The sequence below is a fragment of the Anomaloglossus baeobatrachus genome, chromosome 3 (genome assembly GCF_048569485.1).
Source record: "Anomaloglossus baeobatrachus isolate aAnoBae1 chromosome 3, aAnoBae1.hap1, whole genome shotgun sequence".
Classification (NCBI taxonomy): Eukaryota; Metazoa; Chordata; class Amphibia; order Anura; family Aromobatidae; genus Anomaloglossus; species Anomaloglossus baeobatrachus.
The window spans coordinates 666,727,887-666,799,767 of record NC_134355.1 but is presented as its reverse complement, the minus strand read 5'-3'; the positions used below and the strand labels follow the sequence as shown (position 1 = coordinate 666,799,767).

The 71,881-nt window shown below is 44.6% G+C and overlaps 10 non-coding genes across 10 annotated transcripts; all 10 read right to left on the bottom strand.

Annotated features, from left to right (window-relative positions):
* Nucleotides 1–42,042: 42,042 nt before the first annotated feature.
* TRNAR-UCU (transfer RNA arginine (anticodon UCU)) lies at nucleotides 42,043–42,128 on the bottom strand. Its single transcript is given in 2 exon segments — nucleotides 42,043–42,078; nucleotides 42,092–42,128. It is a non-coding gene; the product is annotated as a tRNA-Arg (tRNA).
* Nucleotides 42,129–44,672: 2,544 nt separating this feature from the next.
* TRNAR-UCU (transfer RNA arginine (anticodon UCU)) lies at nucleotides 44,673–44,758 on the bottom strand. The gene is given in 2 exon segments: nucleotides 44,673–44,708; nucleotides 44,722–44,758. It is a non-coding gene; the product is annotated as a tRNA-Arg (tRNA).
* Nucleotides 44,759–45,550: 792 nt separating this feature from the next.
* On the bottom strand, nucleotides 45,551–45,636 carry TRNAR-UCU (transfer RNA arginine (anticodon UCU)). Its single transcript is given in 2 exon segments — nucleotides 45,551–45,586; nucleotides 45,600–45,636. It is a non-coding gene; the product is annotated as a tRNA-Arg (tRNA).
* Nucleotides 45,637–47,300: 1,664 nt separating this feature from the next.
* TRNAR-UCU (transfer RNA arginine (anticodon UCU)) lies at nucleotides 47,301–47,386 on the bottom strand. Its single transcript is given in 2 exon segments — nucleotides 47,301–47,336; nucleotides 47,350–47,386. It is a non-coding gene; the product is annotated as a tRNA-Arg (tRNA).
* A 791-nt stretch (nucleotides 47,387–48,177) lies between these two features.
* On the bottom strand, nucleotides 48,178–48,263 carry TRNAR-UCU (transfer RNA arginine (anticodon UCU)). Its single transcript is given in 2 exon segments — nucleotides 48,178–48,213; nucleotides 48,227–48,263. It is a non-coding gene; the product is annotated as a tRNA-Arg (tRNA).
* Nucleotides 48,264–51,676: 3,413 nt separating this feature from the next.
* TRNAR-UCU (transfer RNA arginine (anticodon UCU)) lies at nucleotides 51,677–51,762 on the bottom strand. The gene is given in 2 exon segments: nucleotides 51,677–51,712; nucleotides 51,726–51,762. It is a non-coding gene; the product is annotated as a tRNA-Arg (tRNA).
* Nucleotides 51,763–52,553: 791 nt separating this feature from the next.
* On the bottom strand, nucleotides 52,554–52,639 carry TRNAR-UCU (transfer RNA arginine (anticodon UCU)). Its single transcript is given in 2 exon segments — nucleotides 52,554–52,589; nucleotides 52,603–52,639. It is a non-coding gene; the product is annotated as a tRNA-Arg (tRNA).
* Nucleotides 52,640–53,430: 791 nt separating this feature from the next.
* On the bottom strand, nucleotides 53,431–53,516 carry TRNAR-UCU (transfer RNA arginine (anticodon UCU)). Its single transcript is given in 2 exon segments — nucleotides 53,431–53,466; nucleotides 53,480–53,516. It is a non-coding gene; the product is annotated as a tRNA-Arg (tRNA).
* A 7,580-nt stretch (nucleotides 53,517–61,096) lies between these two features.
* On the bottom strand, nucleotides 61,097–61,182 carry TRNAR-UCU (transfer RNA arginine (anticodon UCU)). The gene is given in 2 exon segments: nucleotides 61,097–61,132; nucleotides 61,146–61,182. It is a non-coding gene; the product is annotated as a tRNA-Arg (tRNA).
* Nucleotides 61,183–61,974: 792 nt separating this feature from the next.
* Nucleotides 61,975–62,060, bottom strand: TRNAR-UCU (transfer RNA arginine (anticodon UCU)). The gene is given in 2 exon segments: nucleotides 61,975–62,009; nucleotides 62,024–62,060. It is a non-coding gene; the product is annotated as a tRNA-Arg (tRNA).
* Nucleotides 62,061–71,881: the final 9,821 nt, after the last annotated feature.

Genomic DNA, 71,881 nt, shown 5'->3' with positions numbered 1-71,881 from the left:
GGTAAATGCTTGATCAGTAGTACCATCTTTGAGAGCAGAGTGTGGCATGCCAGTAAATATTGCATACCCTTCATTGTTTACTAGGCACAGCACCATGCATATCTTTATGACTGTCCTTGATTCTGCAGTTCAGTATTAAACCCCTGTCAAATTTAACAACTTTCCAGCAATCCTGAAAACAATATGACCTGATAAGGATCGCTGGTAGGTTGCTACGTGTTCGCTGGTGAGATGTGAAACAGATCTTCCCAATGACGCAGCAACGATACAGCGACCGTAGCGACCTGTATAACGATCTCAGTGGTCGTTGGGACCTGAATGTGGCTGTACGTGTCTGAGCTCTGAGTCATCAACGAGGTGGTTGGTAAGGCGTCAAACACACCGATGCATCCTGCCCAGCAGGACCTCGATGATCAAAAAATGGTCCAGGCCATTCAGACACGACCAGCGATCTCACAGCAGGGGCCTGGTTGCAGCTATGTGTCAAACGTAGCGAGATCGCTGGCGAGGTTGTTGTTGCGTCACAGAATCTGTGACTCAGCAGCGATCCCGCTAACGATATCGCTATGTGTGAAGGTACCTTTACTCTAAATGGGATTGTTTATCTGATCATTGAGGATGTAATCATGAGAGGTTCTCTTTTAGGAAGACTGTGAACACAATGAATCCTATTTATAAACTTAAACTCATATCTTAATTAGATAGCATCGGTTAGTAGGATGAAGTTCGGAGCTTAAAGTTGTAAAAAATATAAATATTTGGAGCCAAAACTTCTCATCTCACAAATATATACAGTACAAACTATATCTCCCATCAATATAAAGGCGAATGTATATACTGCATATTAGACGTCATGGTAAAGCTTCAGGACAGTGTTGTGAAACAAGAGGACAACCGGGGCTTGTGTCCCAGATGATGGTTTCTTAAGGGTAAGCGCTGGCAAGCCACATTGCTTTAACCAATGAATTGCCCCAGAGTACAAATAGTATGATCAGCAAGACAAAACAATTACTGATTTTGGGGAGACCAGCTCGAGAAAACACTGCCGGCAGCCAGCAAAGGCGCTCAACACAGTGAAATCATAGGTGCATTGCCCCCTGGGAAGTATGGAAATCAAAAAAGGTCCATGGAGCCTTCTGTTAGGAGTCTCGACATGGAAAATAGCCATATATTTTCCTTGTCGAGACTCCTAACAGAGGCTCTACGGACCTTGTTTGGTTTGCACACTTCCCAGGGGGCAATGCACCTAGGATTTCACTGTGTTGAGCGCCTTTGCTGGCTGCCGGCAGTGTGTTCTTGGGCTGGTCTCCCCGAGATCAGTGATTGTTTTGTCTTGCTGGTCTACTAGGCATTGCTCCCACCTAGCCAGAATCCTACTCCACACTGATGTGGGGCAATACCCCAAAACAGCTGTCTGCGGATGGATACCTGGCCTTGGTATTTTCATTGTCATATCTTTAAATTTGTCAAGAGTTGGATATTGACTAAAAGGGCCACTTAATATGGTGGTTATGGTGGTCTCCTAAAAAAAGCCTCTCCTTGGCTAGGTCCATGGCGAAACTCCTAATAGATGCTCCACGGACTTTTTTTGACTTGCAAATAGTATGATGGCAGAGCATTGATGCATGGGGCAGGGCCTGGCTCAGTATTTCTAGCTTAGCATTAATCAGTAAAAAGTGGATGAGTGACAGGTGTAGACCTGGTGTTCTGAGACCCCTGCCACTACAGACAACACATAACTTGGAGAACCAACTTGGAGTCTACACATTTCCAAAAATTAGGGGCAGACACCAGTAAAAGTATCATCACTTGCCACAGAGTTCAAATAGTAGAATAGCGCACCATGGATGCATGGGACAGGTGAAAGAACAAGGTCTCCCCAAGCTTTTCTAGTTTAAATATTGATCAGTAACAGGTGGATGAGTGACAGGTATAGACCTGGTTCTCTGAGACTCTTGCCATTATAGACAACACAAAACTTGGAGGCTCAAGTAGGAGTCTCCATATTTCAAAAAATTAGTGGCAGTCAGCAGGAAAAGTGGCATCATGGGGCAACTCACACTTGCAGAATGGGCACAGATGAACAACCTCTGTTCCCTTCTGCACAATTTTAAAATGGCTACTAAGATAGTTAACACTGATGATAACTAGAGATGAGCGAACCGGTCCCGGTTCGGCTTGAGGTCGGTTCGCCGAACGGAGGTCCCGTTCGAGTGCGGTTCGTCGAACGTTCGACGAACCGAACTCGAGCCAATAGGAAACAATGGCAGGCAATCACAAACACAGAAAAACACCTAGAAAACACCCTCAAAGGTGTCCAAAAGGTGACAAACAACTCACAACACAACACAAACACATGGGAAAGTGACAAGGACATATACTCATGCGAAAACAAAACAGCTGGACAAGGAAAAAGAGGAGGACACACAGATATATGAGTATATGCAAGGAAACATCGATTCCATTATTGTGCAACTTGAGCCCTGCTCATTTTAGGCTTCCAATCTGGATAAATTGCCTGAGCTCGCCACGTACGCCTTGGGGATCTTGTCATGTCCTGCAGCCAGCGTTCTCTCGGAACCTGTCTTCAGTGCTGCTGGTGGTCTGCTGGCAGATAAGCACACGCGTCTGTCCACTGACAATGTGGACATGACTCTCAGAGGACTTTTCTTCCTCTGGGTCAGCCAGGGGACGGAAAAGGCACGCGTATTTTTGAGAGTGCTTCATGCAAAGCATCTTTTTCTTTTTCAAAAGGGGGGGTCAACCGATGCCAGTCAAGTGGGGTGTGTGTGGCCCAGTTAGTGGCAACGAGGGAGACTGTGGTTGGAGTCCCCTCGCTGTGTTTCTAAAAGAACCAAGATGAACAAGTCATGGCTCTCAGAGGACTTTTCTTCCCCTGGGTCAGCCAGGGGACGGGAAAGGCACGCGTATTTTTGAGAGTGCTTCATGTAAAGCATCTTTTTCTTTTTCAAAAGGGGGGGTCAACCGATGCCAGTCAAGTGGGGTGTGTGTGGCCCAGTTAGTGGCAACGAGGGAGACTGTGGTTGGAGTCCCCTCGCTGTGTTTCTAAAAGAACCAAGATGAACAAGTCATGGCTCTCAGAGGACTTTTCTTCCCCTGGGTCAGCCAGGGGACGGGAAAGGCACGCGTATTTTTGAGAGTGCTTCATGCAAAGCATCTTTTTCATCTTGAAAATTGGGTCAACTGATGCCAGTCAAGTGGGGTGTGTGTGGCCCAGTTAGTGGCAACGAGGGAGACTGTGGTTGGAGTCCCCTCGCTGTGTTTCTAAAAGAACCAAGATGAACAAGTCATGGCTCTCAGAGGACTTTTCTTCTCCTGGGTCAGCCAGGGGACGGGAAAGGCACGCGTATTTTTGAGAGTGCTTCATGCAAAGCATCTTTTTCATCTTGAAAATTGGGTCAACTGATGCCAGTCAAGTGGGGTGTGTGTGGCCCAGTTAGTGGCAATGAGGGAGACTGTGGTTGGAGTCCCCTCGCTGTGTTTCTAAAAGAACCAAGATGAACAAGTCATGGCTCTCAGAGGACTTTTCTTCCCCTGGGTCAGCCAGGGGACGGGAAAGGCACGCGTATTTTTGAGAGTGCTTCATGCAAAGCATCTTTTTCTTTTTCAAAAGGGGGGTCAACCGATGCCAATCAAGTGGGGTGTGTGTGGCCCAGTTAGTGGAAACGAGGGAGACTGTGGTTGGAGTCCCCTCGCTGTGTTTTACATGCTTTTAGAAGGGCATGACATGGCTTGGAGGTTGACTTTCAGCATCTGCAAACTGTTGGCTACCAAAATGCTGCCTTTCCAACACCTGTGGTTATAGACAATGAGGAACATACTGATGAAGATGAGACGCAGATACCCGATTGGGATGACAACTTAAATATTCGGTCAGGGCAAGAAGAGGCTCGGTCTGAGGGGGAGGGGAGTGCAAACACAACAATTGATGATGAAGTTCTAGATCCCACCTACTGTCAACCCACAGTCAGACACTCGAGGAGGTCAACAGAGGCGGTGGAGGAGGATGCAACCGACGACGAAGTTACCTTGCGCCTTCCTGGACAGAGTCGGAGCACTGGTAGCACGTCTACAACTGCATCCTCAGCCACCATTCTGCCTCTGAGCATTATTCGGGGTGGATCAACAGGTCGCATGGCCTCTAAGCCTTGCCTAGCCTGGTCCTTTTTTGACATAGAAAAAGATCGCCCAAATTATGTGATCTGTAAAATTTGTCATGGTTCTCTTAGTAGAGGTCAAAACCTCAGCAGTTTGACAACTTCTTCCATGAATCGTCACATGAATAAATATCATATGGCCCGGTGGGAAGCTCACCGTGCTACAATGCGGCCTAGCGGAGTGAACCATCCACCGCCTGCCCCTTCCAGTGCATCCGCGCGCTTGTCATCTTCTAGGACTGTGGGGACAGCTGTCACACCTGTTTTTCCACCCACAACTTCCACCACTGTAACCGCAACAGGCAGTTTGCTTGGTAGGTCGTCAGTTGGTTTGGAAGGGGAAACAAGTGAGTGTGTACAGCTCTCTCAGACATCGATAGCACCAACGTTGGATGAAGGCAGCATCATGTCTCCGCCTGCACTTTCCTCACAAACCTGCATTTTTCCAGGGACACCCTACTCAACACCGTCTACACACAGCAGCCAGATCTCTGTCCCTCAGATGTGGTCAAATAAAAGGCCACTTCCTGCGACCCATGACAAAGCTAAGAGGTTGACTCTATCCCTCTGTAAGCTGTTGGCTACCGAAATGCTGCCTTTCCGCCTAGTGGACACACAGGATTTTAGAGACCTTATGTCTGTCGCTGTGATCCAGTACAAGATGCCCAATCACCACTGCTTCTCCAAGAAAAGCATGCCCGCGCTACACCAGCATGTCGCACACAACATCACCGCTTCCTTGAGAAACTCTGTGTGCGACAGGGTGCATTTCAACACAGATACTTGGACCAGTAAGCATAGACAGGGTCATTACATGTCACTGACTGGGCACTGGCAAACTATGGTGAGAGATGGAGAAGGGTCTGCTGTCCAAGTCTTGCCGTCCCCACGAGTTGTTTCAATCCTTCTTCTGTATGTATAAGTTAATACACTGCTTCTGCCTCTTCAACCTCGTGTGGGTCCTCCACCTTGGCGCAAACCCTGTGTGGTCAGGCCACCCTTCCTTGTAACTGCGCACAAGGACTACCACACACCCCCTTACTATGCTGGCAGCAGAGCTCAATGCCATCAGGCGGTCAAAGTTTTACTTTGAAATGTATGGGAAATGTGAGTCACACCGCTGAGAAGTTGTGGACGGTTAGCTCTGGATACCGAGTTTCATCAATGGTTGTCTCCACTCAACCAGCAGCCAGGGAAGGCCGGGTGCGACAATGATGCAAACATGGGTGCGGCCCTTCGCTGTGACAATGTGACACACATGGCTTGTGTGGTTCACGTGTTGAACCTGGTTGTCCAGCAATTTTTAAAGCACTATCCTGGCCCACATGGCCTTCTGCAGAGAGCACGGTGTAACGCCTTCCTTGATCCACACACTCAGATGGGCTGTTAATGATAGGCTAGAGGGAAGCCACTCACCAAGCAGGACCCCTAGAACCCTGAAACCCTTTAACCCCTATACAGGGATTAGGAATTGCACAGGGCCCAAGGTGATTAATACCTGTGGAAGGCTGCAGTTCCAGAGAATAGTAGTCAGGCAGGGTCAAAACATTAATTGAGGAACAGGAGCAGAATGGGATGGCCAGGACTTAATCAGAAAACAAGCAGAGGTGAAATGCGGATCGGCCAACAAGGTACATAAACAGCAAGCAGGAAAAGTAGTCAGGTAACAAGCACACAAAATCATAAAACTGAACTGGGGGTAAAAGTAACCAGAGGTCATAGCTATGTCTGGCAGTGGTCTGCAGACAGGATGGGCATAAAAAAGGGTGTGCTGTCTTCCCATTGGTTGTAGCTGAATGATGGTATTTCATCTGTGAGATACCCACCAGCTACATTCAGCCAGAGATTCTGCATCTGTCAAGGTAATGCAGCCCAGTGGGTGAGCATAACCTGCGTCCACCTGCGCCGCTGGCATCGACTCCTCTCCCATCATCAGCACTATTCATGAAAGGAACACGTTGTCACCTGGCGACCGGAGTACAAATTGACGGAGCGGACTCCGTTGGTGACTTAACAGCCGTGTGCGGCAATGATGCAAACCTGGCTGCGGGCCATCGTCAGGGCAATGTGACACACGTGCCTTGTATGGCTCACGTGTTGAACCTAATTCTCCAGCAATTTTTAAAACACCATCACGGCCTACATGGCCTTGTGCAGCGGGCACGCTCGCTATGTGCTCACTTCCATCGTGCGCACACAGCAGCTCAACAACTTTCGTCGCTACAGAAGTCTTTAGGTCTGGCAGTTAAACGCCTGAAATGCGATGTGCCCACACGCAGGAATTTGAATCTGCACATGTTGCAGCGTTTGTGGCAGCACCGCCGAACCCTGCTGCAATACGTTATGACATATAGCCTGGGATAACTTGATCCAGAGGTGGTGCAGATCACGCTGCTGGAGTGGTGTCAGATCAAGGACCTATGCACCCTGCTACACAGTTTACAAATGTCGACGAAGATGTTTAGCACTGGAAATGTCATTCTCAGCATGACAATTCTGGTCATCTACATGATGGAGCGCACTGTAATTATTATTCGGAGTCAGGTGTTGGGACAAGAGGAAGGGGAGGAAGTACAGGAGGAGTCATATGCGGAAGGGATAACAAGATCTACGAGGTCCAGATGGTCAGCGGCACCTATGCGGCAGTCATGGTGAGGGAGAGGGATTAACAAGGGCGCATAGTATCAGAAAAAAGTGTTGAGGAAGGTGCAGGAGCCCATGAAGAAATGGAGGACGAACTGGCGATGGGCATGGAAGACTCAACAGATGAGTGAGAGCTTGCTCACATTTCGGTTGTGCGAGGTTGTGGGGAGAGGGCAGAGGAAGGAGGCATGATTCTCACCTCTCTGCCACCAACACACCAAGGACTTGGTCCTCCTGGATGCACAAGACACATGAGCGGCTTCTTGCTGCACTACCTACGACATGACCCTCGGATTGTACGAATTCAAAGTAATCCAGAATACTGGGTTGCCACACTGTTACATCCCCGGTACAAGACAAAATTTGGCAAAATAATTCCTGCCATAGAAATGGACGCACGTATACAGGAGTATCTGCAGAATGTGGTACGCAATCTTAGATCTACTTTTCCACTAAACACCAGTGCTGCACAGAGTGAATCTCAACGCTTTGTCATGGATAGGAGGAAATGGTCTTTTACTTGTCCACATCGGAGGGACCGAGGGCTGGCTGCTGTGCTGAGATAGCATTGAGTACGGTGTCCCTGCAGAGTTGCACTTTTGGTCATATACCAAAATGAGTTGAAAAAGGACAGATGCTGGTGGAAAGGGGAACAGGTGTGTTGGAAAGGGGAAAAAAGTTTTGGTCCGTGGATTTGGTGGTTAAGCAACAGTAACATTTGCTGAAGAAACACCATCTGTTACAGTGGGACTGGCAGATTTGGATAAAGTGGTATATACTATGTTACCGCTATATAATGAAAATTAATAAGAAAAGAAAGAGAAAGGTATATATCCCCATCAGCAGTCAGTGTCCACCGTGCTCCCAGTTGGAAAAGGAGAGGTTGGCAACTGGAAGGTTTGGTGGAGGATACAGAGCTGTGTGGCTATGAAACTAATAGTAGCCTGAACCGAGTTAGACGCCATTCGGATCTGGAGACTGTGAGCCCTGTTAGCGTCACAGGGTCCACATGCCCACCCAGCCCAGGAACTCCCTGTTAACAACACAGGGGCCATTGAGTACGCTGACCATGTGCGTAGGGGCACACCTGTGGAAAGCAGGCGCATCAGCAGCAGCAGGCCTGTTAATGCCACTGGGCTGCACAAGCAGGACTGGTAGGACAGGAGCTGGTCTTAACCGTTCTGCATTACCAACTGTGGTGGTGGCCTGCATCGACACCCTATCCCTGCCTACCTCTGGCCTAAAGCCGCAATGGGTTCAACACATGGAGGTGTGCTCTTTCGTAGCATAATAGAAGACTGCGCACCTCCTTGTTGGCTCCAGCCCCTTTTATAACCTGGGTCCGCCCCAAACCAGGGTGAACCACAATGCACCTCCTGGAGATAAAAGTAAAGTGACACGTCATGAGTGGCATAAGTAGCGTCCTATTTGGAACCGCAACTTCAATGATGACCTCATGGCTGCCATGATCCAAACACCTCACCAGTCCTCGTCTGACCATCAATAATGCGGTGAAAAGTCATAGGGGTGGGCCTCTGCAAGCCATTTGGGAGGACACCTGATGCCCTGTGGTCTATATGTGCCCCCCCACATCAGGGGTAGGGCCAAAGAGTTCATTACCGGACCTAGTCTCTGATGCAGTAAGTGCCTGAGCATGCTCAGTAGCATGAAATACAGTCTCTGAAAAAAGACTATCAGCTTTAGCATGGTGTCTAGGCACAAAACAGGACTTAGACCCGGCACGGAATGCAAGCACCTGTGCAAAGAGGCTTTTCACACTTAGTGTGGGAGCATGCGCTGTATCCCGAAATGAAGACTTAGCGTCAGGAATAACACAGTCAGGCTGAGCATACTCACTAGGCGAAACACTGTAATTAGGCTGCAGCTGGGGTAAATCGGCACACGCATGCGCACTAGCTGCCTCTCCACACTTAGACGTGGAGGGGAAATTGCTCTTGGAGATGCTGTCTATGAACAGAAGGAAAAGCTAAAGGAAGCCTGACTTTCTATCCCTCCGAATTATCAAATGCAGCAATGAATTCCATGAGTTTGCTATAACATTAGCGTAGCAAAATGTGCATGAGGGTGTCATGTAGAGGTGCTATAAATAGCTTGTCACCAGTGGGGCACTAATGGAATACAACAGCCAGTTCTATGATGCCACTAAATGGCAGTATTTTTTGCTATCATTATAGCTTATTAAAAACAGAGCAGGAGGGTGTCATGCAGAGGTGCTAGAAATAGCTTGGCACCAGTGGGGCACTAATGGAATACAACAGCCAGTTCTATGATGCCACTAAATGGCAGTATTTTTTGCTATCATTATAGCTTATTAAAAACAGAGCAGGAGGGTGTCATGCAGAGGTGCTAGAAATAGCTTGGCACCAGTGGGGCACTAATTGAATACAACAGCCAGTTCTATGATGCCACTAAATGGCAGTATTTTTTGCTATCATTATAGCTTATTAAAAACAGAGCAGGAGGGTGTCATGCAGAGGTGCTAGAAATAGCTTGGCACCAGTGGGGCACTAATGGAATACAACAGCCAGTTCTATGATGCCACTAAATGGCAGTATTTTTTGCTATCATTATAGCTTATTAAAAACAGAGCAGGAGGGTGTCATGCAGAGGTGCTAGAAATAGCTTGGCACCAGTGGGGCACTAATGGAATACAACAGCCAGTTCTATGATGCCACTAAATGGCAGTATTTTTTGCTATCATTATAGCTTATTAAAAACAGAGCAGGAGGGTGTCATGCAGAGGTGCTAGAAATAGCTTGGCACCAGTGGGGCACTAATTGAATACAACAGCCAGTTCTATGATGCCACTAAATGGCAGTATTTTTTGCTATCATTATAGCTTATTAAAAACAGAGCAGGAGGGTGTCATGCAGAGGTGCTGCACATAGATTTGCACTAGTGTGACTAGACAAAAGTCCAATAGCCACGTTTAGGATGCCACTAGGTACACTGACTGTTTGCTAGCATAATGGCTTAGTTAAAAAGAGTTTGTGTGTGCAATGCAGGCAGACGTGCTGCAAATATCTTTACAATAGTGTGAATAGACAAAAGTCCAATAGCCACGTTTAGGATGCCACTAGGTACACTGACTGTTTGCTAGTATAATGGCTGAGTTAAAAAAAGGTGGAGTGTGCAATGCAGGCAGACGTGCTGCAAATATCTTTACAATAGTGTGAATAGACAAAAGTACAATAGCCACGTTTATAATGCCACTAGGTACACTGACTGTTTGCTAGTATAATGGCTGAGTTAAAAAAAGGTGGAGTGTGCAATGCAGGCAGACGTGCTGCAAATATCTTTACAATAGTGTGAATAGACAAAAGTCCAATAGCCACGTTTAGGATGCCACTAGGTACACTGACTGTTTGCTAGTATAATGGCTGAGTTAAAAAGAGTTTGAGTGTGCAATGCAGGCAGACGTGCTGCAAATATCTTTACAATAGTGTGAAGAGACAAAAGTACAATAGCCACTTCTTGTATGCCACTAGGTACACTGACTGTTTGCTAGTATAATGGCTTAGTTAAAAAGAGTTTGAGTGTGCAATGCAGGCAGACGTGCTGCAAATATCTTTACAATAGTGTGAATAGACAAAAGTCCAATAGCCACGTTTAGGATGCCACTAGGTACACTGACTGTTTGCTAGTATAATGGCTGAGTTAAAAAAAGGTGGAGTGTGCAATGCAGGCAGACGTGCTGCAAATATCTTTACAATAGTGTGAATAGACAAAAGTCCAATAGCCACGTTTAGGATGCCACTAGGTACACTGACTGTTTGCTAGTATAATGGCTTAGTTAAAAAGAGTTTGAGTGTGCAATGCAGGCAGACGTGCTGCAAATATCTTTACAATAGTGTGAATAGAGAAAAGTCCAATAGCCACGTTTAGGATGCCACTAGGTACACTGACTGTTTGCTAGCATAATGGCGTAGTTAAAAAGAGTTTGAGTGTGCAATGCAGGCAGACGTGCTGCAAATATCTTTACAATAGTGTGAATAGACAAAAGTCCAATAGCCACGTTTAGGATGCCACTAGGTACACTGACTGTTTGCTAGTATAATGGCTGAGTTAAAAAAAGGTGGAGTGTGCAATGCAGGCAGATGTGCTGCAAATATCTTTACAATAGTGTGAATAGACAAAAGTCCAATAGCCACGTTTAGGATGCCACTAGGTACACTGACTGTTTGCTAGTATAATGGCTGAGTTAAAAAAAGGTGGAGTGTGCAATGCAGGCAGACGTGCTGCAAATATCTTTACAATAGTGTAAATAGACAGAAGTACAATAGCCACGTTTAGGATGCCACTAGGTACACTGACTGTTTGCTAGTATAATGGCTGAGTTAAAAAAGGTGGAGTGTGCAATGCAGGCAGACGTGCTCTGCAAATGTCTTTACAATAGTGTGAATAGACAAAAGTCCAATAGCCACGTTTAGGATTCCACTAGGTACACTGACTGTTTGCTAGTATAATGGCTGAGTTAAAAAGAGTTTGAGTGTGCAATGCAGGCAGACGTGCTGCAAATATCTTTACAATAGTGTGAATAGACAAAATTACAATAGCCACTTCTTGTATGCCACTAGGTACACTGACTGTTTGCTAGTATAATGGCTGAGTTAAAAAAAGGTGGAGTGTGCAATGCAGGCAGACATGCTGCAAATATCTTTACAATAGTGTGAATAGACAAAAGTCCAATAGCCACGTTTAGGATGCCACTAGGTACACTGAGTGTTTGCTAGTATAATGGCTTAGTTATAATGAGTTGGAGTGTGCAATGCAGGCAGACGCGCTCTGCAAATGTCTTTGCACTAGTGTGACTATAGCAAAGTCCAATAGCCACGTATAGGATGCCACTAGGTACACTGAGTGTTTGCTAGTATAATGGCTTAGTTATAATGAGTTGGAGTGTGCAATGCAGGCAGACGCGCTCTGCAAATGTCTTTGCACTAGTGTGACTATAGCAAAGTCCAATAGCCACGTATAGGATGCCACTAGGTACACTGAGTGTTTGCTAGTATAATGGCTTAGTTATAATGAGTTGGAGTGTGCAATGCAGGCAGACGTGCTCTGCAAATGTCTTTGCACTAGTGGGACTATAGCAAAGTCCAATAGCCACGTTTAGGATGCCACTAGGTACACTGAGTGTTTGCTAGTATAATGGCTTAGTTATAATGAGTTGGAGTGTGCAATGCAGGCAGACGCGCTCTGCAAATGTCTTTGCACTAGTGGGACTATAGCAAAGTCCAATAGCCACGTTTAGGATGCCACTAGGTACACTGAGTGTTTTCTAGTATAATGGCTTAGTTATAATGAGTTGGAGTGTGCAGAGGACAGGAGGGTACAGTGCCAGGATTTTGGGGTTCTGGGCAGAGGAATGGAAGCCTGCCTTTCTATTCCTCCTAATAGGGAAATGCAGGGAGGAAATCCCTGACCTTGGCTACACAGACGCTGGCGCTGTTTAACTCTTACCCTGCCGGTTTGAGCCCTTAAAAGGACTGCTAGAAAGTGCTATCCCTATGTTGTCCAGCGCTGTGTATGGAGCGCATACAGCTGTATCGGCGATAGGACTCAGGAGGACGGAGCTGTGACAGTGATGTCTGACACCAAGGACGCAGAAGAGATAATGGCGTCCTGGAGGAAAATGTCCGGTTTTATAATGCAGGGACATGTGACATGGACATCCTATCACACATGCCGTTGCTTCTCTGGCTAAAAGTCCACTTAGCTGTGGGTGTGTCTGGGATTGGCTGACATGCTGGCCCGCCCCACTACACGCGCGCGCTTAGGGAAGGAAGACAAGAAAAAAAAAAAAAAATGGCGATCGCCATTATAGAAACAGCAGTGATCTGAAGGCGCTGTTCACGCACACTAGACACTGAAATGTCATAATAGTGTGATTCACAGAGTGACTTACACTATTACAGCAGAAACCAAGCTAGGATTTAGCTGGTTTTTTGCTGCTAGAACCGTTCTCGAACGTTTCTAGAACTATCGAGCTTTTGCAAAAAAGCTCGAGTTCTAGTTCGATCTAGAACATGCCCCAAAATCACTCGAGCCTAGAACTGGAGAACCAAGAACCACGAACCGCGCTCAACTCTAATGATAACATCATTATCATCTCTATTTCGGTCATCTACATTCTGAAGCACACTTTCAATAGTCTGTTGGAGGGGCTGGTGGTCCTAGAATAAGGGGAGGAAGCAGAGGAGGATGTGGAAGGGATAACAATATCTCTAAAGTCCGGACTGTCGTCGCACAGGCAGGTGGCATGGGAGGGTCAAGTACAGTGATCGAGGAGGGCTCATGGTACCAGACAAACTATTGCTGAAGGTGTACGAGCTGAGGAACAAATGGAAGAGGACAAGAAAGAAGAGGTGATGAGTGCATTACAGTAAAGAGATGAGGAAGATATTGAACCTCTCTCTATTTTCTGGGTTTGGTGGGAGTTAATGGAGGAAGCAAGTTTGAGTGATACCCTGCCATCAACCCACCATGGACCTCATGAAAGCGCCCTAAACATCTGCACAATCTGCAACATGATGCTCATTTTGTTATCATTAGAAATAGTGTACTGCTGACAACTGATTTGTCACTCTGTTAAAGCCATGGTACAAGAGTACATTTTTCCAGTTACTTCACCCCTGGAAAAGGATGCACAAATGCTTGATTATTGAAACAAGTTTGTACACTATATTAATAGTGGTTTTCCCCAAAGCAGCAATGAGTTACACAGTGTGAATTGCAGTTGTAGACTTTCCTTCCGGGAATGTCGAGTCACCAATAGAGTTGAGTGAACCTATCAAGGTTCGATTTGGTTTGTGTTTGCCGAATTCATCTGTGTTCTCCAAATGGTTCATAGTTTCATAAATAATATATAGTTACATAGTTTAAAAAAAGACCTGGGTCCATCTAGTTCAACATTCCTTCACCAATTATATATTTTGTCATTAAATCGTTGATAACCCACAATATTGTGTGCACTGAGGAAATCCTCCAGCCCTTTTTTAAAAGTTGTTATAATATCTGCCATTACTACCTCTTATGGTAGGGTAGCCCACAATCTGACTACTCTAACTGTAAAGAATCCTTTCCTATTTTAGCTGCTGGAATCGCCTTCTTCCACTCGCAGTGAGTGCCCCCTGGTCCTTAGTATTGTCTTTGGAAGGAATAAGTCATGCGTCAGTCCTTTATATTGACCACACATGTATTTATACATATAAATGAGATCTCCTCTGATCCAACTCCAAATCCAACTTTTTCAACCTGTTATCATATGGGAGGCCTTCCATTCCTTTTAATAATCTATTTGCCCACATTTCAACTGACTCTATCTTCTGAATATCCTTGTTAAAACGTGGAGCCCAAAACTGGATCCCATATTCCAGATGTGGCCTTACAAGTGATTTATAGAGGGGTAACAATACGTTGGAATCATGGGGATCTAATCTCTCTTTTCATACACCCTAATATCTTGTTTGCCTTTGCAGCTGCTGCCTGAAATTGAGTGCTGCTGCTCAGATAACTTGTAACCGGAATCGCCAAGCCTTTCTCCTGTTCTGTAGTCCCAAGTGTACTTCCATTTAATGTATACGCAGCTTTAGGATTACTCCATCCTTGGTGCATTAATTTACATTTATCAATAAAATCTCATTTGCCAAGTGTCTGCCCATTCCGACCCAGATCATTTTGTAATATTGTATTATCAAGGTCCATTTGAAATATCCTAGATAGTTTGGTGTCATCAGCAAAGACTGACACTTATCAATCCCAATCCACAAGGTCTTTAATAAAGAGATTAACCCCTTCACGACCGCGGGCAGTAAAACTACGTCCTATTTTAGCGTGACTTAACAACCAGGGACGTAATTTTACTGCCTAAACTTCATTTGATTGCCGTGGCCATAGCAACGGCTTTCAAATGATGTCCCCTGCTGTTTCTTACAGCAGGGGAACTTTGCTTGACCCCAGGGGGGGTGGCATCGCCACCCCCCATGGGCGATCGATGTGATTGGCTGTTCAAATCTGAACCGCCAACCACATCGTTCGCACTAATTTCGGCAAAAATAATGCCCGAATTAGTGCAATACTGTGATATCCTGCTATGATCTATTGTAGCAGCTACAGCAGATCATAGATGGATCTCAAACATGTCGCCCCTAGCCCCTGCAGCACTGATTGGAGCGATTGTGCTATGACGCGCAATCGCTCCAATCAGTGTGCAGTGGGGCGGTGTGATCTGCAGGTGGCCGCCCTCCCCAGGCCTGTGCTGATCTGGGGACCCTCCCCCAACATGTCTGCAGTGTGCACTGGCTGGTACTTTTGGTACCACGCCACCTCTGCTGCTGCCGCCGCCTCTGATGTCACCGCTCCTGCTCCAATGGTAAGTATTCCGCTCCCTGCGCGCTCCCGTGAAGGCCCCTGCGCGCTCCCGTGAAGGCCCGTGCCCCCCCCGATCTGCCCCCCTACGCCCCGATCTGCCCCCGGCATCCCTATCTGCTCCCCACGCGATCTGCCTGCCTCCTCTGTCATCTCTATTCTGCTTCCAAAGTTCCTTCCTTCTGCCTTTGCTTCTCCGCCCCCTCTGCTCTCCCTCTCTGCCCCCTCCTCCCCATCCCCTTCTTCCCCCCCCTCCGCATCCCCCCTGACGTCCTCTTACCTGCCTTCACGGGTCGTCCGAGGTCTTCACTGGCCCGATCACATCTGCCTCCATCGCTGGGTCCTTCTGCTGATCTGTCCAACGTCCTGCCTGCTGCTCGTGTAAAGCTGTCCATCTCACTGCCTTCTTGTTCCTCTGCAGTTCCTCTGGTTAGTGATCCTCTTGGTACTGTAAGGCTGCTTTCACACCTCCGATTTCTGCAATGCGGCACAATCCGGCACTTTGCAGGAAAATCGCAACCGGTTTTTTTTGCTGCCGGTTGCGTTTTTTCTGCATAGACTTTAATTAGTGCCGCATTGTGCCGCAAGGCCTTGCGTTCCATCCGGTTTTTGCCGCATGCGGCAGATTTAGCCGATGCGGCGGCCGGATGGAATGTTGCCTGGCACGTTTTTTCGTGCGGCAAAAAATTCCGCATCGCGCCGCATTCGGCCGATGCGGCGCATTTTTCAATGCATGCCTATGGCGGCCGGATGCGGTGCGATGCGGCAATAACCGCATCCGGCAGCCGCATGCGGTTTTTGCCACTGCGCATGCTCAGTAGCATGCTGCAAGCGGTAAAAACCGGACTGGCCGCAAAGGAAAACCTTATGCAAAGGATGCGGTGTGTTCACCGCATCCGTTGCATAGCTTGCACAGCCGGATTGAGCCGCAGAGCTCAAGCCGGATGTGTGAAAGCAGCCTAAGTATAACTTTTTTTTTTTTTTTTCTTGTATCCTGTCCATTTTTACACCTCATCCGTCCGTGCATCCCGCCAAGCGCTGATCAGGGATGCAGATAACGGATTTGCATCCGTGGTCAGTTTTCAGCAGGACTTTTTTTTCCCATATCCCCGACGCTTCTTGTATCTCATCTGTCCGTGCGTCCCGCCGAGCGCTGAACAGGGATGCACATAACGGATCGGCATCCCAGCTCAATTTTTGATGTGACTTTTTTCCGTATTCGCGATGCTTTTTGTATTGCATCCGTCCGTGCGTCCCGCCAAGCGCTGATCACAAAAATTTTCTGGTTAAAAAAAAAATAATAATTTTCACAGTTCAACGTTATCAACTTCTGTGGAGCCCCTGGGGGTACAAGGGGCTCACCAAATATCTATATAAATTCCTTGAGGGGGTCTAGTTCCAAAATGGGGTAATTTGTGGGGGAGCTCCACTGTTTAGGCACCATAGGGGGTCTCCAAACGTGACATGGCGTCCGCTAATGATTCCAACCAATTTTGCTGTCAAATGGCAATCCTTCTCTTCTGAGCCCCGCCATGCGCCCAAACAATTACTTTCCACCACATATGAGGTATCTGCGTACTCAGGAGAAATTGCACAATACGTTTTATGGTGCATTTTTTGATGATACCCTTGTGGAAAAAAAAGCTACCTGGTTCAAGTGACAGTTTTGTGGTAAAAAAAAAAAAATCTTTTCACGGCTCAACGTTATAAACTTCTGTGAAGCCCCCAGGTGTTCAAAGTGCTCACCAAACATCTAAAAAAATTATTTGAGGGCTCTAGTTTCCAAAATGGGGTAACATGTGGGGGAGCTCCATTGTTTAGGCACCTCAGGGGGTCTTCAAACCCGACATGGCGTCCGCTAATGAGTGCAGCTAATTTTGCACTCAAAAATTCAAATGCGCTCCTTGCCTTCCGAGCCGTGCCGTGTGTCCAAACATTTGATTTCCACCACATATGAGGTATCTGCGTACTCAGAAGAAAATGCACAATACATTTTATGGTGCATTTTTTCCTGTTACCCTTGTGAAAAAAAAGCTACCTAGTTGAAGCAACAGTTTTGTGGTAAAAAAAAAAAAAATTTCTTTTCACAGCTCAACGTTATAGACCTCTGTGAAGCCCCCAGGTGTTCAAAGTGCTCACCAAACATCTAGAAAAATTATTTAAGGGCTCTAGTTTCCAAAATGGGGTCACTTGTGGGGGAGCTCTATTGTTTAGGCACCTCAGAGGGCCTTTAAACTCAACATGGCGTCCGCTAATGAGTGCAGCTAATTTTGCACTCAAAAATTCAAATGGCGCGCCTTCCTTTCTGAGCTCCGCTGTGCACCCAAACAATTGATTTTTACCACATATGAGGTATCGGCGTACTCAGGAGAAAATGCACAATAAATTGTAGTGTGTACTTTCTCTTTTCTCCCTTGTGAAAATGAAAATTTTATGGCTAAAGTAACATTTTTGTGTTAAAAAGTAAAATTTTCATTTTTTTCCTTCCACATTGCTTTGGTTCCTGTGAAGCACCTAAAGGGTTAATAAACTTCTTGGATGTGGTTTTGAACAGAGTGAGGGGTGCAGTTTTTAGAATGGGGTCACTTTTTGGTATTTTCTGTCACCTAGGTCTCTCAAAGTCACTTCAAATGTAATGTGGTCCCTAAAAAAATTATTTTCTAAATTTTGTTGGAAAAATGAGAAATTGCTGATGACCTTTGACCCCTTCTAACTTCCTAACGAAAGAAAAAAATTGTTTTGAAAATTGCACTGATGTAAAGTTGACAAGTGGGAAATGTTATTTAGTAACTATTATGTGTGACATATCTCTCAGATTTATGGGCATAAATTTTCAAAGTTTGAAAATTGCAAAATTTTCAAAATTTTCGCTAAATTTCCTAAATTTTCACAAATAAACGCAAAAATTATCGGTTTAAATTTACCACTGTCATGAAGTACAATATGTCACGAAAAAACAATCTCAGAATCGCCAGGATCCGTTGAAGCGTTCCAGAGTTATAACTTGTCAAAGTGACACTGGTCAGAATTGCAAAAAATGGCCCGTTTATTAGGGTGTTTTAGTGGCTGGGGGTGAAGGGGTTAAAAATAATCGGTCCAAGCACAGGTACCTGTGGAACCCCACTGCTTACTATAGCCAAATTGAAGAAAATACTATTTATGATGACTCTTTTTGTACTATCTTTAAGCCAAGTCCTTACCCATCTGCTTATAGCTTCCCATAGTCATTGCTTCTGGAGCTTCATTACAGGATTGTTATGTGGTACAGTATCAAATGCCTTTGCCAAGTTCAAATAAATCACATCAGCTGCATTACCAATATCCAGATTTGCACTTACCTCCTCATAGAAGCCCAACATGTTGGTGAGACACAACTTATATTTCAGGAAGCGATGCTGGTTATCAGTTATTATACTATGTTCTCTACTATATTGTTCCATGTCATCTCTTAAAAATTCCCACAAAAACCTAACACACCACTGAGGTACTGGTATCAGACTTACATTTTACAGTGGAGCCACACTATTGTGAAACAGCCATTAGCTTCCTAGACTATTAACATAAGAAATATAGAAGTGGATGAGTGACAGGTATAGGCCTGATGGGCTGGGAGCCCTCATACCTTATACAATAGCTTAAACTGATTTTTGGCTCTTGCAGAATAGTAATAGGGGAGGAGTCTCATAGACACCTCCCATTCCTAATCCAGGACTTAGTGGCAGCTGTGGGCTGAAATTAACCTCTTATTACCCCAATTGCCACTGCACTAGGGAAATTGGAAGAGCTGGGAAAAGCACCTGGACTGTCAAATCTAATGAATGCGGCCATTCCGGACTGATACTTTTAGGCTGGGGGCTCCCAATAAGCACAGGTCTCTCCACCCTGAGAATACCAGCCCCCAGCTGTTGAACTTTATGTTTGCTGGGTATCAAAATTTGGGGGAACCACACGCTAGTTTTACATTATTTATTCATTTAAATAATTTAGAAAAAGCAGCTTGCAGTTCCTCTTGTTTTGCTACACAGCCAAGATAAGCACACGGCTGGAGCTGCAGCGTGTATCTGTAGGCTTTATGTGTGCTGGTATCAATTGGGGGTGACCCATCAAGCGTGTAGCTGTAGGCTTTATGTGTGCTGGTATCAATAGAGGGGTGACCCATCAACAATTGTTTTATTTATTTATTTTTTTATTTATTTATTTATCACCAGTCTAAAGACACAGACAGAGTGTGTGATTCCAATCAATCACAGACGCTGTCTCAGAGGGTGGGGGCGTGGGTCAACAGTAGCCAATCAGAGATGATGGTGAAAGGGGAAAGCAGTGAATATTGTGAGACTGTGACCGGGGTTATCTATGACGGCCGGTATGTCTCGCCCCGGTTGTGCTCACTCCATGATAGAAAGTAACTCCACTCCAGGGTTAATCCTGTTTCCCTACTACAGGCTGAAGGAAGGGTTAAAAGGAAACAGGAACAAGGGCGGGTGTGCCGGGTGTGAGGGAGGGGACACAACTCCCTGAGTTCTCTGCCGGAGAGGCACATGTGTATTGTTGTGGACTTTTGTTTGGACATTAAACCGTGTGCTGTGACCCTTGGTGCCTGGATCCCGTGTCTTCTGCTGCGCAGCCGACCACGCTACCTCACATATGGTGGAGAATGCGGGCATGCCTGCCCAGTGAGGTGTAGCTTCCATTTCTGGTGACCCGGTAGCACATGTCCTGGATTCAAGCGGCTATACTACAGCCCAAACCCGGCGACGCCATGGAGGAAATACTAAAGCAGCAGCAACAGATCAATGCACACCTGCTCCGGTCGTTGGATCATCAGCAGCAATCTTTGAAATTGCAGGAACAAAGGCACCAAGAACAGATGGTTCTCCTGGCCAAGTCGATCCGTGCCGGACCGGCAGCAACAACCCCGGGACCGGGTGACGACGGCAGCGTCTGGAAAGCGGTGAGACAAGCGTTGCAAAAGATGACCCCGGGGGATGATGTGGAAGCGTTCCTGGCGGTGTTTGAGCGGGTGGCCGAGCGGGAAAAGCTGCCGACCCCCCAGTGGGCTGAGGTATTGTCGCCCTATCTGACGGGGGAACCCCAAAAAGCGTACCTGGACCTCTGTACCGAGGACGCCATAGAATATGCGACTTTGAAAGCTGAAATACTGGCTCGGTTGGGGGTGAATACCTATGTACGGGCTCAGCGGGTAAATCAGTGGTTCTATGAGGAAGCCAAACCCGTACGCTCCCAGGCCTATGACTTGTTGCATCTTGTAAAAAAGTGGTTGCAGCCTGACACTCTGAGCCCGGCGCAAATGGTGGAAAGGGTAGTAGTTGATCGTTTTGTGCGCACTTTACCCGTCACCATTCAACGGTGGGTAGGACAGGGCGACCCGAGTACACTGGACCAATTAGTGTCCCTGGTAGAGCGGCATGTGGCTACGCAGGACTTGATATGGGACACTGAGACTTTGCGTACCGCCCGTCGGTCCGGCCCCTCCAAGCCTAGGGCCAAGGACCCACCGCTGACACCGGTGCAGGAGTCCGCTACCGTCCCGTCTGAGGCCGTGCCCTCCGTCCCTGAGGTCCGGAAGGTTCTGTACCCTAAACGACAACTCGTCAAGGGGGTTTCCTTCCCTATTAGATGTTGGCGGTGCCAGCGGGTGGGACATATGGAAGCCCAGTGTCCACTCACCACGGAGCCCATGGATTGTGGGGTTACCCGGCGGGGTTCAATGTATGCTCAGGTGGTGTGTACCGCTGACCTGGTCTCCCCAGAGACTGAGCCCCACTTGTGCATAATACAGGTGAATGGATGTCCGGTTACAGGATTGTTGGATTCCGGAAGCTTAGTGACCCTTGTGCGATCAACCTTGAGGGCTAAAGTAAAGGCCACAGGACGTACCGTGGGGGTGGTTTGCATACATGGGGACCGCCGCGACTATCCCACGGGGATTGTCACCATCACAGCACCTTGCGGTCAGGTGCAACATGAGGTGGGACTTATTAACACTCTTCGCTATGACATGATCCTAGGAAGGGATCTGCCCTATTTTTGGACTTTATGGAAGGGACCTCCTAAGTCCCCGCAGATATTGGTCAGTCCGGGACCTGAGGCCTACAATCCCGAATCCGGGACGCCTGCCGTAGGGGTCCCCATGATATGGACAGAATGTGAACCCGATAGGTCGCCCCTAGAGGTATTGGCAGGAGAGGCTGAGACGGTCGAGCCCATCCCGGAGTTGGAGGCGTACCCAGATACGTTTGGGACAGCCCAACTCCAGGACCCTACATTAATACATGCCCAGAGTCGGGTGACAGTAGTTGACGGGGTGTCACAGCTGCCCGGTGCCCAGGTAAGGTACCCCCATTTCGCTCTTAAGCAGGATTTACTCTACCGGGTAGATGAAATACGGGGCATGGGGGTAGAGCAGTTGGTGGTGCCCCAGCCGTATCGCCGGCGGGTCCTCGACTTGGCTCATAAACACCTGATGAGTGGCCACCTAGTGGTCAAGAAAACGCAGGAGCGAATATTGCAAAGGTTCTATTGGCCCGGGGTCTTTGGGGAGGTAAAACGGTTCTGCAAAACCTGCCCGGAGTGTCAGCTTACCGCACCCCTGACCCACTTTCGCAGTCCGTTGGTACCGTTACCCATTATAGAAGTCCCTTTTGAACGGATAGGGATGGATCTGGTGGGGCCCCTCGTAAAGTCTGCTCGAGGGCGCCAACACATCCTAGTGATCGTTGACTATGCCACCCGGTATCCAGAGGCGATACCTCTCAGACATACTGCGGCGAAGCTTATAGCTCAGGAGTTGTTTGCTGTGTTCTGCCGGGTGGGGTTGCCCAAGGAGATCCTTACAGATCAGGGGACCCCATTAATGTCTAAAGTGACCAAAGAGCTATGCCGGCTACTCCAGATCAAGCAGTTGCGCACGTCTGTGTATCATCCTCAGACGGATGGGTTAGTAGAACGATTCAATAAAACCCTGAAAACCATGCTCAAAAGGGTGATCTCCAAAGACGGGAAAGACTGGGATATGATGCTTCCCTATTTGATGTTTGCCATACGAGAGGTGCCACAGGCATCCACGGGGTTTTCGCCTTTTGAATTGTTATACGGGCGACATCCCCGGGAAATGTTGGACCTGGCAAAGGAAACATGGGAGCAAGAGCCCACCACCCATAAAAGTGTGATTGAACACATTTTAGGAATGTAGAACCGCATAAGCTCGGTCATGCCAATTGTGAAGGAGCATTTACAGGAGGCTCAGGCCGCGCAAAGCGGCTGCTACAATAGACAAGCCACCGTGCGGACCTTTAACCCCGGGGATCGGGTGTTGGTATTGATCCCCACGACGGAGAGTAAATTCCTGGCTCAGTGGCAAGGCCCCTACGAGATAAAGGAAAGAGTCGGGGTGGTCAACTATAAAGTATTGCAGCCCGGTAGGCGGAAACCTGAACAAATATACCATATCAACCTATTAAAACCTTGGCAGGAACGGGAAAGCCTGATGGTTGTTTTTTCCCCATCTCCCTCCTCTTCGGGTCGTTCACATCCGGCTCCAGCGACCTCCGGAGAGGATGAACCGGAAGTAAGGATTGGAGAAGCCCTCACCAAGACACAGAGGCGAGAGGCCAGACGACTGGTTCAGCAGAACCCAGATGTCTTCTCCGAGCTGCCTGGTAGGACCAGTCTGATACGACATGATATTGTCACCGAGCCCCACCTGAAGGTACGCCTGAAGTCATACCGCGTGCCGGAGGCTCGAAGACAAGCCATATCAGAGGAAGTGAAGACAATGCTACGCCTGGGGGTCATCGAAAAATCCCGGAGTGAATGGGCTAGTCCCATTGTCCTAATACCAAAACCCGATGGCTCCTTAAGGTTCTGCAATGACTTTAGGAGATTGAACGAAATATCCAAGTTCGATCTCTACCCCATGCCCCGGGGGGATGAGCTGATTGATAGGCTGGGACAGGCGCGATATTTTACCACGCTCGACCTGACCAAGGGGTACTGGCAGGTGCCACTGACGGAGTCCGCCAAGGAGAAAACCGCTTTTGTTACGCCGGAGGGTCTCTTCCACTATGTTGTCTTGCCTTTTGGGTTACATGGCGCTTCGGCCACGTTCCAGAGGTTGATGGATTTGGTGCTGGAACCCCACCAGGCGTATGCATCAGCGTATCTTGATGACATCATTATTTACAGCTCTGAGTGGCAGACCCACTTGGAACAGGTACAAGCGGTGGTGAACGCGCTCCGAACAGCCGGATTGACAGCCAATCCCAAGAAATGTGCGTCGGGGCTCACGGAAGCCCGCTACTTGGGCTACGTAATAGGCCAAGGAGTGATTAAGCCCCAAATTAACAAGGTTGAGGCGATCCAGAAGTGGCCTAGACCCCTGACCACGAAGCAGGTTAGGGCCTTCCTGGGTATCGTGGGGTACTACAGGAGGTTTGTAAAAGATTTTGCGGGACTATCAGCCCCCTTGACGGACCTTCTCAAAGGCAAGAAGTCCGTCATGGTGCGCTGGACTCAGCAGGCCGAGGACTCCTTCCGGGCCCTGAAGGGGGTCCTGTGCGGACAGCCCGTTCTGGTCAACCCTGATTTCCGGAAGGAGTTCATAGTACAGACTGACGCCTCGGAGGTCGGCCTGGGGGCAGTGCTGTCTCAAGTGGTTCAGGGGGAGGAACACCCCGTCACCTTCTTAAGTAGGAAGCTTACCCCTCCCGAGCGGAATTATAGCGTAGTGGAGAAGGAGTGCCTGGCGATCAAGTGGGCCTTGGAGTCCCTACGCTATTACCTGCTGGGACGGCAGTTTCGCTTGGTGACGGATCACTCTCCACTGGTCTGGATGAGGTCCGCCAAGGAACGGAATGCCCGGGTTACCCGGTGGTTCCTTTCTCTGCAGAACTTCCGGTTTACGGTTGAACACCGGGCCGGTGGGTTGCAGGGCAACGCCGATGCCTTGTCCCGCGGCCCGTGTTTAATGGCGGGAGTTCAACCCCGCATGCTTGAACTGAGGGGGGGGGGTATGTGAGACTGTGACCGGGGTTATCTATGACGGCCGGTATGTCTTGCCCCGGTTGTGCTCACTCCATGATAGAAAGTAACTCCACTCCAGGGTTAATCCTGTTTCCCTACAGGCTGAAGGAAGGGTTAAAAGGAAACAGGAACAAGGGCGGGTGTGCCGGGTGTGAGGGAGGGGACACAACTCCCTGAGTTCTCTGCCGGAGAGGCACATGTGTATTGTTGTGGACTTTTGTTTGGACATTAAACTGTGTGCTGTGACCCTTGGTGCCTGGATCCCGTGTCTTCTGCTGCGCAGCCGACCACGCTACCTCACAATATGCATTAGCTATAATTGTCGGACCTAGAAGTAGCGCTGCAGGTGACGCGGTAAGTATGTACTGCTTTAAGCCATTTGCTTCCTTTTTTTACATTGGCCAATCACAGTCATGCCAATACGTGAAATGGCTGTGATGGGCAGGGAGAGGATACTTTTTGCCATCCCATCATTTACCTGTCCTTGGCAAGATGGCTATCTTTTGCGGTAAATGCTTGGAAGTCCGATCCCAATCTGATCCTTCCAAAAATCGTACGATTTTAACATTTTACAATCTTTGCTGATCAGGATCGCTCATCTCTACTTGGGATTTCTGCAACAAAACACTTCCATCACGCATCATAATCTACAGATATGGAGTTGGAGATGGCCAGCTGAAGACATTTATCAGTTATGAGGTTGAACAACTTGTAGCCTCCCTTGTTTCTGCAACCTCTTCTTGTGTTCCATAATGGTGGGATGAGAGTCCTCATTAGAGTTGAGCGCGGTTCGCGGTTCGAGGTTCTCAAGTTCTAGGCTCGAGTGATTTTGGGGCCTGTTCTAGATCGAACTAGAACTCGAGCTTTTTGCAAAAGCTCGATAGTTCTAGAAACGTTCGAGAACGGTTCTAGCAGCAAAAAAACAGCTAATTCCTAGCTTGGTTTCCGCTGTAATAGTATAAGTCACTCTGTGAATCACACTATTATGACATTTCAGTGTATAGTGTGCGGGAACAGCGCCTTCAGATCACTGCTGTTTCTATAATGGCCATTTTTTTTTTTTTTCCTTGTCTTCCTTCCCTAAGCGCGCGCGTGTAGTGGGGCGGGCCAGCATGTCAGCCAATCCCAGACACACACACAGCTAAGTGGACTTTTAGCCAGAGAAGCAACGGCATGTGTGATAGGATGTCCATGTGACATGTCGATGCATTATAAAACCGGACATTTTCCTCCAGGACGCCATTATCTCTTCTGCGTCTTTGGTGTCAGACATCACTGTCGCAGCTCCGTCCTTTGTCCTATCGCCGATACTGCTGTATGCGCTCCATACACAGCGGTAGACAGCTTAGGGAGAGCACTTTCTATCAGTCCTTTTAAGGGCTCAAACCGGTAGGGTCAGAGCCATAGGTGACAGGTCCTGAAAACAGTGACAGCGTCTGTGTAGCCATGGTCAGGGATTTCGTCGCTGCATTTCACCATTAGGAGGGAATAGAAAGGCAGGCTTCCATTCCTCTACCCAGAGCCCCACAATCCTGGCACTGTACCCTCCTGTCCTCTGCACACTCCAACTCTTTTTAACTAAGCCATTATGCTAGCAAACAGTCAGTGTACCTAGTGACATCCTAAACGTGGCTATTGTACTTTTGTCTAGTCACACTATTGTAAAGATATTTGTAGCATGTCTGCCTGCATTGCACACTCCAAATTTTTTAACTAAGCCATTATACTAGCAAACAGTCAGTGTACCTAGTGGCGTCCTAAACGTGGCTATTGTACTTTTGTCTATTCACACTATTGTAAAGATATTTGCAGCACCTCTGCCTGCATTGCACACTCAAACTCTTTTTAACTAAGCCATTATACTAGCAAACAGTCAGTGTACCTAGTGGCATCCTAAACGTGGCTATTGTACTTTTGTCTATTCACACTATTGTAAAGATATTTGCAGCACCTCTGCCTGCATTGCACACTCAAACTCTTTTTAACTAAGCCATCATACTAGCAAACAGTCAGTGTACCTAGTGGCATCCTAAACGTGGCTATTGTACTTTTGTCTATTCACACTATTGTAAAGATATTTGCAGCACGTCTGCCTGCATTGCACACTCCAACTTTTTTTAACTAAGCCATTATACTAGCAAACAGTCAGTGTACCTAGTGGCATCCTAAACGTGGCTATTGTACTTTTGTCTATTCACACTATTGTAAAGATATTTGCAGCACCTCTGCCTGCATTGCACACTCAAACTCTTTTTAACTAAGCCATTATACTAGCAAACAGTCAGTGTACCTAGTGGCATCTTAAACGTGGCTATTGTACTTTTGTCTATTCACACTATTGTAAAGATATTTGCAGCACCTCTGCCTGCATTGCACACTCAAACTCTTTTTAACTAAGCCATTATACTAGCAAACAGTCAGTGTACCTAGTGGCATCCTAAACGTGGCTATTGTACTTTTGTCTATTCACACTATTGTAAAGATATTTGCAGCACCTCTGCCTGCATTGCACACTCAAACTCTTTTTAACTAAGCCATTATACTAGCAAACAGTTAGTGTACCTAGTGGCATCCTAAACGTGGCTATTGTACTTTTGTCTATTCACACTATTGTAAAGATATTTGCAGCACCTCTGCCTGCATTTCACATTCAAACTCTTTTTAACTAAGCCATTATACTAGCAAACAGTCAGTGTACCTAGTGGCATCCTAAACGTGGCTATTGTACTTTTGTCTATTCACACTATTGTAAAGATATTTGCAGCAACTCTGCCTGCATTGCACACTCAAACTCTTTTTAACTAAGCCAATTTACTAGCAAACAGTCAGTGTACCTAGTGGCATCCTAAACGTGGCTATTGTACTTTTGTCTATTCACACTATTGTAAAGATATTTGCAGCACCTCTGCCTGCATTGCACACTCAAACTCTTTTTAACTAAGCCATTATACTAGCAAACAGTCAGTGTACCTAGTGGTATCCTAAACGTGGCTATTATACTTTTGTCTATTCACACTATTGTAAAGATATTTGCAGCACCTCTGCCTTAATTGCACACTCAAACTCTTATTAACTAAGCCATTATACTAGCAAACAGTCAGTGTACCTAGTGGCATCCTAAACGTGGCTATTGTACTTTTGTCTTTTCATACTATTGTAAAGATATTTGCAGCACCTCTGCCTGCATTGCACACTCAAACTCTTTTTAACTAAGCCATCATACTAGCAAACAGTCAGTGTACCTAGTGGCATCCTAAACGTGGCTATTGTACTTTTGTCTATTCACACTATTGTAAAGATATTTGCAGCATGTCTGCCTGCATTGCACACTTCAATTTTTTTTAACTAAGCCATTATACTAGCAAACAGTCAGTGTACCTAGTGGCATCCTAAACGTGGCTATTGTACTTTTGTCTATTCACACTATTGTAAAGATATTTGCAGCACCTCTGCCTGCATTGCACACTCAAACTCTTTTTAACTAAGCCATTATACTAGCAAACAGTCAGTGTACCTAGTGGCATCCTAAACGTGGCTATTGTACTTTTGTCTATTCACACTATTGTAAAGATATTTGCAGCACCTCTGCCTGCATTGCACACTCCAACTTTTTTTAACTAAGCCATTATACTAGCAAACAGTCAGTGTACCTAGTGGCATCCTAAACGTGGCTATTACACTTTTGTCTATTCACACTATTGTAAAGATATTTGCAGCACCTCTGCCTGCATTGCACACTCCCACTTTTTTTAACTAAGCCATTATACTAGCAAACAGTCAGTGTACCTAGTGGCATCCTAAACGTGGCTATTGTACTTTTGTCTATTCACACTATTGTAAAGATATTTGCAGCACCTCTGCCTGCATTGCACACTCAAACTCTTTTTAACTAAGCCATTATACTAGCAAACAGTCAGTGTACCTAGTGGCATCCTAAACGTGGCTATTGTACTTTTGTCTATTCACACTATTGTAAAGATATTTGCAGCACCTCTGCCTGCATTGCACACTCAAACTCTTTTTAACTAAGCCATTATACTAGCAAACAGTCAGTGTACCTAGTGGCATCCTAAACGTGGCTATTGTACTTTTGTCTATTCACACTATTGTAAAGATATTTGCAGCACCTCTGCCTACATTGCACACTCAAACTCTTTTTAACTAAGCCATTATACTAGCAAACAGTCAGTGTACATAGTGGCATCCTAAACGTGGCTATTGTACTTTTGTCTATTCACACTATTGTAAAGATATTTGCAGCACCTCTGCCTGCATTGCACACTCAAACTCTTTTTAACTAAGCCATTATACTAGCAAACAGTCAGTGTACCTAGTGGCATACAAGAAGTGGCTGTTGTACTCCATTAGTGCCCCACTGGTGCAAATCTATGTGCAGCACCTGTGCAGGACACCCTCCTGCTCTGTTTTTAATAAGCTATAATGATAGCAAAAAATACTGCCATTTAGTGGCATCATAGAACTGGCTGTTGTATTCCATTAGTGCCCCATTGGTGCAAAGCTATTTCTAGCACCTGTGCAGGACACCCTCCTGCTCTGTTTTTAATAAGCTATAATGATAGCAAAAAATACTGCCGTTTAGTGGCATCATAGAACTGGATGTTTTATTCCATTAGTGCCCCACTGGTGACAAGCTATTTATAGCACCTCTGCATGACACCCTCCTGCTCTGTTTTTAATAAGCTATAATGATTAGTGATGAGCGAGTACTAAAAAGCTCGGGTGCTCGAAGCTCGGGCCGAGCCTCCCAAGATACTCGTGTACTCGGCCCGAGCAACGAGCCCAATGTTATCCTATGGGAGACCCGAGTATTTTTGTGAAATGACCTCCCGGCAGCATGGAGAAACCCTAAAAATGGCACAAAAGTCTCAGAAGAGTGCTCAAATGACATGGCAACAGCATGGGGAAGACCCCTTGAAGCATTTATCACTCAAAAGTCACAGCTGTGAACAATTTTGTCCGCGTTTTACGCCATTTTTACGGACTCACCAGAAAACCTTCCAAAATGACCCCAAAATGATTTTTCATGGCAGAAATGTTAAGGGCACATACCCAATAGTGAGATAGAGCTGGTGTATGTTACTTTTTGAGATTAATACATGAAAGATTTTACGTGAAAACATTGTGTGGCACTCCGATGTCCCTGAGAAGAGACGTACATGAAGGCCTCTTGAGTCTAATGTGCCCATTTTGAGGAAGTGAGTCTTTGTAGTATTTTCCTTTGCCAGGGCAGTCCAAAATTGTGAGGTTCACCAATGTCCCTGGATAGAGACGTGCATGATGGCCTGTAAACCTGAAGTGCCCATTGTAAGGAAGTGGGTCTATTTTAGTATAGCCCTTTGCCAGGGCAGCCAAAAATTGGGAGGCTCCACATTGTCCCTGGATAGAGACGTGCATGATGGCCTGTAAACCTGAAGTGCCCATTGTAAGGAAGTGGGTCTATTTCAGTATAGCCCTTTGCCAGGGCAGCCAAAAATTGGGAGGCTCCACATTGTCCCTGGATAGAGACGTGCATGATGGCCTGTAAACCTGAAGTGCCCATTGTAAGGAAGTGGGTCTATTTCAGTATAGCCCTTTGCCAGGGCAGCCAAAAATTGGGAGGCTCCACATTGTCCCTGGATAGAGACGTGCATGATGGCCTGTAAACCTGAAGTGCCCATTGTAAGGAAGTGGGTCTATTTCAGTATAGCCCTTTGCCAGGGCAGCCAAAAATTGGGAGGCTCCACATTGTCCCTGGATAGAGACGTGCATGATGGCCTGTAAACCTGAAGTGCCCATTGTAAGGAAGTGGGTCTATTTCAGTATAGCCCTTTGCCAGGGCAGCCAAAAATTGGGAGGCTCCACATTGTCCCTGGATAGAGACGTGCATGATGGCCTGTAAACCTGAAGTGCCCATTGTAAGGAAGTGGGTGTATTTCAGTATAGCCCTTTGCCAGGGCAGCCAAAAATTGGGAGGCTCCACATTGTCCCTGGGTAGAGACGTGCATGATGGCCTCAAAACATTAAGTGTCCATTTTAAGGAAGTGGGTCTATTTCAGTATAGCCCTTTGCCAGGGCAGCCAAAAATTGGGAGGCTCCACATTGTCCCTGGATAGAGACGTGCATGATGGCCTGTAAACCTGAAGTGCCCATTGTAAGGAAGTGGGTCTATTTTAGTATAGCCCTTTGCCAGGGCAGCCAAAAATTGGGAGGCTCCACATTGTCCCTGGATAGAGACGTGCATGATGGCCTGTAAACCTGAAGTGCCCATTGTAAGGAAGTGGGTGTATTTCAGTATAGCCCTTAGGCAGGGCAGCCAAAAATTGGGAGGCTCCACGTTGTCCCTGGGTAGAGACGTGCATGAGGGCCTCAAAACATTGTTCCCATTGCAAAGGAGCGGGTCTCCTGTCGTTGTAATGTCCATTCTGCAAAGAATGGGCGAAAAAATTTACCACTGGGGGTATACCTGAAACAAAGACCTAACTATTGTAACGGTCATCATGATGGCGCATGAGGAGAAGGAGGAGCAGTCCAGCGATTATCCAAAGTCGAGAAGTGTACCCATGGGTGAGTGGAGGTACATGGCAAACTTTAAACTCCGCTCTCATTTGCTGGTGGTGTGGTGAAGTCTGGCCCAATCCAACCCTTGTTCATCTTTATCAGAGTCAGCCTGTCAGCATTTTCAGTTGACAGGCGGGTGCGTTTATCTGTAATGATTCCACCTGCGGCACTAAAAACACGCTCTGACAAAACGCTAGCAGCAGGGCAGGCCAGGACTTCCAAGGCGTAGAGAGCCAATTCATGCCACGTGTCCAGCTTGGATACCCAATAATTGTAAGGCACAGAGGAATGTCGGAGTACAGTTGTTCGATCTGCAAGGTACTCCTTCAGCATCTGGGCAAACTTAGGATTTCTTGTGGCACTACCCCGCACCTCAGGGGCTGTGGTACGTGAGGGGCTGAGAAAACTGTCCCACATCTTAAAGACTGTTCCCCTACCTCTGGCGGATTGGACTTGTGCCTCTCTCGGCTGTACGCCTCGGTTGTCCACTGATTCCTGACCTATGCCGCTAGCGTTTTGTGAGGGGAATGCTTTGCCTACTTCCGTGAGTATGGCCTTCCGAAACTGCTGCATTTTGGTTGACCTCTCCTCCACGGGAATAAGAGACAAAAAGTTCTCCTTGTAGCGTGGGTCTAACAGTGTTACCAACCAGTAATGATTGTCGGCCAAGATGTTCTTAACGCGAGGGTCACGAGACAGGCAGCTTACCATAAAGTCAGCCATGTGCGCCAGACTCTTAACAGCCAGGACTTCAGTAGCCTGACCAACAAGATGACTGAACATGCTGTCCTCCTCCTCCTCCTCCTCTCCTCCTCCTCCTCCTCCTCATCTACCCTGTCCTCTGGCCAGCCACGCTGAATCGAGGATATGACTTGTGTGCATGTCATATCCTCAATTTGGCCGGAGAGTTGCTCCATGTCTTCATCCTCCTCCTCGTCATAGTCCTCCACTGCACGTTGTGATGAGACGAGGCTGGGCTGTGTGTTATCACCCACACCCACTACTGTTTCTTGCTGCAACTCATCGCGCTCCGCCTGCAATGCATCATGTTTGTTTTTCAGCAGGGACCGTTTTAGAAGGCAGAGTAGCGGTATGGTGACGCTAATAATGGCGTCATCACCACTCACCATCTTGGTGGAGTCCTCAAAGTTTTGGAGGATGGTACATAGGTCTGACATCCATCTCCACTCCTCAGGTGTTATGTGTGGAGTTTGACCCATTTCCCGACGGCTTAGGTGATGCAGGTACTCAACAACTGCCCTCTTCTGCTCACATATCCTGACCAACATGTGCAGAGTTGAATTCCAACGCGTGGGGACATCACACACCAGTCTGTGAGCCGGAAGATGCAAACGGCGCTGAAAGCCGGCAAGGCCGGCTGAAGCAGTAGGTGACTTTCGAAAATGTGCAGACAGGCGGCGAACTTTTACCAGCAGATCAGACAGCTCTGGGTATGACTTTATAAACCGCTGAACCACGAGGTTGAGCACATGGGCCACGCATGGAACATGTGTCAGCTGGCCTCGCCTCAAAGCCGCCACCAGGTTCCGGCCATTGTCACAAACGACCTTTCCTGGCTTTAGGTTCAGAGGTGTGAGCCAGTGATCTGCCTGCTGTTTCAGAGCTGTCCACAGCTCTTCTGCATTGTGGGGTTTGTCACCTATGCAGATTAGCTTCAGCACAGCCTGTTGCCGCTTCGCCGAGGCAGTGCTGCAGTGCTTCCAGCTTGTGACTGGTGTGGAGGGCACAGTGGATGAGGATGCGCAGGAGGAGGAGGAGGCTGAAGAGCATGACATTCCGGAGCTGTAGAGTGTGGGTGAAACACTGACTGAGGTAGGGCCTGCAAACCTTGGTGTGGGAAGGACGTGTTGCGTCCCTCGCTCAGACTGGGTCCCAGCTTCCACAATATTAACCCAGTGTGCCGTCAACGAGATGTAGCGGCCTTGCCCACAAGCACTTGTCCACGTGTCTGTGGTTAGGTGGATTGGGTGAAACAGCGTTGTTCAGGGCACGTGTGATGTTTTGTGACACGTGGTTATGCAACGCGGGGACGGCACACCGGGAGAAATAGTGGCGGCTGGGGACCGAGTAACGTGGGACAGCTGCCGCCATCAGGTCACGGAATGCTTCTGTCTCCACCAGCCTAAAAGGCAACATTTCCAGCGCAAGCAGTCGCGAAATGTTAGCATTTAGAACTGTGGCATGTGGGGTGTTGGCAGTGTATTTGCGCCTGCGTTCAAAGGTTTGCTGAATGGATAACTGAACGCTGCGCTGGGACAAGGACGTGCTTGATGATGGTGTTCTTTCTGCGTAGGCAACTGCAGGTGCAGGAGTGGAGGAGGCTTGTTCGCAGGCAGCATGGACAGAGGATTGGCTCGCATGCACAACCAGCGAAGACGTAGCAGTGACATCAGCAAGCACTGCTCCTCGACTCTGTTGTACTTCCCACAAAGTCGGGTGCTTGGCTGACATGTGCCTGATCATGCTGGTGGTGGTCAGGCTGCTAGTTTTGGTACCCCTGCTGATGCTGGCACGGCAGGTGTTGCAAATGGCCTTTTTTGAATCATCTGGATCCAACTTAAAAAACTGCCAGACTCGTGAAGACCTAACATTTGTACAGGCACCTTGTGTCGTCGTGTTGTTCCGGGGAACGGTTGCCTGACTTCTGCCTGGGGCCACCACCCTGCTTCTTACTGCCTGTTGTGATGCTACGCCTCCCTCCCCCTGTGCACTGCTGTCCTCGCTCTGCATATCCTCCTGCCAGGTTGGGTCAGTTACTGGATCATCCACCACGTCGTCTTCCTCTTCCGCACCCTGCTCCTCCTCCTGACTTGCTGACAATTGTGTCTCATCATCGTCCACCACTTGTTGAGACACGTTGCCAACTTCGTGAGAACGTGGCTGCTCAAATATTTGGCCATCTGTACAGACGATCTCCTCATGACCCACTTCAATATGAGCTGGCGAGAGGCCAGAATGTGTGAATGGAAACGTGAACAGCTCTTCCGAGTGTCCAAGTGTGGGATCATTAATGTCCGAGGAGGACGTGTACTCAGCCTGGTGGTAGGAAGGAGGATCAGGTTCAGAAATGTGCGGTGCAGTATCACGGCTACTGACACTTGACCGTGTGGAAGACAGAGTGTTTGTGGTGGTGCCAATCTGACTGGAAGCATTATCCGCTATCCAACTAACAACCTGTTGACACTGGTCTTGGTTCAAGAGCGGTGTACTGCTGCGGTCCCCAAGAATTTGGGACAGGACGTGCGAGCGACTAGATGTGGCCCTTTGTTGTGGCGAAATTAGAGCTTGCCCACGACCTCGGCCTCTGCCTGCACCACCATCACGTCCACTTCCTTGTTCCTTGCCAATGCCCTTGCGCATTTTGCAATGCTGTGCACTGCTGACGTGTATATTCACTACTTGTGCGTTATATCAAAGTTTCTGGAAATTGCACACAAGTGCACCTGTACGCTGCCACCGACAGGCACACACGTGCGGTTTTTAAATGCAAGCACGGACGCAATAATAACCTAACACAGGTTTTAGGAGCAAAAATTAAGAACTCTGACACTATCAGCCACTGCTGACTGACGTGTATTATACACTACACTTGTGCGTTATATAATAGTTTGGTAAACGCACACCAGTGCACCTGTACGCTGCCACCAACAGGCACACACGTGCGGTTTTAAAAACCAAGCACGGACGCAATAATAACCTAACACAGGTTTTAGGAGCAAAAATTAAGAACTCTGACACTATCAGCCACTGCTGACTGACGTGTATTATACACTACACTTGTGCGTTATATAATAGTTTGGTAAACGCACACCAGTGCACCTGTACGCTGCCACCAACAGGCACACACGTGCGGTTTTAAAAACCAAGCACGGACGCAATAATAACCTAACACAGGTTTTAGGAGCAAAAATTAAGAACTCTGACACTATCAGCCACTGCTGACTGACGTGTATTATACACTACACTTGTGCGTTATATAATAGTTTGGTAAACGCACACCAGTGCACCTGTACGCTGCCACCAACAGGCACACACGTGCGGTTTTAAAAACCAAGCACGGACGCAATAATAACCTAACACAGGTTTTAGGAGCAAAAATTAAGAACTCTGACACTATCAGCCACTGCTGACTGACGTGTATTATACACTACACTTGTGCGTTATATAATAGTTTGGTAAACGCACACCAGTGCACCTGTACGCTGCCACCAACAGGCACACACGTGCGGTTTTAAAAACCAAGCACGGACGCAATAATAACCTAACACAGGTTTTAGGAGCAAAAATTAAGAACTCTGACACTATCAGCCACTGCTGACTGACGTGTATTATACACTACACTTGTGCGTTATATAATAGTTTGGTAAACGCACACCAGTGCACCTGTACGCTGCCACCAACAGGCACACACGTGCGGTTTTAAAAACCAAGCACGGACGCAATAATAACCTAACAGGTTTTTTTGGGGAGCGACAATTACAGTACAGACAAGTCAGACACTATCTGGACTGTTTTACACTGTGTACACCAGCCCCAGATATGAAGGCTGGTATACGGTCACCACTACCCTGCCTGCCTGCCTGCCTGTATACTGCTACAATAGTCCTGACAAGGACTCTTTTGGTCACTAGCCTGTATTCAGACCTGGCTATACCCTGCCTGTATATAGCAACAATAGTCCTGAGAAGGACTCTGCTACTGTACGCCGACCTGGCTATACCCTGCCTGCCTGTATACAACTAGAATAGTCCTGAGAAGGACTTTTGGTCACACTGTTTGCAGCCCTGCAACTGAAAAAGCTATAAAGGGCCGCAAAGCTTTCCCTGAATCAGCGACACTCTCCCTACACTCACTGTCAGAATAGCTGTGAGCAGAGCACAGCGCGCCGGCCTATATAAAGGCTCGGTGACGCTGTGCAGGCCGGCCAATCACTGCAATTCCACAACTAACAGGGCTGTGGCATTGCAGTGGTCTGCCAGCCAATCCCTGCATGAGGGCTGGCTCTCAAAAGAGCGCCAACATGCAGAAATGAAGACCACGAGTAAAGCACGAGTATCGCGAGATTACTCGTTCCCCGCCGAGCAGCCCGAGTACAGTGATACTCGTGCGAGTACCGAGTAGTGACAAGCATGCTCGCTCATCACTAATAATGATAGCAAAAAATACTTCCATTTAGTAGCATAATAGAACTGGCTGTTGTATTCCATTAGTGCCCCACTGGTGCCAAGCTATTTATAGCACCTCTACATGACACCCTCATGCACATTTTGCTACGCTAATGTTATAGCAAACTCAGGGAATTCATTGCTGCATTTGATAATTCGGAGGGATAGAAAGTCAGGCTTCCTTTAGCTTTTCCTTCTGTTCATAGACAGCATCTCAAAGAGCAATTTCTCCTCCACGTCTAAGTGTGGAGAGGCAGCTAGTGCGCATGCGTGTGCCGATTTACCCCAGCTGCAGCCTAATTACAGTGTTTCACCTAGTGAGTATGCTCAGCCTGACTGTGCCATTCCTGACGCTAAGTCTTCATTTCGGGATACAGCGCATGCTCCCACACTAAGTGTGAAAAGCCTCTTTGCACAGGTGCTTGCATTCCGTGCCGGGTCTAAGTCCTGTTTTGTGCCTAGACACCATGCTAAAGCTGATAGTCTTTTTTCAGAGACTGTATTTCATGCTACTGAGCATGCTCAGGCACTTACTGCATCAGAGACTAGGTCCGGTAATGAACTCTTTGGCCCTGCCCCTGATGTGGGGGTCCCATATAGACCACAGGGCATCAGGTGTCCTCCCAAATGGCTTGCAGAGGCCCACCCCTATGACTTGTCACCGCATTAGTGATGGTCAGACGATGACTGGTGAGGTGTTTGGGTCATGGCAGCCATGAGGTCATCATTGAAGTTGCGGTTCCAAATAGGACGCTAGTTATGCCACTCATGACGTGTCACTCTACTTTTGTCTCCAGGAGGTGCATTGTGGTTCACCCTGGTTTGGGGCGGACCCAGGTTATAAAAGGGGCTGGAGCCAACAAGGAGGTGCGCAGTCTTCTATTATGCTCCGAAAGAGCACACCTCCATGTGTTGAACCCATTGCGGCTTTAGGCCAGAGGTAGGCAGGGATAGGGTGTCGATGCAGGCCACCACCACAGTTGGTAACGCAGAACGGTTAAGACCAGCTCCTGTCCTACCAGTCCTGCTTGTGCAGCCCAGTGGCATTAACAGGCCTGCTGCTGCTGATGCGCCTGCTGTCCACAGGTGTGCCCCTACGCACACGGTCAGCGTACTCAATGGCCCCTGTGTTGTTAACAGGGAGTTCCTGGGCTGGGTGGGCATGTGGACCCTGTGACGCTAACAGGGCTCCCAGTCTCCAGATCCGAATGGCGTCTAACTCGGTTCAGGATACTATTAGTTTCATAGCCACACAGCTCTGAATCCTCCACCAAACCTTCCAGTTGCCAACCTCTCCTTTTCCAACTGGGAGCACGGTGGACACTGACTGCTGATGGGGATATATACCTTTCTCTTTCTTTTCTTATTAATTTTCGTTATATAGCGGTAACATAGTATATACCACTTTATCCAAATCTGCCAGTCCCACTGTAACAGATGGTGTTTCTTCAGCAAATGTTACTGTTGCTTAACCACCAAACCCACGGACCAAAACTTTTTTCCCCTTTCCAACACACCTGTTACCCTTTTCACCCGCATCTGTCCTTTTTCAACTCATTTTGTATATGACCAAAAGTGCAACTCTGCAGGGACACCGTACTCAATGCTATCTCAGCACAACAGCCACCCCTCGGTCCCTCAGATGTGGACAAGTAAAAGACCATTTCCTCCTATCCATGACAAACCGTTGAGATTCACTCTGTGCAGCACTGGTGTTTAGTGAAAAAGCAGATCTAAGATTGCGTACCACATTCTGCAGATACTCCTGTATACGTGCGTCCCTTTCTATGGCAGGAATTATTTCGCCAAATTTTGTCTTGTACCGGGGATCTAACAGTGTGGCAACCCAGTAGTCAGGATTACTTTGAATTCGTACAATCCGAGGGTCATGTTGTAGGTAGTGCAGCAAGAAGCCGCTCATGTGTCTTGTGCATCCAGGAGGACCAAGTCCTTGGTGTGTTGGTGGCAGAGAGGTGAGAATCGTGCCTCCTTCCTCTGCCCTCTCCCCACAACCTCGCACAACCGAAATGTGAGCAAGCTCTCACTCATCTGCTGAGTCTTCCATGCCCATCGCCAGTTCGTCCTCCATTTCTTCATGGGCTCCTGCACCTTCCTCAACACTTTTTGCTGATACTATGCGCCCTTGTTAATCCCTCTCCCTCACCATGACTGCCGCATAGGTGCCGCTGACCATCTGGACCTCGTAGATCTTGTTATCCCTTCCGCATATGACTCCTCCTGTACTTCCTCCCCTTCCTCTTGTCCCAACACCTGACTCCGAATAATAATTACAGTGTGCTCCATCATGTAGATGACCAGAATTGTCACGCTGAGAATGACATTGCCAGTGCTAAACATCTTCGTCGACATTTGTAAACTGTGTAGCAGGGTGCATAGGTCCTTGATCTGACACCACTCCAGCAGCGTGATCTGCACCACCTCTGGATCAAGTTATCCCAGGCTATATGTCATAACGTATTGCAGCAGGGTTCGGCGGTGCTGCCACAAACGCTGCAACATGTGCAGATTCAAATTCCTGCGTGTGGGCACATCGCATTTCAGGCGTTTAACCGCCAGACCTAAAGACTTCTGTAGCGACGAAAGTTGTTGAGCTGCTGTGTGCGCACGATGGAAGTGAGCACATAGCAAGCGTGCCCGCTGCACAAGGCCATGTAGGCCGTGATGGTGTTTTAAAAATTGCTGGAGAATTAGGTTCAACACGTGAGCCATACAAGGCACGTGTGTCACATTGCCCTGACGATGGCCCGCAGCCAGGTTTGCATCATTGCCGCACACGGCTGTTAAGTCACCAACGGAGTACGCTCCGTCAATTTGTACTCCGGTCGCCAGGTGACAACGTGTTCCTTTCATGCATAGTGCTGATGATGGGAGAGGAGTCGATGCCAGCGGCGCAGGTGGACGCAGGTTATGCTCACCCACTGGGCTGCATTACCTTGACAGATGCAGAATCTCTGGCTGAATGTAGCTGGTGGGTATCTCACAGATGAAATACCATCATTCAGCTCCAACCAATGGGAAGACACCACACCCTTTTTTATGCCCATCCTGTCTGCAGACCACTGCCAGACATAGCTCTGCTTTTACCCCCAGTTCAGTTTTATGATTTTGTGTGCTTGTTACCTGACTACTTTTCCTGCTTGCTGTTTATGTACCTTGTTGGCCGATCCGCATTTCACCTCAGCTTGTTTTCTGATTAAGTCCTGGCCGTCCCATTCTGTTCCTGTTCCTCAATTAATGTTTTGACCCTGCCTGACTACTATTCTCTGGAACAGCAGCCTTCCACAGGTATTAATCACCTTGGGCCCTGTGTAATTCCTAATCCCTGTATAGGGGTTAAAGGGTTTCAGGGTTCTAGGGGTCCTGCTTGGTGAGTGGCTTCCCTCTAGCCTATCATTTAAAGCCCATCTGAGTGTGTGGATCAAGGAAGGCGTTACACCGTGCTCTCTGCAGAAGGCCATGTGGGCCAGGATAGTGCTTTAAAAATTGCTGGACAACCAGGTTCAACACGTGAACCACACAAGGCACGTGTGTCACATTGTCACAGCGAAGGGCCGCACCCATGTTTGCATCATTGTCGCACCCGGCCTTCCCTGGCTGCTGGTTGAGTGGAGACAACCATTGATGAAACTCGGTCTCCAGAGCTAACCCACCACAACTTCTCAGCGGTGTGACTCACATTTCCCATACATTTCAAAGTAAACCTTTGACCGCCTGATGGCATTGAGCTCTGCTGCCAGCATAGTAAAGAGGTGTGTGGTATTCCTTGTGCGCAGTTACAAGGAAGGCTGGCCTGACCACACAGGGTTTGCGCCAAGGTGGAGGACTCACACGAGGTTGAAGAGGCAGAAGCAGTGTATTAACTTCTACATACAGAAGAAGGATTGAAACAACTCGTGGGGACGGCAAGACTTGTACAGCAGACCCTTCTCCATCTCTCCCCACAGTAACCCATTGCCCAGTCAGTGACATGTAACGCCCCTGTCCATGCTTACTGGGCCAATTATCTGTGGTGAAATACACCCTGTCACACAGAGTTTCTCAAGGAATCAGTGATGTTTAGTGCGACATGCTGGTGTAGCGCGTGCACGCCTTTGTTGGAGAAGGAGTGGCGCCTGGGCATCGGCTCTTGGGGCACTGAGATGGGCATAAGGTCTCGTAAATCCTCGGTTAAAAAGGTTGGAAAGGCAGCATTTTGGTAGCCAACAGTTTCCAGATGCTGAAAGTCAAACTCTAAGCCATGTCATGCCCTTCTAAAAGCATGTAAAACACAGTAAGGGGACTTCAACCACAGTCTCCCTCGTTGCCACTAATTGGGCCACACACACCCCACTTGACTGGCATCGGTTGAGCCCCCTTTTGAAAAAGAAACAGATGCTTTGCATGAAGCACTCTCAAAAATACGCGTGCCTTTCCCGTCCCCTGGCTGACCCAGGGGAAGAAAAGTCCTCTGAGAGCCATGACTTGTTCATCTTGGTTCTTTTAGAAACTCAGCGAGGGGACTCCAACCACAGTCTCCCTCGTTGCCACTAACTGGGCCACACACACCCCACTTGACTGGCATCGGTTGAGCCCCTTTTGAATAAGAAACAGATGCTTTGCATGAAGCACTCTCAAAAATACGCGTGCCTTTCCCGTCCCCTGGCTGACCCAGGGGAAGAAAAGTCCTCTGAGAGCCATGACTTGTTCATCTTGGTTCTTTTAGAAACACAGTGAGGGGACTCCAACCACAGTCTCCCTCGTTGCCACTAACTGGGCCACACACACCCCACTTGACTGGCATCGGTTGAGCCCCCTTTTGAAAAAGAAACAGATGCTTTGCATGAAGCACTCTCAAAAATACGCGTGCCTTTCCCGTCCCCTGGCTGACCCAGGGGAAGAAAAGTCCTCTGAGAGCCATGACTTGTTCATCTTGGTTCTTTTAGAAACACAGCGAGGGGACTCCAACCACAGCCTCCCTCGTTGCCACTAACTGGGCCACACACACCCCACTTGACTGGCATCGGTTGAGCCCCCTTTTGAAAAAGAAAAAGATGCTTTGCATGAAGCACTCTCAAAAATATGCGTGCCTTTCCCGTCCCCTGGCTGACCCAGGGGAAGAAAACTCCTCTGAGAGCCATGTCCACATTGTCAGTGGACAGACACGTGTGCTTATCTGCCAGCAGACCCCCAGCAGCACTGAAGACAGGTTCCGAGAGAACGCTGGCTGCAGGACACGACAAGATCCCCAAGGCGTACGTGGCGAGCTCAGGCAATTTATCCAGATTGGAAGCCTAAAATGAGCAGGGCTCAAGTTGCACAATAATGGAATCGATGTTTCCTTGCATATACTCATATATCTGTGTGTCCTCCTCTTTTTCCTTGTCCAGCTGTTTTGTTTTCGCATGAGTATATGTCCTTGTCACTTTCCCATGTGTTTGAGTTGTTTGTCACCTTTTGGACACCTTTGAGGGTGTTTTCTAGGTGTTTTATGTGTTTGTGATTGCCTGCCATTGTTTCCTATGCAGTTCGAGTTCGGTTCGTCGAACGTTCGACGAGCCGAACTCGAACGGGACCTCCGTTCGGCGAGCTGACCTCGAGCCGAACCGGGACCGGTTCGCTCATCTCCACTAAAGAGTGTTTTTTTAGCAGCTTCCTCTACATTCTTTTCTTTGATCATTTTAAAATCTGATTTACATTTGGAAATTCAGGTATTCTAAAATATAACATCAAGATGTTCAATAATTTTAGAACCAGCAGGGAAAAACTCAGCGTTAGCATTTTCTCGTCTCTCTCTGTGTTCTAGACACACATAAATAATCTACATGAAGAAAGAATTTCAAAACAGGATGGAAAAGCAGCATTTTAAAAGTTCACAAAACTGGGTTGCCTTCTTAGTCTTTTCTAGAAAGGGGAGCACTAGCGAACTTTGAATTCTACAAAAATGCTCTAAAGGATAATAATAAATCATATGTTAGATCATTTCTTACTCTTTATTATCTTATGGGTATTATATAGGTTTTTTGCATCAGACACCAAACAAAAGCTGACTCTGGCGGGACTCGAACCCACAACCTTTGAATGCCCACACATTCCTAGAAGTCCAATGCGCTATCCATTCCGCCACAGAGCCAGATACTAAAAAAAAATTGTTTGGAACTTCAGTGTGGCTAAAATTCATAAGAGAAAGAATAGTAAAAATGGAAATCACTCTAAAAGCAATCTTTCAAGATTTGAGAGCAGATTTTCACAAAATATTTACATTTTAGTAAAGACAAAAATTTCAAGCCAATTTTCTGGACATATTTTATGGCATACATTATGATTTCAGGATGCAAATAAACTTTTTTGGAAAATATTTCCGTTTTTTTCAATTCCACTTTTAAACAGTACTGAAGATAATGGATAAAGGTTCAAATTCTTTAGATACAAAACTCTTCTCCAATTAAAACAAGCCTCCAATCTTTGAATCTTTATCTTATCTAGACATTTACATTCGCCAGTTTGTGCTAAAGAGTGTTTTTTTAGCAGCTTCCTCTACATTCTTTTCTTTTATCATTTTAAAATCTGATTTACATTTGGAAATTCAGGTATTCTAAAATATAACATCAAGATGTTCAATAATTTTAGAACCAGCAGAGAAAAACTCAGCGTTAGCATTTTCTCGACTCTCTCTGTGTTCTTGACACACATAACAAATCTACATGAAGAAAGAATTTCAAAACAGGATGGAAAAGCAGCATTTTAAAAGTTCACAAAACTGGGTTGCCTTCTTAGTTTCTTCTAGAAAGGGGAGCCCTAGCAAACTTTGAATTCTACAAAAATGCTCTAAAGGATAATAATAAATCATATATTAGATCATTTCTTACTCTTTATTATCTTATGGTTATTACAAAGGACTTTCGCATCAGACACCAAACAAAAGCTGACTCTGGCGGGACTCGAACCGACAACCCTTGAATGCCTACACTTTCCTAGAAGTCCAATGCGCTATCCATTGCGACACAGAGCCAGAAACTGAAAAAAATTGTTTGGAACTTCAGTGTGGCTAAAACTAATAAGACAAAGAATAGTAAAGATGGAAATCCCTCTAAAAGCAATCTTTCAAGATTTGAGAGCAGATTTTCACAAAATATTTACATTTTAGTAAAGACAAAAATTTCAAGCCAATTTTCTGTACATATCTTATGGCATACATTATAATTTCAGGAGGCAAATAAACTTTTTTGGAAAATATTTCCGTTTTTTTCAATTCCACTTTTAAAGAATACTGAAGATAATGGATAAAGATTTAAATTCTTTAGATACAAAACTCTTCTACAATTAAAACAAGCCTCCAATCTTTGAATCTTTATCTTTTCTAGACATTTACATTCGCCACTTTGTGCTAAAGAGTGTTTTTTTAGAAGCTTCCTCTACATTCTTTTCTTTGATCATTTTAAAATCTGATTTACATTTGGAAATTCAGGTATTCTAAAATATAACATCAAGATGTTCAATAATTTTAGAACCAGCAGAGAAAAACTCAGCGTTTGCATTTTTTCGACTGTCTCTGTGTTCTAGACACACATAACAAATATACATGAAGAAAGAATTTCCAAACAGAATGGAAAAGCAGCATTTTAAAAGTTCACAAAACTGGGTTGCCTTCTTAGTCTTTTCTAGAAAGGGGAGCCCTAGCGAACTTTGAATTCTACAAAAATGCTCTACAGGATAATAATAAATCATATGTTAGATCATTTCTTACTCTTTATTATCTTATGGGTATTATATAGGACTTTCGCATCAGACAACAAACAAAAGCTGACTCTGGCGGCACTCGAACCCACAACCTTTGAATGCCCACACTTTCCTAGAAGTCCAAAGCGCTATCCATTGCGCCACGGAACCTGAAACTGAAAAATTTTGTTTGGAACTTCAGTGTGGCTAAAACTAATAAGACAAAGAATATTAAAGATGGAAATCACTCTAAAAGCAATCTTTCAAGATGTGAGAGCAGATTTTCACAATATATTTACATTTTAGTAAAGACAAAAATTTCAAGACAATTTTCTGGACATATCTTATGGCATACATTATGATTTCAGGAGGCAAATAAACTTTTTTGGAAAATATTTCCGTTTTTTTCAATTCCACTTTTAAAGAGTACTGAAGATAATGGATAAAGGTTTAAATTCTTTAGATACAAAACTCTTCTCCAATTAAAACAAGCCTCCAATCTTTGAATCTTTATCTTATCCAGACATTTACATTCGCCACTTTGTGCTAAAGAGTGTTTTTTTAGCAGCTTCCTCTACATTCTTTGATCATTTTAAAATCTGATTTACATTTGGAAATTCAGGTATTCTAAAATATAACATCAAGATGTTCAATAATTTTAGAACCAGCAGAGAAAAACTCAGCGTTAGCATTTTCTCGACTCTCTCTGTGTTCTTGACACACATAACAAATCTACATGAAGAAAGAATTTCAAAACAGGATGGAAAAGCAGCATTTTAAAAGTTCACAAAACTGGGTTGCCTTCTTAGTTTCTTCTAGAAAGGGGAGCCCTAGCGAACTTTGAATTCTACAAAAATGCTCTAAAGGATAATAATAAATCATATATTAGATCATTTCTTACTCTTTATTATCTTATGGGTATTATATAGGACTTTCGCATCAGACACCAAACAAAAGCTGACTCTGGCGGGACTCGAACCCACAACCTTTGAATGCCCACACATTCCTAGAAGTCCAATGCGCTATCCATTCCGCCACAGAGCCTGAAACTGAAAAAATTTGTTTGGAACTTCAGTGTGGTTAAAACTAATAAGACAAAGAATAGTAAAGATGGAAATCCCTCTAAAAGCAATCTTTCAAGATTTGAGAGCAGATTTTCACAAAATATTTACATTTTAGTAAAGACAAAAATTTCAAGCCAATTTTCTGGACATATCTTATGGCATACATTATGATTTCAGGAGGCAAATAAACTTTTTTGGAAAATATTTCCGTTTTTTTCAATTCCACTTTTAAAGAATACTGAAGATAATAGATAAAGATTTAAATTCTTTAGATACAAAACTCTTCTAAAATTAAAACAAGCCTCCAATCTTTGAATATTTATCTTTTCTGGACATTTATATTCGCCACTTTGTGCTAAAGAGTGTTTTTTTAGAAGCTTCCTCTACATTCTTTTCTTTGATCATTTTAAAATCTGATTTACATTTGGAAATTCAGGTATTCTAAAATATAACATCAAGATGTTCAATAATTTTAGAACCAGCAGAGAAAAACTCAGCGTTTGCATTTTCTCGACTGTCTCTGTGTTCTAGACACACATAACAAATATACATGAAGAAAGAATTTCCAAACAGAATGGAAAAGCAGCATTTTAAAAGTTCACAAAACTGGGTTGCCTTCTTAGTCTTTTCTAGAAAGGGGAGCCCTAGCGAACTTTGAATTCTACAAAAATGCTCTACAGGATAATAATAAATCATATGTTAGATCATTTCTTACTCTTTATTATCTTATGGGTATTATATAGGACTTTCGCATCAGACACCAAACAAAAGCTGACTCTGGCGGGACTCGAACCCACAACCTTTGAATGCCCACACATTCCTAGAAGTCCAATGCGCTATCCATTCCGCCACAGAGCCTGAAACTGAAAAAAATTTTTTGGAACTTCAGTGTGGTTAAAACTAATAAGACAAAGAATAGTAAAGATGATAATCACTCTAAAAGCAATCTTTCAAGATTTGAGAGCAGATTTTCACAAAATATTTACATTTTAGTAAAGACAAAAATTTCAAGCCAATTTTCTGGACATATCTTATGGCATACATTATGATTTCAGGAGGCAAATAAACTTTTTTGGAAAATATTTCCGTTTTTTTCAATTCCACTTTTAAAGAATACTGAAGATAATGGATAAAGGTTTAAATTCTTTAGATACAAAACTCTTCTCCAATTAAAACAAGCCTCCAATCTTTGAATATTTATCTTATCTAGACATTTACATTCGCCACTTTGTGCTAAAGAGTGGTTTTTAGCAGCTTCCTCTACATTCTTTTCTTTGATCATTTTAAAATCTGATTTACATTTGGAAATTCAGGTATTCTAAAATATAACATCAAGATGTTCAATAATTTTAGAACCAGCAGAGAAAAACTCAGCGTTAGCATTTTCTCGTCTCTCTCTGTGTTCTAGACACCCATAACAAATCTACATGAAGAAAGAATTTCAAAACATAATGGAAAAGCAGCATTTTAAAAGTTTACAAAACTGGGTTGCCTTTTTAGTCTTTTCTAGAAAGGGGAGCCCTAGCGAACTTTGAATTCTACAAAAATGCTCTAAAGGATAATAATAAATCATATATTAGATCATTTCTTACTCTTTATTATCTTATGGGTATTATATAGGACTTTTGCATCAGACACCAAACAAAAGCTGACTCTGGCAGGAGTCGAACCCACAACCCCTGAATGCCTAGACTTTCCTAGAAGTCCAATGCGCTATCCATTGCGCCACAGTGCCTGAAACGGAAAAAATTTGTTTGGAACTTCAGTGTGGTTAAAACTAATAAGACAAAGAATAGTAAAGATGGAAATCACTCTAAAAGCAATCTTTCAAGATTTGAGAGCAGATTTTCACAAAATATTTACATTTTAGTAAAGACAAAAATTTCAAGCCAATTTTCTGGACATATTTTATGGCATACATTATGATTTCAGGAGGCAAATAAACTTTTTTGGAAAATATTTCCGTTTTTTTCAATTCCACTTTTAAACATTACTGAAGATAATGGATAAAGGTTTAAATTCTTTAGATACAAAACTCTTCTCCAATTAAAACAAGCCTCCAATCTTTGAATCTTTATCTTATCTAGACATTTACATTCGCCACTTTGTGCTAAAGAGTGTTTTTTTAGCAGCTTCCTTTACATTCTTTGATCATTTTAAAATCTGATTTACATTTGGAAATTCAGGTATTCTAAAATATAACATCAAGATGTTCAATAATTTTAGAACCAGCAGAGAAAAACTCAGCGTTAGCATTTTCTCGACTCTTTCTGTGTTCTAGACACACATAACAAATCTACATGAAGAATGAATTTAAAAACAGGATGGAAAAGCAGCATTTTAAAAGTTCACAAAACTGGGTTGCCTTCTTAGTCTTTTCTAGAAAGGGGAGCCCTAGCGATTTTTGAATTCTACAAAAATGCTCTAAAGGATAATTATAAATTATATATTAGATCATTTCTTACTCTTTATTATCTTGTGGGTATTATATAGGACTTTCGCATCAGACACCAAACAAAAGCTGACTCTGGCGGGACTCGAACCCACAACCTTTGAATGCTTACACTTTCCTAGAAGTCCAATGCGCTATCCATTGCGCCACAGAGCCATAAACTAAAAAAAATTGTTTGGAACTTCAGTGTGGCTAAAACTAATAAAACAAAGAATAGTAAAGATGGAAATCACTCTAAAAACAATCTTTCAATATTTGAGAGCAGATTTTCACAAAATATTTACATTTTAGTAAAGACAAAAATTTCAAGCCAATTTTCTGGACATATCTTATGGCATACATTATGATTTCAGGAGGCAAATAAACTTTTTTGGAAAATATTTCCTTTTTTTTAATTCCACTTTTAAAAAATACTGAAGATAATGGATAAAGGTTTAAATTCTTTAGATACAAAACTCTTCTCCAATTAAAACAAGCCTCCAATCTTTGAATCTTTATCTTATCTAGACATTTACATTCGTCACTTTGTGCTAAAGAGTGTTTTTCTAGCAGCTTCCTCTACATTCTTTTCTTTGATCATTTTAAAATCTGATTTACATTTGGAAATTCAGGTATTCTAAAATATAACATCAAGATGTTCAATAATTTTAGAACCAGCAGAGAAAAACTCAGCGTTAGCATTTTCTCGACTCTTTCTGTGTTCTAGACACACATAACAAATATACATGAAGAATGAATTTAAAAACAGGATGGAAAAGCAGCATTTTAAAAGTTCACAAAACTGGGTTGCCTTCTTAGTCTTTTCTAGAAAGGGGAGCTCTAGCGATTTTTGAATTCTACAAAAATGCTCTAAAGGATAATTATAAATCATATATTAGATCATATCTTACTCTTTATTATCTTGTGGGTATTATATAGGACTTTCGCATCAGACACCAAACAAAAGCTGACTCCGGCGGGACTCGAACCCACAACCTTTGAATGCTTACACTTTCCTAGAAGTCCAATGCGCTATCCATTGCGCCACAGAGCCATAAACTGAAAAAAATTGTTTGGAACTTCAGTGTGGCTAAAACTAATAAAACAAAGAATAGTAAAGATGGAAATCACTCTAAAAACAATCTTTCAATATTTGAGAGCAGATTTTCACAAAATATTTACATTTTAGTAAAGACAAAAATTTCAAGCCAATTTTCTGGACATATCTTATGGCATACATTATGATTTCAGGAGGCAAATAAACTTTTTTGGAAAATATTTCCTTTTTTTAATTCCACTTTTAAAAAATACTGAAGATAATGGATAAAGGTTTAAATTCTTTAGATACAAAACTCTTCTCCAATTAAAACAAGCCTCCAATCTTTGAATCTTTATCTTATCTAGACATTTACATTCGTCACTTTGTGCTAAAGAGTGTTTTTTTAGCAGCTTCCTCTACATTCTTTTCTTTGATCATTTTAAAATCTGATTTACATTTGGAAATTCAGGTATTCTAAAATATAACATCAAGATGTTCAATAATTTTAGAACCAGCAGAGAAAAACTCAGCGTTAGCATTTTCTCGTCTCTCTCTGTGTTCTAGACACACATAACAAATCTACATGAAGAAAGAATTTCAAAACATAATGGAAAAGCAGCATTTTAAAAGTTCACAAAACTGGGTTGCCTTTTTAGTCTTTTCTAGAAAGGGGAGCCCTAGCGAACTTTGAATTCTACAAAAATGCTCTAAAGGATAATAATAAATCATATATTAGATCATTTCTTACTCTTTATTATCTTATGGGTATTATATAGGACTTTTGCATCAGACACCAAACAAAAGCTGACTCTGGCAGGAGTCGAACCCACAACCCCTGAATGCCTAGACTTTCCTAGAAGTCCAATGCGCTATCCATTGCGCCACAGTGCCTGAAACGGAAAAAATTTGTTTGGAACTTCAGTGTGGTTAAAACTAATAAGACAAAGAATAGTAAAGATGGAAATCACTCTAAAAGCAATCTTTCAAGATTTGAGAGCAGATTTTCACAAAATATTTACATTTTAGTAAAGACAAAAATTTCAAGCCAATTTTCTGGACATATTTTATGGCATACATTATGATTTCAGGAGGCAAATAAACTTTTTTGGAAAATATTTCCGTTTTTTTCAATTCCACTTTTAAAGAGTACTGAAGATAATGGATAAAGGTTTAAATTCTTTAGATACAAAACTCTTCTCCAATTAAAACAAGCCTCCAATCTTTGAATCTTTATCTTATCCAGACATTTACATTCGCCACTTTGTGCTAAAGAGTGTTTTTTTAGCAGCTTCCTCTACATTCTTTGATCATTTTAAAATCTGATTTACATTTGGAAATTCAGGTATTCTAAAATATAACATCAAGATGTTCAATAATTTTAGAACCAGCAGAGAAAAACTCAGCGTTAGCATTTTCTCGTCTCTCTCTGTGTTCTTGACACACATAACAAATCTACATGAAGAAAGAATTTCAAAACAGGATGGAAAAGCAGCATTTTAAAAGTTCACAAAACTGGGTTGCCTTCTTAGTTTCTTCTAGAAAGGGGAGCCCTAGCGAACTTTGAATTCTACAAAAATGCTCTAAAGGATAATATAAAATCATATATTAGATCATTTCTCACTCTTTATTATCTTATGGGTATTATATAGGACTTTCGCATCAGACACCAAACAAAAGCTGACTCTGGCGGGACTCGAACCCACAACCTTTGAATGCCCACACATTCCTAGAAGTCCAATGCACTAGCCATTCCGCTACAGAGCCTGAAACTGAAAAAATTTGTTTGGAACTTCAGTGTGGTTAAAACTAATAAGACAAAGAATAGTAAAGATGATAATCACTCTAAAAGCAATCTTTCAAGATTTGAGAGCAGATTTTCACAAAATATTTACATTTTAGTAAAGACAAAAATTTCAAGCCAATTTTCTGGACATATCTTATGGCATACATTATGATTTCAGGAGGCAAATAAACTTTTTTGGAAAATATTTCCGTTTTTTTCAATTCCACTTTTAAAGAATACTGAAGATAATGGATAAAGGTTTAAATTCTTTAGATACAAAACTCTTCTCCAATTAAAACAAGCCTCCAATCTTTGAATATTTATCTTATCTAGACATTTACATTCGCCACTTTGTGCTAAAGAGTGGTTTTTAGCAGCTTCCTCTACATTCTTTTCTTTGATCATTTTAAAATCTGATTTACATTTGGAAATTCAGGTATTCTAAAATATAACATCAAGATGTTCAATAATTTTAGAACCAGCAGAGAAAAACTCAGCGTTAGCATTTTCTCGTCTCTCTCTGTGTTCTAGACACACATAACAAATCTACATGAAGAAAGAATTTCAAAACATAATGGAAAAGCAGCATTTTAAAAGTTTACAAAACTGGGTTGCCTTTTTAGTCTTTTCTAGAAAGGGGAGCCCTAGCGAACTTTGAATTCTACAAAAATGCTCTAAAGGATAATAATAAATCATATATTAGATCATTTCTTACTCTTTATTATCTTATGGGTATTATATAGGACTTTTGCATCAGACACCAAACAAAAGCTGACTCTGGCAGGAGTCGAACCCACAACCCCTGAATGCCTAGACTTTCCTAGAAGTCCAATGCGCTATCCATTGCGCCACAGTGCCTGAAACGGAAAAAATTTGTTTGGAACTTCAGTGTGGTTAAAACTAATAAGACAAAGAATAGTAAAGATGGAAATCACTCTAAAAGCAATCTTTCAAGATTTGAGAGCAGATTTTCACAAAATATTTACATTTTAGTAAAGACAAAAATTTCAAGCCAATTTTCTGGACATATTTTATGGCATACATTATGATTTCAGGAGGCAAATAAACTTTTTTGGAAAATATTTCCGTTTTTTTCAATTCCACTTTTAAACATTACTGAAGATAATGGATAAAGGTTTAAATTCTTTAGATACAAAACTCTTCTCCAATTAAAACAAGCCTCCAATCTTTGAATCTTTATCTTATCTAGACATTTACATTCGCCACTTTGTGCTAAAGAGTGTTTTTTTAGCAGCTTCCTTTACATTCTTTGATCATTTTAAAATCTGATTTACATTTGGAAATTCAGGTATTCTAAAATATAACATCAAGATGTTCAATAATTTTAGAACCAGCAGAGAAAAACTCAGCGTTAGCATTTTCTCGACTCTTTCTGTGTTCTAGACACACATAACAAATCTACATGAAGAATGAATTTAAAAACAGGATGGAAAAGCAGCATTTTAAAAGTTCACAAAACTGGGTTGCCTTCTTAGTCTTTTCTAGAAAGGGGAGCCCTAGCGATTTTAGAATTCTACAAAAATGCTCTAAAGGATAATTATAAATTATATATTAGATCATTTCTTACTCTTTATTATCTTGTGGGTATTATATAGGACTTTCGCATCAGACACCAAACAAAAGCTGACTCTGGCGGGACTCGAACCCACAACCTTTGAATGCTTACACTTTCCTAGAAGTCCAATGCGCTATCCATTGCGCCACAGAGCCATAAACTGAAAAAAATTGTTTGGAACTTCAGTGTGGCTAAAACTAATAAAACAAAGAATAGTAAAGATGGAAATCACTCTAAAAACAATCTTTCAATATTTGAGAGCAGATTTTCACAAAATATTTACATTTTAGTAAAGACAAAAATTTCAAGCCAATTTTCTGGACATATCTTATGGCATACATTATGATTTCAGGAGGCAAATAAACTTTTTTGGAAAATATTTCCTTTTTTTTAATTCCACTTTTAAAAAATACTGAAGATAATGGATAAAGGTTTAAATTCTTTAGATACAAAACTCTTCTCCAATTAAAACAAGCCTCCAATCTTTGAATCTTTATCTTATCTAGACATTTACATTCGTCACTTTGTGCTAAAGAGTGTTTTTCTAGCAGCTTCCTCTACATTCTTTTCTTTGATCATTTTAAAATCTGATTTACATTTGGAAATTCAGGTATTCTAAAATATAACATCTAGATGTTCAATAATTTTAGAACCAGCAGAGAAAAACTCAGCGTTAGCATTTTCTCGACTCTTTCTGTGTTCTAGACACACATAACAAATATACATGAAGAATGAATTTAAAAACAGGATGGAAAAGCAGCATTTTAAAAGTTCACAAAACTGGGTTGCCTTCTTAGTCTTTTCTAGAAAGGGGAGCTCTAGCGATTTTTGAATTCTACAAAAATGCTCTAAAGGATAATTATAAATCATATATTAGATCATTTCTTACTCTTTATTATCTTGTGGGTATTATATAGGACTTTCGCATCAGACACCAAACAAAAGCTGACTCTGGCGGGACTCGAACCCACAACCTTTGAATTCTTACACTTTCCTAGAAGTCCAATGCGCTATCCATTGCGCCACAGAGCCATAAACTGAAAAAAATTGTTTGGAACTTCAGTGTGGCTAAAACTAATAAAACAAAGAATAGTAAAGATGGAAATCACTCTAAAAACAATCTTTCAATATTTGAGAGCAGATTTTCACAAAATATTTACATTTTAGTAAAGACAAAAATTTCAAGCCAATTTTCTGGACATATCTTATGGCATACATTATGATTTCAGGAGGCAAATAAACTTTTTTGGAAAATATTTCCTTTTTTTTAATTCCACTTTTAAAAAATACTGAAGATAATGGATAAAGGTTTAAATTCTTTAGATACAAAACTCTTCTCCAATTAAAACAAGCCTCCAATCTTTGAATCTTTATCTTATCTAGACATTTACATTCGTCACTTTGTGCTAAAGAGTGTTTTTTTAGCAGCTTCCTCTACATTCTTTTCTTTGATCATTTTAAAATCTGATTTACATTTGGAAATTCAGGTATTCTAAAATATAACATCAAGATGTTCAATAATTTTAGAACCAGCAGAGAAAAACTCAGCGTTAGCATTTTCTCGACTCTTTCTGTGTTCTAGACACACATAACAAATATACATGAAGAATGAATTTAAAAACAGGATGGAAAAGCAGCATTTTAAAAGTTCACAAAACTGGGTTGCCTTCTTAGTCTTTTCTAGAAAGGGGAGCCCTAGCGAACTTTGAATTCTACAAAAATGCTCTAAAGGATAATAATAAATCATATATTAGATCATTTCTTACTCTTTATTATCTCATGGGTATTATATAGGACTTTCGCATCAGACACCAAACAAAAGCTGACTCTGGCGGGACTCGAACCCACAAGATTTGAATGCCTACACTTTCCTAGAAGTCCAATGCGCTATCCATTGCGCCACAGAGCCTGAAACTGAAAAAAATTGTTTGGAACTTCAGTGTGGCTAAAACTAATAAGAGAAAGAATAGTAAAAATGGAAATCACTCTAAAAGCAATCTTTCAAGATTTGAGAGCAAATTTTCAGAAAATATTTACATTTTAGTAAAGACAAAAATTTCAAGCCAATTTTCTGGACATATCTTATGGCATACATTATGATTTCAGGAGGCAAATAAACTTTTTTGGAAAATATTTCCGTTTTTTTCAATTCCACTTTTAAAGAATACTGAAGATAATGGATAAAGGTTTAAATTCTTTAGATACAAAACTCTTCTCCAATTAAAACAAGCCTCCAATCTTTGAATCTTTATCTTATCTAGACATTTACATTCGCCACTTTGTGCTAAAGAGTGTTTTTTTAGCAGCTTCCTCTACATTCTTTTCTTTGATCATTTTAAAATCTGATTTATGGGGGGGGGCGGAGCTAGCCGATGGCACATTGAGATGCTGTAAGAAGGAGCTCCCACACACCATCGGTGAATTCTCACACTTCAAAGGCACTCACCGGGTCCAGGATCAGTAATGGCACGCAGGAGAGGACGGGCGACGAGTGTACAGACTCCAGAGGGGGAAGGTACAGATATCACCCGCTTTTTCGGGACCTTAGCCTCCCAGCCTGATACCTCTGCTCTCTCCAACATGGCGCTGGCAGACACTGAGGCAGGAGATAACGCTCAGCAAACATGCAGTGGAGCGACCTCATTGTCTCCTCACATAACAGCAGCCAGCTCAGCTATAAACATAGATAAGGCAAAGCAGGACACTACAGAAGGGAGTGTTGAAAACCCCCTGTCCCAGCCACAAAAGCGACTGCCAGATGAACTGCAGGCAGAGCAGGGCCCCAGCTCTGTGATACAGCAGCCCCCAGCAGCCATGGGAAGCAGATCTGTGACACCCGGAGAGGAGCCTGTAATACCACAACAACAGCACAAATCACCTAAAGAACAAAGACTCCCCACCTCCAACACCTCCACCCGCAGAAACAAGGGAGAGAAGAATAAATCAGACCAGACACAGGAGCAAGAAGAAGATTGGGATTGGAAAGCCATATCAGATCAATTCCAACCAGGCAGGAAATGGACTCTTTGCTGGGGAAATTGAGGGAATCCCATAAGCAAGACATGGCTGCTATACAGTCAGAGATCAAACAAATTGGCCAGCGTGTAGCAGGTGCAGGAACAGGTATTTTCCCATATAGAATCACATCAACAAGTCCTATCAGCGCACACGGCCCAGATACAGGACATTCTGACCCACTTAGACGATATTGAAAACAGACATCGCCGTAATAACTTAAGGATTAGAGGCCTCACAGAAGCAGTGGCACCACCACAGCTGGATGAATGGGCACAAAAATTCTTTACCCGTCTCCTCCAACGTGACCCAGAACAACGCATAGAACTGGACCGCATCCACAGATCGCTAGGCCCCAAATCTCCTCATCCGGCCAGACCAAGAGATGTGATATGTCGGGTCCACTTCTATAAAGAAAAGGAGGCCATACTACAAAGATGCAGAGAGAAAGGAGTGGGTACATATAAAGGGACACCTCTGATTGTCCTACCAGACCTAGCACGGAGGACACTGCAACTACGCAAGGCCTTAAGACCACTACTCCAATCCCTCAAAGATAAGGATGTTCCATATCACTGGGGATATCCGTTCCAACTCACAGCAAAGAAAAATGGGAAGTCGGCGGTCTTCCGGTCCTTGGGAGACCTGCTTAACTTCCTAGGGACTTTTGAACTGCCTATGATCAGCCTGCCAGATTGGCCAACCCCGGGAGGCCCTGCACCCTTACCACCAAGAGAGCACTGGCGACAAGTCCAGAAGAGAAGGGGTGGAGGATCCCCCCGTGATATACACCGCTGAATATCGCTGACCATCCAAAGAAAAGGACAAAAACTTCTTGGAAAACCAGGAGGCGAGATATAAATTGATTGTATTGGACTGCTTACCTGTTCATAGAGCGTCATGTATCAGTATCTTCTCTCCTCACGCTTACTTTCCTAGTCCCCCCCCTTTTTTTTTTTTTTTTTTCTTCTTTTCTTCTCTTTCCTTCTCTCTCTCCCTACTCCCCTCCACTCGCCCCCTCTCCCCTCCCCTTATACCTCTTCCTTCGTATCATTCCCACCTTGTGTCTTCCTCTTCACACACCTTCTATGAGCGCACTACTTCCTACAAACTAACTCTACTCAACCCATCTTCCCTCCCCAGCACACATACTTACAAAGGACACATGCCCTACACTAATTTCTACCCCCTTCCTCTCCTCCCCTCTTAGACATGCTCTCTACATACACCCCTCCATACGCCTCCTACACTCCGTCCTCCCACTTCTCCCCACGTCCTCCTCCCTGGTCCTTTGCCCTACACCACTTCATATTTTTTTTTTTTTTTTTATTGTCTCACTCAATCTGTTGCTCCCCCTTTCATTCTTTACATCTGGATCTGATACTGAGCTCTGGTTTAATGGCATTTTATATTGAGTTGATAGCCTCGTGTTCTCCTGCCGATGTGCGATCCATACCCAAAACACACCAAGTAATTGGGGGTGTGGGGGAGGGGAATGGAAAAGTGATTAATCACTACTAGACTGTATACGTTGATTGTTATTCATATTACTTGTGGGCGTTCGCCGCAGAGGGGAGTTCCTGAAAGACCGTAGGCTTTCCCGCACCTCTATTAGGGACGTGGCAGAGTGCCACATTAGACAATAGTCTACCAGTAGATACCTAAGATCAGTAGGCACCCTAGTCCTACTTAGCTTATCTAATTTTACCTTTCACCACTATCTTATCTCTGCTATTTCTCTTCTCCCCTTGGTTTTCCCTATATCCTGCCTACCCTTTTCTGTGATGTCGCACCTCACCTTTTGCACTTACAATACTAAAGGCTTAAATAAACCCGAAAAGAGAAGTCAGATCCTATATTGCCTGCACAGGAAGGGAGATAAAATAGCCCTATTTTAAGAGACACACTTCATAGCCTCCAACACTCCCAACTGTAAAACCAAGAATTACCCGACATGGTTCCATGGCCCACACCCCAACAAGAAGGCATGTGGGGTTTCCATTGCTTTTCACAAGACATTCCAGCCAACAGTTCTCGACACGCTCACTAGCCCGGAGGGACGCTGGCTATTTCTTAAAATATCTTTCCTGAATAATACTTATACAATCGCTAACATCTATTTCCCAAATCAGGACCAGGTATCCTTTGGAGTGGAGACTCTGGAGAAGCTGGCAGAGTTTGCGGGTGGCACCTGTATCATCTTGGGAGGAGACTTCAACCTTGTGCTGGATCCAGCCATGGATTCGTCCTCTGGTAGGTCTGCAATCCCTTCCTCGGCACTACGCAGATTAAAACGAGAACTAACATCCCTTAAACTAGTCGATCTTTGGAGGGTCTTACATCCCGGAGTCAGAGACTACAGTTTTCATTCCACAGTTCATAATAGCTACACCAGACTAGACCACATTTTCATATCCCACGACATGCTAGACAAATCCCTGGGTTGTTCAATGGATGTTTTTCTCTGGTCGGACCACGCACCAGTATATGGGGAAATTGGGGTGAGAGATATGGGGGGGGTGGGACACACATGGAGACTGAACGACAACCTGCTCAAGAATGAGCAATGCCTGGAGGATATTCATAAAACCATTGCAAACTTCAAAATAGATCATATGGCAGATCCCACACCTGCCCCGGTCAAATGGGAAGCGTTGAAATGTATGATCAGGGGGGTCTGCATATCCCATGGATCCAGAATTAAAAAAGAAAGTGCAAGGGAACTAAAAGAACTGTTAGCACAACTAGGCCATAAAGAAACGATAAACAAAACCAAATCCAGTGACACCATTAAAACGGAAATTTCTACTATCCGCCACCAAATATTATCTATCCTTGACCGAAAATCACTGTGTATCAGAGATAAATTTCGTAGGAATATCTTTGAGTTTGGAGATAAAAGTGGACGATTGTTAGCCAGGACCCTTCACCCGAGACAGGCACAAACCCCAATATTAGCGTTAAACTCACAGACAGGTACCCAGATACATTCCACCCCTGACATATTAGAAGAATTCAGAAACTACTATACAAAACTTTAGAACATCCCATCCCCACATACCCCATCACCTGATGCGAGACATCGCGACATTTGGGAATACTTAAACAAATATGCCCCAGACCCCCTTGAAGATGCGGTAGCTGAAGACATAGACGAGGATTTCTCAGACACAGAGCTAAGCGATGCCATTAAAACCCTTAAAGTGGGTAAAAGCCCTGGTCCTGATGGGTTCACCCCCCGGTTTTACAAAATATGTGGAGGGGCCTGCAGCCCTATAATGCTGAAAGCCTTCAATTCCATAACCAACACATGCCAGTTCCCTAAACAGACACTCCAAGCCCGAATAACTGTAATCCCCAAGCCTGGCAGGGACCCACTGACCTGCTCTAATTACAGACCTATCTCACTAATAAATGTGGATATTAAATTGTACTCTAAAATGATAGCCCTGAGACTAGGCCCCCTCATACCCAAACTAATCCACAAAGACCAGGTGGGATTTGTCCCAGGGAGGGAGGCACGGGACAACACTATTAGAACCCTGTCCCTAGTGGCCCAGGCACGTCAGCGTCAAATCCCAATGTGCCTCTTGACAGTAGATGCTGAAAAGGCATTTGACAGAGTCCATTGGTTTTTTTTTAGAAGCCACGATGCAGGCAATCGGCGTCCGTTCGCGCTTACTACAATGGATAAAAGCATTATATCAAGAACCAACGGCACAAGTGGGCGTGAACGGACGCCTGTCAGCTCCATTTAATATTAGAAACGGTACCAGACAGGGATGCCCCCTATCGCCATACCTATACATCCTGGTAATGGAATCCCTAGCAAATGCACTCAGGGAAAACCCTTCGATAAAAGGGATACAGATAGGACAAACATCTCATAAATTAGCACTATTTGCAGATGATCTCTTGATATATGTGAAACAGCCGAAGACTAGTTTGCCCAACATACTGCAGGAGTTTGAGATCTTTGGCAGACTCTCCAATTTTAAAGTAAACCTACAAAAAACAGAGATCTTAAATGTATAGCTACCATCCGTAGAAGAGAATACTCTCAAACCCGCCTTCCCCTTTAAGTGGGCCAGCAATTACATTAAATATCTGGGGATCAGGGTTTCTCCCAACCACCAAGATCTATATAATTACAATTTCCCAGACCTTTTAAAAAATATCCACAAAGACCTCATAGCATGGCATAACCTCCCCATTTCCTGGTTCAGCAGGGTCAATACAATTAAAATGGATGTCCTACCTAAAATACTATACCTGTTTCAAACTATCCCACTGAACCTAGGAGAAAATGTCTTCCTCAAGTTAAAGAAGATGATCAGCAATTTTATATGGCGTGGCACCAAACCCCGACTGAAATACTCAATGCTGATTAAATCTCGCTGGGACGGAGGGGCGGGGCTCCCGGATCTTAAAGCTTATCACGCAGCAGCGGTGGGTGGTTGCATATTGGATCTCCTGCACAGTAAAGACAGAAAATTGTGGGTGGAGATTGAATGTGACCTATGCCCGAATATGGCACACGGAATCTTCTGGTTGTCATCTAGAACTAACCTTGGGACCCTGGGAGTTTCCCCGATCCTCTTGTCCCTGGCTACAGCGTGGAGGACAGCCAATAGACGATATAGATTGACAGGAGAACCGGGTCCTATGACGCCTCTGGTGGGCAACCCCGCGTTTCAATGCTGGTTTCACGAACCTTATCCCAGACTGATTTCAATGCCAATGGGAAGGATTCCACGAGTTAAAGACGTAATTACCCAACAGGGATGCAAACCACTGATATCCCTGCTTGGAGACCGGCCACGGGAACCAGGCTACTGGTTCCAATATCTACAACTACGTAGTTTCATAGATTCTCTGGCTCCGGGATCTGAGATACATAAGGATCTGACTCCATTTGAAAAACTATGCTTCCTTAGAGAAACACCCCCTCACATAGTCTCAATAATCTACAACATAGCAGTGCCCGAGGGGGATGGAGGAGACGACTTGCCTGACTACGTTAGACATTGGCAAACAGAATTGTGCCAGACTTTTCCCAAGGCACAATGGTGTAAGTCATTTAACCTAACACATAAATCTACCATTTCTTGTAGAATGCAGGAACTCAATTATAAAATCCTCTCACGGTGGTATAGGACACCCGCCAGACTACATAAAATGTTCCCAGAGGTATCTGACGCCTGTTGGAGGTGCAAGACCTCAGTGGGCACAATGCTACATATCTGGTGGACCTGCCCAGGGATACAGGGTCTTTGGAAAGATGTCTTTGCTCTCTATAACCATTTACATCACACGGAAGTGACACCCTCACCGGAAGTGGCCCTCTTATCAATGTATACAGGGGCAGTCTCCAAGGCGAAGAAAGGCTTGCTCTCGTACTTTATGATTTCAATGAGGCAAATCATACCAAGGCATTGGAGATCCCCCTGTACATTGAGGAGAGCAGACTGGGTAGAGGCTATGGATGGCCTGCGGCGTCTGGAGGAGTTGAGAGCGTTTGACGAAGGGAAAGACTCCTTGTGTTTCTCGGTTTGGTACCCGTGGCTTCAGTATAGAGAAACACAGCAATTCCAAACCTGGTTACTCACAGGCGCTCTATCAGAATAAATATTCAAGAAGCCGGGATGGGCTCTCGGACACAGAAGTTGGGCGGCATCACAATACAGACCTTCTCCTCCTCCCCCTCATTTCCTCATGTCTTCCCCTCCTTCCCTTTTTCTCTACCTATCTTTCTCTCCCTCTCTCTATATCTCTTTCTCACCTAATTGATATACATAGGGTCATGTTTTCATACCTATTGAACCAGACTATACAGAAGGAAGTTGCCTTTAACACTTTACACGGAATAAATATAAAGATAGAAGATTATTACATGTTAAAATTAAGATGTTCTATAGGATGTTATACAGATTTTACCTTCCACATGATTTGCGATACATTTCATAGTACCATACGTTTTACGAGACTTAAAGACATAGGTTATTTTATAATCTTCATATGCTGTAACATTGGGTAACATGAAAGACCCTTATACATTTCTTATCTTCTGTTATATGAAAACTTTTGAAATAATAAAGAAATATTAAACGAAAATCTGATTTACATTTGGAAATTCAGGTATTCTAAAATATAACATCAAGATGTTCAATAATTTTAGAACCAGCAGAGAAAAACTCAGCGTTAGCATTTTCTCGACTCTCTCTGTGTTCTAGACACACATAACAAATCTACATGAAGAATGAATTTCAAAACAGGATGGAAAAGCAGCATTTTAAAAGTTCACAAAACTGGGTTGCCTTCTTAGTCTTTTCTAGAAAGGGGAGCCCTAGCGATTTTTGAATTCTACAAAAATGCTCTAAAGGATAATAATAAATCATATATTAGATCATTTCTTACTCTTTATTATCTTATGGGTATTATATAGGACTTTCGCATCAGACACAAAACAAAAGCTGACTCTGGCGGGACTCGAACCCACAACCTTTGAATGCCTACACTTTCCTAGAAGTCCAATGCGCTATCCATTGCGCCACAGAGCCTGAAACTGAAAAAAATTGTTTGGAACTTCATTGTGGCTAAAACTAATAAGAGAAAGAATAGTAAAAATGGAAATCACTCTAAAAGCAATCTTTCAAGATTTGAGAGCAGATTTTCACAAAATATTTACATTTTAGTAAAGACAAAAATTTGAAGCCAATTTTCTGGACATATCTTATGGCATACATTGTGATTTCAGGAGGCAAATAAACTTTTTTGGAAAATATTTCCGTTTTTTTCAATTCCACTTTTAAAGAATACTGAAGATAATGGATAAAGGTTTAAATTCTTTAGATACAAAACTCTTCTCCAATTAAAACAAGCCTCCAATCTTTGAATCTTTATCTTATCTAGACATTTAAATTCGCCACTTTGTGCTAAAGAGTGTTTTTTTAGCAGCTTCCTCTACATTCTTTTCTTTGATCATTTTAAAATCTGATTTACATTTGGAAATTCAGGTATTCTAAAATATAACATCAAGATGTTCAATAATTTTAGAACCAGCAGAGAAAAACTCAGCGTTAGCATTTTCTCGACTCTCTCTGTGTTCTAGACACACATAACAAATCTACATGAAGAATGAATTTCAAAACAGGATGGAAAAGCAGCATTTTAAAAGTTCACAAAACTGGGTTGCCTTCTTTGTCTTTTCTAGAAAGGGGAGCCCTAGCGAACTTTGAATTCTACAAAAATGCTCTAAAGGATAATAATAAATCATATATTAGATCATTTCTTACTCTTTATTATCTTATGGGTATTATATAGGACTTTCGCATCAGACACCAAACAAAAGCTGACTCTGGCGGGACTCGAACCCACAACCTTGGAATGCCTACACTTTCCTAGAAGTCCAATGCGCTATCCATTGCACCACAGAGCCTGAAACTGAAAAAAAATTGTTTGGAACTTCATTGTGGCTAAAACTAATAAGAGAAAGAATAGTAAAAATGGAAATCACTCTAAAAGCAATCTTTCAAGATTTGAGAGCAGATTTTCACAAAATATTTACATTTTAGTAAAGACAAAAATTTCAAGCCAATTTTCTGGACATATTTTATGGCATACATTATGATTTCAGGAGGCAAATAAACTTTTTTGGAAAATATTTCCGTTTTTTTCAATTCCACTTTTAAACAGTACTGAAGATAATGGATAAAGGTTTAAATTCTTTAGATACAAAACTCTTCTCCAATTAAAACAAGCCTCCAATCTTTGAATCTTTATCTTATCTAGACATTTACATTCACCACTTTGTGCTAAAGAGTGTTTTTTAGCAGCTTCCTCTACATTCTTTGATCATTTTAAAATCTGATTTACATTTGGAAATTCAGGTATTCTAAAATATAACATCAAGATGTTCAATAATTTTAGAACCAGCAGAGAAAAACTCAGTGTTAGCATTTTCTCGACTCTCTCTGTGTTCTAGACACACATAACAAATCTACATGAAGAAAGAACTTCAAAACAGGATGGAAAAGCAGCATTTTAAAAGTTCACAAAACTGGGTTGCCTTCCTAGTCTTTTCTAGAAAGGGGAGCCCTAGCGAACTTTGAATTCTACAAAAATGCTCTAAAGGATAATAATAAATCATATATTAGATCATTTCTTACTCTTTATTATCTCATGGGTATTATATAGGACTTTCGCATCAGACACCATCAGTTTTTTTCAATTCCACTTATAAAGAATACTGAAGATAATGGATAAAGGTTTAAATTCTTTAGATACAAAACTCTTCTCCAATTAAAACAAGCCTCCAATCTTTGAATTTTTATCTTATCTAGACATTTACATTCGCCACTTTGTGCTAAAGAGTAGAGTTGAGCGCGGTTCGCGGTTCTCAAGTTCTAGGCTCGAGTGATTTTGGGGCCTGTTCTAGATCGAACTAGAAATCGAGCTTTTTGCAAAAGCTCGATAGTTCTAGAAACGTTCGAGAACGGTTCTAGCAGCAAAAAAACAGCTAATTCCTAGCTTGGTTTCCGCTGTAATAGTGTAAGTCACTCTGTGAATCACACTATTATGACATTTCAGTGTATAGTGTGCGGGAACAGCGCCTTCAGATCACTGCTGTTTCTATAATGGCCATTTTTTTTTTTTTCCTTGTCTTCCTTCCCTAAGCGCGCGCGTCTTGTGGGGCGGGCCAGCATGTCAGCCAATCCCAGACACACACACAGCTAAGTGGACTTTTAGCCAGAGAAGCAACGGCATGTGTGATAGGATGTCCATGTCACATGTCCCTGCATTATAAAACCGGACATTTTCCTCCAGGACGCCATTATCTCTTCTGCGTCTTTGGTGTCAGACATCACTGTCGCAGCTCCGTCCTTTGTCCTATTGCTGATACAGCTGTATGCGCTCCACACACAGCGCTGGAAAGCTTAGCGAGAGCACTTTCTATCAGTCCTTTTAAGGGCTCAAACCGGCAGGGTCAGAGCCATAGGTGACAGGTCCTGAAAACAGCGACAGCGTCTGTGTAGCAAAGGTCAGGGATTTCTTCCCTGCATTTCCCTATTAGGAGGGAATAGAAAGGCAGGCTTCCTTTCCTCTACCCAGAGCCCCACAATCCTGGCACTGTACCCTCCTGTCCTCTGCACACTCCAACTCATTATAACTAAGCCATTATACTAGCAAACACTCAGTGTACCTAGTGGCATCCTAAACGTGGCTATTGGACTTTGCTTTAGTCCCACTAGTGCAAAGACATTTGCAGCACCTCTGCCTGCATTGCACACTCCAACTCATTATAACTAAGCCATTATACTAGCAAACACTCAGTGTACCTAGTGGCATCCTAAACATGGCTATTGGACTTTGCTATAGTCCCACTAGTGCAAAGACATTTGCAGCACCTCTGCCTGCATTGCACACTCCAACTCATTATAACTAAGCCATTATACTAGCAAACACTCAGTGTACCTAGTGGCATCCTAAACGTGGCTATTGGACTTTGCTATAGTCCCACTAGTGCAAAGACATTTGCAGCACCTCTGCCTGCATTGCACACTCCAACTCATTATAACTAAGCCATTATACTAGCAAACACTCAGTGTACCTAGTGGCATCCTAAACATGGCTATTGGACTTTGCTATAGTCCCACTAGTGCAAAGACATTTGCAGCACCTCTGCCTGCATTGCACACTCAAACTCATTATAACTAACCATTATACTAGCAAACACTCAGTGTACCTAGTGGCATCCTAAACGTGGCTATTGGACTTTACTATAGTCCCACTAGTGCAAAGACATTTGCAGCACCTCTGCCTGCATTGCACACTCCAACTCATTATAACTAAGCCATTATACTAGCAAACACTCAGTGTACCTAGTGGCATCCTAAACGTGGCTATTGGACTTTACTATAGTCCCACTAGTGCAAAGACATTTGCAGCACCTCTGCCTGCATTGCACACTCCAACTCATTATAACTAAGCCATTATACTAGCAATTTTTGCTGCCAGTTTAAGGGCCGTAGTTGCATTGTCAGGGATATTTATTCTTTATTATTCTGCTGTTAATAATGCTAGACCACCACTGCAATCTACACCACCTCTCAATTTTTACTACCACATTTTCAGTCCACAATCTTGTCGCAATCAACATGAGTGGCAAAATGACAGATGCTGGTGGACAGGGGAAGAGGCGTGGTGGAAAAGGCAAAAAAGGTTTTGTCCGTGGGGAAGGTGGCAAAGCTCCATTATCATCTGCTGAAGATAGACCATCTACCAGCAAAAGTAAGATTTCTACTACTTACCGTGAACAATCCGATGTGCTCCCTTTTTTACGGACACGAACAACAGGAACAAAGGTAGATGATGGCCAAAAAAGGAAAATGCTTGAATGGATCTCAAGTGGTCCAACAAGTGCCCTCTCAGACACTTCAAGTACCGCATCCAAAAAACACCAGTCCTCTGAGTTGTCATCCCAATCAAACTTGCTTTCTCCCAGCTCTGAAGTCTCCATCAGCCCTGCACAGTATGGTGGAACTGAGATGGCTGAGTCTGCAGAGCTGTTCAGTCACACTATAGCCTGGGAATCAGAGGTCTGCTCCCAAGCTACAGTGACTACAGAACAGGAAATGGTCTGCAGTGATGCCCAGAACCTTTGTGACTCTGATTCAGGCCGTGAGGACCAAGTTTCGGAGCATAATGTTTACCCTTTGTCACAAACTGTAACACCTGTGGTTATAGACAATGAGGAACATACTGATGAAGATGAGACTCAGATACCCGATTGGGATGACAACTTAAATATTCGGTCAGGGCAAGAAGAGGCTCGGTCTGAGGGGGAGGGGAGTGCAAACACAACAATTGATGATGAAGTTCTAGATCCCACCTACTGTCAACCCACAGTCAGGCACTCGAGGAGGTCAACAGAGGTGGTGGTGGAGGATGCAACTGATGACGAAGTTACCTTGCGCCTTCCTGGACAGAGTCGGAGTACTGGTAGCACGTCTACAACTGCATCCTCAGCCACCACTCTGCCTCTGAGCATTATTCGGGGTGGATCAACAGGTCGCATGGCCTCTAAGCCTTGCCTAGCCTGGTCCTTTTTTAACATAGAAAAAGATCGCCCAAATTATGTGATCTGTAAAATTTGTCATGGTTCTCTTAGTAGAGGTCAAAACCTCAGCAGTTTGACAACTTCTTCCATGAATCGTCACATGAATAAATATCATATGGCCCGTTGGGAAGCTCACCGTGCTGCAATGCGGCCTAGTGGAGCGAACCATCCACCGCCTGCCCCTTCCTGTGCATCCGCGTGCTCGTCATCTTCTAGGACTGTGGGGACAGCTGTCACACCTGTTTTTCCACCCACAGCTTCCACCACTGTAACCGCAACAGGCAGTTTGCTTGGTAGGTCGTCAGTTGTTTTGGAAGGGGAAACAAGTGAGTGTGTACAGCTCTCTCAGACATCGATAGCACCAACTTTGGATGAAGGCAACATCATGTCTCCGCCTGCACTTTCCTCACAAACCTGCATTTTTCCAGGGACACCCTACTCAACACCATCTACACACAGCAGCCAGATCTCTGTCCCTCAGATGTGGACAAATAAAAGGCCATTTCCTGCGACCCATGACAAAGCTAAGAGGTTGACTCTATCCCTCTGTAAGCTGTTGGCTACAAAAATGCTGCCTTTCCGCCTAGTGGACACACAGGATTTTAGAGACCTTATGTCTGTCGCTGTGCCCCAGTACCAGATGCCTAGTCGCCACTACTTCTCTAAGAACGGTGTGCCCGCGCTACACCAGCATGTCGCACACAACATCACCGCTTCCTTGAGAAACTCTGTGTGTGAACGGGTGCATTTCACCACCGATACTTGGACCAGTAAGCATGGACAGGGACATTACATGTCGCTCACTGGGCACTGGGTAACTATGGTAATAGATGGTGAAGGGTCTGCTGCACAAGTCTTGCCGTCCACACGACTTGTGTGTCAATCCTCTGTCTGTCCAAGTTCCGCCACTGCTTCTGCATCCTCCACCTCATCTGGGTCCTCCACCTCCGCCCCAAGCCTGCCTGGTCAGGCCACCAGCGTTCTCACTGCGCAGAAGGAATCACGCACTCCTCATTACTATGCTGGCAGCAGAGCGCAACGGCATCAGGCGGTCTTTAGCTTGACATGTCTTGGGAATAAGAGTCACACAGCTGAGGAGTTGTGGTCAGCTCTGCGGTCCGGGTTTAATAAATGGTTGTCTCTAGTGATGAGCGAGTACTAAAAAGCTCGGGTGCTCGAAGCTCGGGCCGAGCATCCCAAGATACTCGTGTACTCGGGCCGAGCAACGAGCCCAATGTTATCCTATGGGAGACCCGAGTATTTTTGTGAAATGACCCCCCGGCAGCATGGAGAAACCCTAAAAATGTCACAAAAGTCTCAGAAGAGTGCTCAAATGACATGGCAACAGCATGGGGAAGACCCCTTGAAGCATTTATCACTCAAAAGTCACAGCTGTGAACAATTTTGTCCGCGTTTCACGCCATTTTTACGGACTCACCAGAAAACCTTCCAAAATGACCCCAAAATGATTTTTCATGGCAGAAATGTTAAGGGCACATACCCAATAGTGAGATAGAGCTGGTGTATGTTACTTTTTGAGATTAATACATGAAAGATTTTACGTGAAAACATTGTGTTGCACTCCGATGTCCCTGAGAAGAGACGTACATGAAGGCCTCTTGAGTCTAATGTGCCCATTTTGAGGAAGTGAGTCTTTGTAGTATTTTCCTTTGCCAGGGCAGTCCAAAATTGTGAGGTTCACCAATGCCCCTGCATAGAGACGTGCATAAGGGCCTGTAAACCTGAAGTGCCCATTGTAAGGAAGTGGGTGTATTATAGTATAGCCCTTTGGCAGGGCAGCCAAAAACTGAGAGGCTCCACATTGTCCCTGGATAGAGACGTGCATGAGGGCCTGTAAACTTGAAGTGCCCATTGTAAGGAAGTGGGTCTATTGTAGTATAGCCCTTTGGCAGGGCAGGCAAAAATTGAGAGGCTCCACATTGTCCCTGGATAGAGACGTGCATGAGGGCCTGTAAACTTGAAGTGCCCATTGTAAGGAAGTGGGTCTATTGTAGTATAGCCCTTTGGCAGGGCAGCCAAAAATTGAGAGGCTCCACATTGTCCCTGGATAGAGACGTGCATGAGGGCCTGTAAACTTGAAGTGCCCATTGTAAGGAAGTGGGTGTATTATAGTATAGCCCTTTGGCAGGGCAGCCAAAAATTGGGAGGCTCCACGTTGTCCCTGGGTAGAGACGTGCATGAGGGCCTGTAAACTTGAAGTGCCCATTGTAAGGAAGTGGGTCTATTGTAGTATAGCCCTTTGGCAGGGCAGCCAAAAATTGAGAGGCTCCACATTGTCCCTGGATAGAGACATGCATGAGGGCCTGTAAACTTGAAGTGCCCATTGTAAGGAAGTGGGTCTATTAAAGTATAGCCCTTTGGCAGGGCAGCCAAAAATTGGGAGGCTCCACGTTGTCCCTGGGTAGAGACGTGCATGAGGGCCTGTAAACTTGAAGTGCCCATTGTAAGGAAGTGGGTCTATTGTAGTATAGCCCTTTGGCAGGGCAGCCAAAAATTGAGAGGCTCCACATTGTCCCTGGATAGAGACGTGCATGAGGGCCTGTAAACTTGAAGTGCCCATTGTAAGGAAGTGGGTCTATTGTAGTATAGCCCTTTGGCAGGGCAGCCAAAAATTGAGAGGCTCCACATTGTCCCTGGATAGAGACGTGCATGAGGGCCTGTAAACTTGAAGTGCCCATTGTAAGGAAGTGGGTGTATTATAGTATAGCCCTTTGGCAGGGCAGGCAAAAATTGAGAGGCTCCACATTGTCCCTGGATAGAGACGTGCATGAGGGCCTGTAAACTTGAAGTGCCCATTGTAAGGAAGTGGGTCTATTGTAGTATAGCCCTTTGGCAGGGCAGCCAAAAATTGAGAGGCTCCACATTGTCCCTGGATAGAGACGTGCATGAGGGCCTGTAAACTTGAAGTGCCCATTGTAAGGAAGTGGGTGTATTATAGTAAAGCCCTTTGGCAGGGCAGCCAAAAATTGGGAGGCTCCACGTTGTCCCTGGGTAGAGACGTGCATGAGGGCCTGTAAACTTGAAGTGCCCATTGTAAGGAAGTGGGTCTATTGTAGTATAGCCCTTTGGCAGGGCAGCCAAAAATTGAGAGGCTCCACATTGTCCCTGGATAGAGATGTGCATGAGGGCCTGTAAACTTGAAGTGCCCATTGTAAGGAAGTGGGTCTATTATAGTGTAGCCCTTTGGCAGGGCAGCCAAAAATTGGGAGGCTCCACGTTGTCCCTGGGTAGAGACGTGCATGAGGGCCTGTAAACTTGAAGTGCCCATTGTAAGGAAGTGGGTCTTACGTAGTATAGCCCTTTGGCAGGGCAGCCAAAAATTGAGAGGCTCCACATTGTCCCTGGATAGAGACGTGCATGAGGGCCTGTAAACTTGAAGTGCCCATTGTAAGGAAGTGGGTCTATTGTAGTATAGCCCTTTGGCAGGGCAGCCAAAAATTGAGAGGCTCCACGTTGTCCCTGGGTAGAGACGTGCATGAGGGCCTGTAAACTTCAAGTGCCCATTGTAAGGAAGTGGGTCTATTGTAGTATAGCCCTTTGGCAGGGCAGCCAAAAATTGAGAGGCTCCACATTGTCCCTGGATAGAGACGTGCATGAGGGCCTGTAAACTTGAAGTGCCCATTGTAAGGAAGTGGGTGTATTATAGTATAGCCCTTAGGCAGGGCAGCCAAAAATTGAGAGGCTCCACATTGTCCCTGGATAGAGACGTGCATGAGGGCCTGTAAACTTGAAGTGCCCATTGTAAGGAAGTGGGTGTATTATAGTATAGCCCTTTGGCAGGGCAGCCAAAAATTGAGAGGCTCCACGTTGTCCCTGGGTAGAGACGTGCATGAGGGCCTCAAAACATTGTTCCCATTGCAAAGGAGCGGGTCTCCTGTCGTTGTAATGTCCATTCTGCAAAGAATGGGCAAAAAAATTTACCACTGGGGGTATACCTGAAACAAAGGCCTAAGTATTGCAATTTGTAACGGTCATCATGGTGGCGCATGAGGAGAAGGAGTAGCAGTCCAGCGATTATCCAAAGTCCAGAAGTGTGTACCCATGGGTGAGTGGAGGTACATGGCAAACTTTAAATTCCGCTCTCATTTGCTGGTGGTGTGGTGAAGTCTGGCCCAATCCAACCCTTGTTCATCTTGATCAGAGTCAGCCTGTCAGCATTTTCAGTTGACAGGCGGGTGCGTTTATCTGTAATGATTCCACCTGCGGCACTAAAAACACGCTCTGACAAAACGCTAGCGGCAGGGCAGGCCAGGACTTCCAAGGCGTAGAGAGCCAATTCATGCCACGTGTCCAGTTTGGATACCCAATAATTGTAAGGCACAGAGGAATGTCGGAGTACAGTTGTTCGATCTGCAAGGTACTCCTTCAGCATCTGGGCAAACTTAGGATTTCTTGTGGCACTACCCCGCACCTCAGGGGCTGTGGTACGTGAGGGGCTGAGAAAACTGTCCCACATCTTAAAGACTGTTCCCCTACCTCTGGCGGATTGGACTTGTGCCTCTCTCGGCTATACGCCTCGGTTGTCCACTGATTCCTGACCTATGCCGCTAGCGTTTTGTGAGGGGAATGCTTTGCCTACTTCCGTGACTATGGCCTTCCGGAACTGCTGCATTTTGGTTGACCTCTCCTCCACGGGAATAAGAGACAAAAAGTTCTCCTTGTAGCGTGGGTCTAACAGTGTTACCAACCAGTAATGATTGTCGGCCAAGATGTTCTTAACGCGAGGGTCACGAGACAGGCAGCTTACCATAAAGTCAGCCATGTGCGCCAGACTCTTAACAGCCAGGACTTCAGTAGCCTGACCAACAAGATGACTGAACATGCTGTCTTCCTCCTCCTCCTCCTCCTCCTCATCTACCCTGTCCTCTGGCCAGCCACGCTGAACCGAGGATATGACTGGTGTGCATGTCATATCCTCAATTTGGCCGGAGAGTTGCTCCATGTCTTCATCCTCCTCCTCGTCATAGTCCTCCACTGCACGTTGTGATGAGACGAGGCTGGGCTGTGTGTTATCACCCACACCCACTACTGTTTCTTGCTGCAACTCATCGCGCTCCGCCTGCAACGCATCATGTTTGTTTTTCAGCAGAGACTGTTTTAGAAGGCAGAGTAGCGGTATGGTGACGCTAATAATGGCGTCATCACCACTCACCATCTTGGTGGAGTCCTCAAAGTTTTGGAGGATGGTACATAGGTCTGACATCCATCTCCACTCCTCAGGTGTTATGTGTGGAGTTTGACCCATTTCCCGACGGCTTAGGTGATGCAGGTACTCAACAACTGCCCTCTTCTGCTCACATATCCTGACCAACATGTGCAGAGTTGAATTCCAATGCGTGGGGACATCACACACCAGTCTGTGAGCCGGAAGATGCAAACAGCGCTGAAAGCCGGCAAGGCCGGCTGAAGCAGTAGGTGACTTTCGAAAATGTGCAGACAGGCGGCGAACTTTTACCAGCAGATCAGACAGCTCTGGGTATGACTTTATAAACCGCTGAACCACGAGGTTGAGCACATGGGCCACGCATGGAACATGTGTCAGCTGGCCTCGCCTCAAAGCCGCCACCAGGTTCCGGCCATTGTCACACACGACCTTTCCTGGCTTTAAGTTCAGAGGTGTGAGCCAGTGATCTGCCTGCTGTTTCAGAGCTGTCCACACCTCTTCTGCATTGTGGGGTTTGTCACCGATGCAGATTAGCTTCAGCACAGCCTGTTGCCGCTTCGCCGAGGCAGTGCTGCAGTGCTTTCAGCTTGGGACTGGTGTGGAGGGTACAGTGGATGAGGATGCGCAGGAGGAGGAGGCTGAAGAGCATGACATTCCTGAGCTGTAGAGTGTGGGTGAAACACTGACTGAGGTAGGGCCTGCAAACCTTGGTGTGGGAAGGATGTGTTCCGTCCCTCGCTCAGACTGGGTCCCAGCTTCCACAATATTAACCCAGTGTGCCGTCAACGAGATGTAGCGGCCTTGCCCACAAGCACTTGTCCACGTGTCTGTGGTTAGGTGGACCTTGGGTGAAACAGCGTTGTTCAGGGCACGTGTGATGTTTTGTGACACGTGGTTATGCAACGCGGGGACGGCACACCGGGAGAAATAGTGGCGGCTGGGGACCAAGTAACGT